We start from the raw sequence: 51,368 nt of genomic DNA on the forward strand, positions 1-51,368 counted from the left end.
AAGGGGGTATTGGGGAAGGTGATAACAAGTAGTGGTGATGTGAGAAGATGGAGTGAGTACTTTCAAGGTTTGTTGAATATGTTTGATGATAAAGTGGCAGATATAGGGTGTTTTGGTCGAGGTGGTGTGCAAAGTGAGAGGGTTAGGGAAAATGATTTGGTAAACAGAGAAGAGGTGGTAAAAGCTTTGCGGAAGATGAAAGCCGGCAAGGCAGCGGGTTTGGATGGTATTGCAGTAGAATATATTATATTAAAAATGGGGGTGACTGCATTGTTGACTGGTTGGTAAGGTTGTTTAATGTATGTATGTCTCAGTCAATGTAGGTTTGCGGCAGGGGTGCGCGATGTCTCCATCGTTGTTTAATTTATTTATTGATGGGGTTGTTATGGAGGTAAATGCAAGAGTTTTGGTAAGAGGGGCAAGTATGCAGTCTGTTGTGGATGAGAGAGCTTGGGAAGTGAGTCAGTTGTTGTTCGCTGATGATACAGCGCTGGTGGCTGATTTAGATGAGAAACTGCAGAAGCTGGTGACTGAGTTTGGTAAAGTGTGTGAAAGAAGAAGGTTGAGAGTAAATGTGAATGAGAGCAAGGTTATTAGGTACAGTAGGGTTGAGGGTCAAGTCAGTTGGGAGGTAAGTTTGAATGGAGAAAAACTGGAGTAAGTGAAGTGTTTTAGATATCTGGGAGTGGATTTGGCAGCGGATGAACCATGGAAGCAGAAGTGATACATAGGGTGGTGGAGGGGGCGAAAGTTCTGGGAGCGTTGAAGAATGTGTGGAAGTTGAGAACATTATCTTGGAAAGCAACAATGGGTATGTTTGAGGGAATAGTGGTTCCAACAATGTTGTATGGTTGCGAGGCGTGGGCTATGGATAGAGTTGTGCGGAGGAGGGTGGATGTGCTGGAAATGATATGTTTGAGGACTATATGTGATGTGAGGTGGTTTGATCGAGTAAGTAATAATAGGGTAAGAGAGATGTGTGGTAATATACAGAGTGTGGTTGAGAGAGCGGAAGAGGGTGTTTTGAAATGGTTTGGTCACATGGAGAGATTGAGTGAGGAGAGATTGACAAAGAGGATATGTGTGTCAGAGGTGGAGGGAACGAGGAGAAGTGGGAGATGAAATTCGAGGTGGAAAGATGGAGTGAAAAAGATTTTGAGTGATCGGGGCCTGAACATGCAGGAGGGTGAAAGACATGCAAGGAATAGAGTGAATTGGAACGATGTGGTATACCGGAGTCGACGTGCTGTCAATGGATTGATCCAGGGCATGGGAAGCATCTGGGGCAAACCATGGAAAGTTGTGTTGGGCCTGGATGTGGAAACTGAGCTGTGGTTTTGGTGCATTATTACATGACAGCTAGAGACTCGGTGTAAATGAATGTGGCCTTTGTTGTGTTTTCCTAGCTCTATCTTACATACATAAGGGGGGGAGGGGGTTGTTATTTCGTGTGTGGCGAGGTCGCGATGGGAATGAATGAAGGCAGACTATTAATTATGTACATGTGTATATGTATATATGTCTGTGTGTGTATATATATATATACGTTGAGATGTATAGGTATGCATATTTGTGTGTGTGGACGTGTATGTATATACATGTGTATGTGGATGGGTTGGGCCATTCTTTTTTCTATTTCCTTGTGCTACCTCGCTAATGCAGGAGACTTCGACAAAGCAAATAAAATAGAAATAAAGATAAATATGTCTCATGGTGAGGTGTCTGTAGATTGGTGGAATGCTTGCATTGTGCCATTGTACAAAGGCAAAGGGGATAAAAGTGAGTGCTCAAATTAGAGGTATAAGTTTGTTGGGTATTCCTGGTAAATTATATGGGAGGGTATTGTTTGAGAGGGTGAGGGCATGTACAGAACATCAGATTGGGGAAGAGCAGTGTGGTTTCAGAAGTGGTAGAGGATGTGTGGATAAGGTGTTTGCTTTGAAGAATGTATGTGAGAAATACTTAGAAAAGCAAATGGATTTGTATGTAGCATTTATGGATCTGGAGAAGGCATATGATAGAGTTGGTAGAGATGCTCTGTGGAAGGTATCAAGAATATATGGTGTGGGAGGCAAGTTGTTAGATGCAGTGAAATTTATTGAGGATGTAAGGCATGTGTATGGGTAGGAAGAGAGGAAAGTGATTGGTTCTCAGTGAATGTAGGTTTGCGGCAGGGGTGTGTGATGTCTCCATGGCTGTTTAATATGTTTATGGATGGGGTTGTTAGGGAGGTGAATGCAAGAGTTTTAGAAAGAGGGGCAAGTATGCAGTCTGTTGTGGATGAGAGAGCCTGGGAAATAAGTCAGCTGTTGTTCGCTGATGATACAGCGCTGGTGGCTGATTTGTGTGAGAAACTGCAGAAGCTGGTGACTGAGTTTGGTAAAGTGTGTGAAAGAAGAAAGCGAGAGTAAAGGTGAATAAGAGCAAGGTTATTAGGTACAGTAGGGTTGAGGGACAAGTCAATTGGGTGGTAAGTTTGAATGGAGAAAAACTAGAGGAAGTGAAGTGTTTTAGATATCTGGGAGTGGATTTGGCAGCGTATGGAACCATGGAAGCGGAAGTGAATCATAGGGTGGGGGAGGGGCGAAAGTTGTGGGAGCGTTGAAGAATGTGTGGAAGTCGAGAACATTATCTTGGAAAGCAAAAATGGGTATGTTTGAAGGAATCATGGTTCCAACGATGTTATATGGTTGCGAGGCGTGGGGTGTGGATAGAGTTGTGTGGAGGAGGGTGGATGTGCTGGAAATGAGATGTTTGAGGACAATATGTGGTGTGAGGTGGTTTGATCGAGAAAGTAATGTAAGGGTAAGAGAGAGGTGTGGTAATGAAAAGAGTGTGGCTGAGAGAGCAGAAGAGGGTGTTTTGAAATGGTTTGGTCACATGGAGAGATTGAAAGAGGAAAGATTGACCAAGAGGATATATGTGTCAGAGGTGGAGGGGACGATGAGAAGTTGGAGACCAAATTGGAGGTGGAAAGATGGAGTGAAAAAGATTTTGAGTGATCAGGGCCTGAACATGCAGGAGGGTGAGAGGCGTGCAAGGAATAGATTGAATTGGAGCGATGTGGTATACCGGGATCGATGTGCTGTCAATGGATTGAACTAGGGCATGTGAAGCGTCTGGGGTAAACCATGGAAAGTTCTGTGGTGCCTAGATGTGGAAAGGGAGCTGTGGATTCGGTGCATTATTACATGATAGCTAGAGACTGAATGTATATGAAAGTGGCCTTTATTGTCCTTTCCTAGCGCTACCTCGCGCACATTTGGGGGGAGGGGTGGTTATTTTCATGTGTTGCGGGGTGGTGATGGGAATGAATAAAGGTACACTATGAATTATGTGCATGTGTGTATATGTATATGTCTGTGTGTGTATACATATATGTATACGTTGAGATGTATAAGTATGTATATTTGCGTGTGTGGATGTGTATGTTTATACATGTGTATGTGGGTGGGCTGGGCCATTCTTTCGTCTGTTTCCTTGCGCTACCTCACTAACGCGGGAGACAGCGACAAAGCAAAGTAAATGATAAATGAATATATATCCTTGGGGATAGGGGAGAAAGAATACTTCCCACATATCCCCTGCGTGTCGTAGAAGGCGACTAAAAGGTGAGAAAGTTGGGAGCTGGAAATCTTCCCCTCTCTTTTTTTTTTCAATTTTCCAAAAGAAGGAACAGAGAAGGGGGCCAGGTGAGGATATTCCCTCAAAGGCCCAGTCCCCTGTTCTTAACGCTACCTCGCTAACGTGGGTAATGGCGAATAGTTTGAAAGAAAGGAAAAAGAAATATAGAGGATGTGTGGATCAGGGGTTTGCTTTGAAGAATGTTTGTGAGAGATACTTAGAAAAGCAAATGGGTTTCTATGTAGCATTTATGGATCTGGAGAAGGCATATGATAGAGTTGATAGGGATGCTGTGTGGTATTAAGAATATATGGTGTGGGAGTCAAGTTGTTAGAAGCAGTGAAAAGTTTTTATCAAGGATGTAAGGCATGTGTGCGTGTATGAAGAGAGGAAAGTGATTGGTTCTTAGTGAATGTTGGTTTGCGGCAGGAGTGTGTGATGTCTCCATGGTTGTTTAATTTGTTTATGGATGGGGTTGTTAGGAAGGTGAATGCAAGAGTTTTTGAAAGAGGGGCAAGTATGTAGTCTGTTGTGGATGAGAGAGCTTGGGAAGTGAGTCAGTTGTTGTTCGCTGATCATACAGTGCTGGTGGCTGATTCGTGTGAGGAACTGCAAAAGGTGGTGACTGATTTTGGTAAAGTGTGTGAAAGAAGAAAGCTGAGAGTAAATGTGAATAAGAGCAAGGTTATTAGGTACAGTAGGGTTGAGGGACAAGTCAATTGAGAGGTAAGTTTGAATCGGGAAAAACTGGAGGAAGTGAAGTGTTTTAGATATCTGGGAGTGGATTTGGCAGCAGATGGAACCATGGAAGCGGAAGTGATACATAGGGTGGGGGAGGGGGCGAAATTTCTGGGAGTGTTGAAGAATGTGTGGAAGTCGAGAACATTATCTCAGAAAGCAAAAATGGGTATGTTTGAAGGAATCATGGTTCCAACAATGTTATATGGTTGCAAGGTGTGGGATATAGATAGAGTTGTGCGGAGGAGGATGGATGTGCTGGAAAAGAGATGTTTGAGGACAATATGTGGGGTGGGGTGGTTTGATTAAGTAATGAAAGGGTAAGAGAGATGTGTGGTAATAAAAAGAATGTGGTTGAGAGAGCAGAAGAGGGTGTTTTGAAATGGTTTGGACTCATGGAGAGAATGAGTGAGGAAAGATTGACCAAGAGGATATATGTGTCAGAGCGGAGGGAACGAGGAGAAGTGGGAGAGCAAATTGGAGGTGGAAAGATGGAGTGAAAAAGATTTTGAGTGATCGGGGCCTGAACATGCAGGAGGGTGAAAGGCGTGCAAGGAATACAGTGAATTGGAATGATGTGGTATACTGGGGTGAACGTGCTGTTAGTGGATTGAACCAGGGCATGTGAAGCATCTGGGGTAAACCATGGAAAGTTCTGTGGTGCCTGGATGTGGAAAGGGAGCTGTGGTTTCGATGCATCATACATGACAGCTAGAGACTGAGTGTGAATGAATGTGGCCTTTGTTGTATTTTCCTAGCGCTACCTCGCGCACATGCTGGGGGAGGGGGTTGTCCTTTCATGTGTGGCGTGGTGGCGATGGGAATGAATAAAGGCAGACAGTATGAATCGTGTTCATGTGTATATATGTATATGTCTGTGTGCGTATATGTATGTATACGTTGAGATGTATAGGTATGTATATTTGCGTGTGTGGACGTGTATGTATATACATGTGTACGTGGGTGGGTTGGGCCATTCTTTTGTCTGTTTCCTTGCACTATCTCGCTAATGCGGGAGACAGCGACAAAGTAAAGTAAATAATAGATATGAATAGATATGAATATTTGTTTTATCTCTGGGGGTAGGAGAGAAAGAATACTTCCCACGTATTCCCTGCATGTCGTAGAAGGCGGCTTAAAGGGAAGGGAGCAGTAGGCTGGAAATCCTCCCCTCCATTTTTTTTCAATTTTTCAAAAGAAGGAACAGGGAAGGGGGCTGGGTGAGGATATTCCCTCAAAGGCCCAGTCCTCTGTTCTTAACGCTACCTCGCTAACATGGGCAATAGCGAATAGTATGAAAAAAAATATTATTTATTTATTATACTTAGCGATGCTATTTCCTTTGGGGCAGGGTAATGACAGGAAAGGATGTAGGCAAGCAAGAATGAGTATGTACATCTACATGTTGTTGTTCGCTGATGATACAGCGCTGGTGGCTGATTCGGGTGAGAAGCTTCAGAAGGTGGTGACTGAGTTTGGTAAAGTGTGTGAAAGGAGAAAGCTGAGAGTAAATGTGGATAAGAGCAAGGTTATTAGGTACAGTAGGGGTGAGGGACAAGTAAATTGGGAGGTGAGTTTGAATGGAGAAAAACTGGTGGAAGTGAAGTGTTTTAGATATCTGGGAGTGCACTTGGCAGTGGATGGAGCCATGGAAGCGGAAGTGAGTCATAGAGTGGGGGAGGGCGCGAAAGTTCTGGGAGCGTTGAAAAATGTTTGGAAGGCGAGAATGTTATCTTGGAAAGCAAAAATGGGTATGTTTGAAGGAATAATGGTTCCAACAATGTTATATGGTTGCGAGGTGTGGGCTATAGATAGAGTTATGCAGAGGAGGGTAGATGTGCTGGAAATGAGATGTTTGAGGACTATATGTGGTGTGAGGTGATTTGATCGCGTAAGTAATGAAAGGGTTAGAGAGATGTGTGGTAATAAAAAGTGTGGTTGAGAGAGCAGAAGAGGGTGTTTTGAAATGATTTGGTCACATGGAGGGAATGAGTGAAGAAAGATTGACCAAGAGGATATATGTGTCAGAGGTGGTGGGAATGAGAAGTGGGAGACCAAATTGTAGGTGGAAAGATGGAGTGAAGAAGATTTTGAGTGATTGGGGCCTGAACATGCAGGAGGGTGAAAGGCATTCAAGGAATAGAGAGAATTGGAACTATGTGGTATACCGGGATTGACCTGCTGTCAATGGATTGAACTAGGGCATGTGAAGCATCTGGGGTAAACCATGGAAAGTTCTGTGGGGCCTGGATGTGAAAAGGGAGCTGTGGTTTTGGTGCATTATACATGATAGCTAGAGACTAAGTGTGAACAAATGTGGCCTTTGTTGTCTTTTCCTTGTGCTATCTCGCACACATGCTGGAGGAGGGGGTTGTCATTTCATATGTAGCGGGGTGGCGATGGGAATGAATAAGGGCAGACAGTATGAATTATGTACATGTGTTTATATATGTATATGTCTGTGTGCGTATATATATGTATATGTTGAGATGTATAGGTATGTATATGTGCATGTGTGGATATGTCTGTATATACCTGTGTGTGGGTGGGTTGGGCCATTTTTTCATCTGTTTCCTTGCGCTACCTCGCTAATGCGGGAGACAATGACAAAGCAAAATAAATAAGTATATTTATTTATTTTAATTTTATTATACTTTGTCGTTGTCTCCCGCGTTAGTGAAGTAGCGAAAGTAAACGGATGAAAGAATGGCTCAACCTACCCACATACACATGTATATACATACGCGTCCATACACGCACATATACACACCTATACATCTTAAGGTATACATATATACACACATAGACATATACATATATATATATATATACACATGTACCTAATTCATATTGTTTGCCCTTATTCATTCCTGTCTCCACCCCGCCACACATAAAATGACAAACACCTCCCCCTGTATGTGGGTGAGGTAGCGCTAGGAAAAGAGAACAAAGGCCACATTCGTTCACAATCAGTCTCCAGCTACCATGTATAAGGTACCGAAACCACAGCTCCCTTTCCATGTCCAGGCCCCACAAAACTTTCCATGGTTTACCCCAGACGCTTCACATACCCTGGTTCAATCCATTGACAGTACGTGGAACCCGGTATACCACATCGTTCCAGTTCATTTTATTCCTTGCACGTCTTTCACCCTCTTGCATGTTCAGGCCCCGATCACTCAAAATCTTCTTCACTCCCTCTTTCCACCTCCAATTTGATCTCCCACTTCTCCTCGTTCCCTCCACCTCTGTCACATATATCCTCTTTGTCAATCTTTCCTCACCCATTCTCTCCATGCGACCAAACCATTTCAAAACACCCTTTTCTGCTCTCTCAACCACACTCTTTTTATTACCACACATCTCTCTTACCCTTTCATTACTTACTCAATGAAACTACCTCACACCACATATTGATCTCAAACTTCTTATTTCTAGCACATCCACCCTCCTCCGCACAACTCTATCTATAGCCCACGCCTCGCAAACATAAAACATTGTTGGAACCACTATTCCCTCAAACATACCCATTTTTGCTTTCCAAGATAATGTTCTCAACTTCCACACATTCTTCAACGCTCCCAGAACTTTTGCCCCCTCCACTACCCTATGACTCGCTTCCGCTTTCATGGTCCATCCGCTGCCAGATCCACTCCCAGATATCTAAAGCACTTCACTTGCTCCAGTTTTCTCCGCACAGTCTTTCCTCCCAATTGACTTGTCCCTCAACCCTACTGAACCTAATAGCCTTGCTCTTATCACATCTACTCTCAGCTTCCTTCTTTCACACACTTTACCAAACTCAGTCACCAGCTTCTGCAGTTTCTCACCTGAATCAGTTACCAGTGCTGTATCATCAGCGAACAACTGACTCACTTCCCAAGCCCTCTCATCCCCAACAGATTGCATACTTGCCCCCTCTCTCCAGAACTCTTGCTTTCACCTCCGTAACAACCCCATCCATAAACAAATTAAACAACCATGGAGACATCATGCTCCCCTGCCACAAACGAACATTCACTGAGAACCAATCACTTTCCTCTCCTCCTACTCATACACATAAGGCATGGTGTGACAGTGTTCTCCTACTAATCATCCAGTCACCTGCTGTCATCCATCTATAGTGTTACTGCCACCCTCACAGAATGTACCTAGGTATCTGTTGCTTTGTTATTAGTGTGACCTTCGGCTGCTGAAGGTCACACTAGAAACAAGGCAACAGATACCTTGCTCTCCTTTACACACCCACCCCCACAGATGCCTGCCCTTCCTGTGTGACCATTTCTTGTCATGTTTCCCATGGGCACTCTCATCTCATAGTAAATAAGCTGTTTGGGGTCTCCACTGTGTTGTCTGCTGATGCATACCTGCCTCAGGGCTTGCTGGGTTCTAACAGATGCCTGCAAAAGACAGGCTTTCATTCATTTGTGAACTGTCCTATCTCTTTTCCTTGGCTTTCCTGTCAAATTGGACATACCCATGACATTTACTGCTCTTGGGCTGCCTACCCCACGAAACTTGTCAGTGCATCACTCATACATCATATGCTGTATGTCCTGATATTACTAGGCATACCCCTGCCCATGACATAGTCCAGCATGTCCCTCTCTCATCGTCAGCCACTGATTGCCACCTGGCCCTGGGTGGCCCCAGTCTGCCTGGCCTCTGACATGCTTTTGTTAAACTTGCTCCTTTTAGTTGAACATCATTTTGTTGGTGACTGTATTTTTGCTGTGCTCAGGTTTGTGATGTTGGCCTATGCCATGGCTCCTTCCCCATTCATTTATTGCTGGTGGACCATTTCAGTTCTGTACTTGACTCTTTGTTTTACATAAGTGGATGTTTAGCACTCCCTAAATCACCGATTTAGATCTAGCGCACAGTGTTTACTGTATTTTTGTCAGTGATTTCAACAAACAGCCCATAACATTTGCCATTCTATAAGTAGCTGTATTTTTGCATATTTTTCTTTATTCTTTTTAATTCCTTTTTGTGTACATTGGGTGTGATACATTTCTCATTGTACCGTTATTCAGTATCATTTGTTTCAGTATTTATTTTGTTTACAGTAATTTTCTTATTTCCCTTGCTGATTCAACTTACTTTTTTGATAGAGTCTGCCAAATTTTAGGAAAACACAGTAGGATGTAGTGGGTAGGAGCATTAGATAGGAGTCTCTAGAAACACTGTGCTAGAGTTACAATCTGCTAGTGGCCTATTGAGGGTGAGGCTGTATAGGTAAGAAGCAGCACTGGAGTTATCAGTTGTAAAGGTAAGAAGCAGCACTGGAGTTCATCAGTTGTGAAGACTCTTTTGCCTTAGCCACTCCTTAAGGGAGTTCCTGGTCAAAATTGGCATCAGATGGATAGATAGATAGATAAAGTCTGCAGTTTCAGTCATTACTTGTGTATGCTGATTTCTTCTATATTATAATGGACCTGTGATTATTTATTCCCTATGTGATCTTACTTTTTATGTAATATGTGACTTTGTTACCATTGTACCTGTCTTCCTTGCTTTGTTTTGGAATTTCAAATGATTTACTTGCATTTCTCAAACACTCCTGCTCACACCTTGTATTTTATTCAGTTTTCCTTCTATTTTTCAAGTTTTATTGCAGATTATTCATGTGCTTAGTTTTCCTTTGCCCATGTAGAATAGCAGAGAAATCCACAAGCTCTTCACCATTTCGATTCACAACACTGAATACCCCATGTACACCACTTATACCCTCAACTTCCACATTACTCACCTTCGCATTTAAATCACCCAAGCTGCTGACACACTCCTCAGCTGTTCCCAAAACACTTGCTTCTCATGATCTTTCTTCTCATGACTAGGTGCATAAGCACCCATATCCATCCATTTCTCTCCATCCACTTTCATTTTTACCCACATCAGTCTAGAATTTATTTTCTTGTGCACTTATCACACACTCCCACAACTTCTGTTTCAGGAGTAGTGCTACTCCTTTCTTAGCTCTTGTCCAATCACCAGTGCCTGACTTTACTCCCAAGACTTTTCCTAATCATTCTTCCCCTTTACCCTCAAGCTTCATATCACTCAGAGCCAGAACATCCAGGTTCCTTTCCTCAAACAAACTACCTATCTCCTTTTTTCCTCATCTTGGTTACATCCACACACATTCAGACACCCCAATCTGAGCCTTTAAGGAGGATGAGCAATCCTTGCTTGACTTAATCTATTTCCCCTTTTAGAAATTAAAATACCAGGGGGGTCCAGCTCCCTGCTCCTGCCTCCTTTAGTTGCCTTCTACGACACGTGGGAAGTATTCTTTCTCCAGAAAAATGACTGGTGATTAGTAATACTTGGTTTAAAAAGAGAGATATACATTAGCACATGTATGTGAATAGGAGAGATGGTCAAAAGGCACTATTGGATTACATGTTAATTGATAGGCATGTAAAAGGGAGACTTAGATGTTAATGTGCTGAGAGGGGCACTGGAGGGATGTCTAATTGCTATCTTGTGGAGGTGAGGGTGAAGATTTGTAGAGGTTTTCAAAAACAGAGAGAATGTCAAGGGGAAGAGAGTGGTGAGAGTAAGTGAGCTTGGAAAGGAGATTTGTGTGAGGAAGTACCAGGAGAGATTGAGTGTAGAATGGCAAAAGGTGAGAGCAAATGACATGAGGAGAGTGGGTGAGGAATGGGATGTATATAGGGAAGCAATGATGGCATGTGCAAAAGATGCACGTGGCATGAGAGAGGTGGGCAGATTAGAGTGGGTAGTGAGTGGTGGGACGAAGAAATGGAGTTGTTAGTGAAAGAGAAAAGAGAGGTGTTTAGATGATACTTTCAAGGGAGTGCTAATGATTAGGAGATGTATAAAAGAAAGCAGCAGGAGGTCAGGAGGAAGGTGCAAGGGTTGAAAAAGAGGGCAAATTAGAGTTGAAGTGGGAGAGTGTCAATAAATTTTAGGGAATATAAAAAGATATTTTGGAAGGAGGTTAATAATGTGCTTAAGGCAAGTGAACAGATGGGAACATTGGTGAAGGGGACAAGGGGGAAGTAATAACAGGTAATGATGAAGTGAGAAGATGGAGTGAGTATTTTGAAGGTTTGTTGAATGTGTTTGATGATAGAGTGGCAGATTTTGGGTGTTTTTGGTCCGGGTGGTGTGTGAAGTGAGAGGGTCAGGGAGAATGGTTTGGTTAAGAGAGTAGAGGTAGTGAGAGCTTTGTGGAAGATGAAATCCGGCAAGGCTGTGGGTTTAGATGTTATTGCAGTAGAATTTATTAAGAAAGGGGATGACTGTGTTGTTGAATGGTTGGTAAGGATATTCAATGTATATATGGATTAGGGTGAAGGCCCTTAGGTTTGGCGGAATGCTTGCATAGTGCCATTTTACAAAGGCAAAGGGGATAAAGGTGTGTTCAAACTACAGAGGCATAAGTTTGTTGGGTATTCCTGGTGAATTGTTTGGGAGGATATTGATTGAGAGGGTGAAGGTTACAGAGTGTCAGATTTAGGAGCTGTGTGGTTTCAGAAGTGGTAGAGGATGTGTGGATCAGGTGTTTACTTTCAAGAATGAGTGTGAGAAATACTTAGAAAAACAGATAGATTTGTATGTAGAATTTATGGATCTGGAGAAGGCATATGATAGTATTGATAGAGATGATTTGTGGAAGGTCTGAAGAGTATATGGTGTGGGAGGTAAGCTGCTAGAAACAGTGAAAAGGTTTTATTGAGGATTTAAGGCATGTGTACGAGTAGGAAGAGAGGAGAGTGATTGGTTCTCGGTGAATGTAGGTTTGTGGCAGGGGTGTGTGATGTCTCCATGGTTGTTTAATTTGTTTATGGATGGGGTTGTTAGGGAGGTTGAATGCAAGAGTTTTAGAAAGAGGGGCAAGTATGCAGTCTGTTGTGGATGAGAGAGCTAGGGAAGTGAGTCAGTTGTTGTTTGCTGATGATACAGATCTGGTGGCTGACTCATGTGAGAAACTGCAGAAGCTGGTAACTGAGTTTGATAAAGTGCGTGAAAGAAGAAAGCTGAGAGTAAATGTGAATAAGAGCAAGGTTATTAGGTACAGTAGGGTTGAGGGTCAAGTTAATTGGGAGGTAAGTTTGAATGGAGAAAAACTGGAGGAAGTGAAGTGTTTTAGATATCTGGGAGTGGATTTTGGCAGCGGATGGAACCATGGAAGCAGAAGTGAATCATAAGGTGGGGGAGGGGGCGAAAATTCTAGGAGCATTGAAGAATGTGTGGAAGTCGAGAACATCATCCCGGAAAGCAAAAATGGGTATGTTTGAAGGAATAGTGGTTCCAACAATGTTATATGGTTGCGAGGTGTGGCTATGGATAGAGCTGTGCGGAGGAGGGTGGATGTGCTGGAAATGAGATGTTTGAGGACAATATGTGGTGTGAGGTGGTTTGGTCGCGTAAGTAATGATAGGGTAAGAGAGATATGTGGTAATAAAAAGAGTGTGGTTGAGAGAGCAGAGAAGGGTGTTTTGAAATGGTTTGGTCACATGGAGAGAATGAGTGAGGAAAGAAGGCATGAAAGGAATAGAGTGAATTGGAACAATGTGGTACACCAGGGTCGACGTGGTGTCAATGGATTGAACCAGGGCATGTGAAACGTCTGGGGTAAACCATGGAAAGTTCTGTGGGGCCTGGATGTGGAAAGGGAGCTGTGGTTTCGGTGGATTATTACATGAGAGCTAGAGACTGAGTGTGAACGAATGGGGTCTTTGTTGTCCTTTCCTAGCTCTACCTCACACACGAGGGGGGAGGGGGTTGTTATTTCATGTTTGGTGAGGTGGCGATGGGAATGAATAAAGGCAGATTATGAAATATGCACATGTGTATGTCTGTGTGTGTATATATATGTATACGTTGAGATGTATAGGTATGTATATATTGCGTGTGTGGACATGTATGTATATGCATGTGTATGTGGGTGGGTTGGGCCATTCTTTCGTCTGTTTCCTTGCACTACCTCGCTAATGCGGGAGACAGCGACAAAGCAAAATAAATGAATAAATAGATTTATATGTGCATGTATGGGCATTTATGTATATATATATATGTATATGAGTGGATGGTCGGTGTACCACATACCCTGCTTCATGATCCAGTTGCCTTTGACGCTCTCGATTGGTCGGGGAGGCTTGGGACAAGGGGCCAATCCACGCTCGGCCTTGGGCACTCGTATCTGGGAGACGAAGTGTTGTCATCTGTCCACTTGCTCCTCAAAGACACCCACTCGAGTTGAGATGTGCGAGGATTGGAGGAAGACCTGGGGCGAGTGCGATAACCCTCCGCCCAGACTTATCGCTGAGTGATTTTATTGTTGTGGGGTTCTTTTGTAATGGTTTGGCTACATGGAGAGAATGAGTGAAAGATTGACAAAGAGGATGTATGTGTCAGAGGTGGAGGGAATGAGGAGAAGTGGGAGACCAAATTGGAGGTGGAAAGATGGAGTGAAAAAGATTTTGAGTGATTGGGGCCTGAACATGGAGGAGGGTGAAAGGCGTGCAAGGAATAGAGTGAATTGGAACGATGTGGTATACCGGGGTCGACGTGCTGTCAATGGATTGAACCAGGGCATGTGAAGTGTCTGGTGTAAACCATGGAAAGTTCTGTTGGGCCTGGATGTGGAAAGGGAGCTGTGGTTTTGGTGCATTATTACATGACAGCTAGAGAGTGAGTGTGAACGAATGTGGCCTTTGTTGTCTTTTCCTAGCGCTACCCTGCTCACATGTGGGGGGAGGGGGTTGTTATTTCATGTGTGGCAAGGTGGCGATGGGAATGAATAAAGGCAGACAGTATGAATTATGTACATGTGTATATATGTATATGTCTGTGTGTATATATATATGTATACGTTGAGATGTATAGGTATGTATATTTGCGTGTGTGGACGTGTATGTATATATATGTGTATGTGGGTGGGGTGGGCCATTCTTTTGTCTGTTTCCTTGTACTACCTCGCTAACCCGGGAGACAGCAACAAAGCAAAATAATGATGAGTGGATGGGCCATTCTTCATCTGTTTCCTGCCACTATCTTGCTGACATGGGAGACGGCAATCAAGTATGATATGAAAACAGATAAATATCTAGAAGTGTCTATTTAGGTGGGTTGTCTCCTGTCTTTGCATCCTGTTGGGCTCTTCTTGCTTTTCAGATGTATATCACGAATATGAGTCATCCACATTCCTTTATGTGAAGTCCCTATGGCTTTTGTCATCGTGGGTATGCTCATTGGTTTTTTGTTGACCCTGCCCTGCCTCCCCCAGCATCCTCCCATCTCTAGGCAGAGGTTACTCCAGAGTTGTCTGACACATTTTGTGGAAATTCTGATTCTAGACCTGTCCTTGAGATGCTTGGATAATCTTGTGATTGTTCTGGCCTTTCTAGATCCTGGTAATCTTCAGATGGAGGAAAGTTTTCACCTTTCTGACTTAATTTGGGGGCTGTTTGGCAAGGATTGTGTGTCCCAACTTTTTAGTATGACAACGATTTCTGCTTCCATGCAGGAAACAGGTTCATCAGATCCTGTGTCTATGGTGTTAGAGCTTCAGTTTCCTCTGTACTTTCCCTTGTCCATATGAAGCCAGAATATTCGTAGGGATGATCATGTTTTCCTGACTGGTGATGTTCCCATGGCCAAATGTACTGGTATCTGTATGTACACTTTGACTGGCACTGCTCATGTTTGACTATCACTTACTGCCTGAAAACTTTCCTATACTTGAGGCTGATTCCCCATCTTCTGTGATTCCTATAAGTGTACCTCCCTTCTGAGGCCCCTGGGTGCTTCTCACACCACTCCTGCACCTGTGGAACAGGTTACTTTTATTAGTTCTAGATCTTTAGGAGGTTCCTGCCTCTGCAGATGTATACAAGGTCAAAGTGTTTCTCTTTTTTTGCCATGGATTGTTCGGAAAACTTCACGGACAATAGGGAATATTCAGAAGGGGATGGATGTATTGGAAATGAAATGTTTGTCAATATGTGGTGGGAGGTGTGGTGATTGAATTAGAAATGATGGGTTAAGAGAGGTGTTGTATGAGGAGTATGGTTGAGAGAGCTGAATAGGGGTGGTGAAATTGTTTTTCATATGGATATAATGAGTAAACAAATAATATATATTTGTCAGCAGTGCAAGAGGTGAAAAAGAGGGCAAATGAAAGTTGCGGTGAGAGCGTATCATTAAATTTTAGGGAGAATAAAAAGATGTTTTAGTGGTTTCAGAAGTGGTAGAGGATGTGTGGATCAGGTGTTTGCTTTGAAGAATGTATGTGATAAATACTTAGAAAAGCAAATGGATTTGTATGTATCATTTATGGATATGGAGAAGGCATATGATAGAGTTGATAGAGATGCTCTGTGGAAGGTATAAAGAATATATAGTTTGGGAGGCAAGTTGTTAGAAGCATTGAAAAGTTTTTATTGAGGCTGTAAGGCGTGTGTATGTGTAGGAAGAGAGGAAAGTGATTGGTTCTCAGTGAATGTAGGTTTGTGACAGGGGTGTGTGATGTCTCCATGGTTGTTTAATTTGTTTATGGATGGGTTGTTAGGGAGGTGAATGCAAGAGTTTTGGAAAGAGGGGCAAGTATGCAGTCTGTTGTAGATGAGAGAACTTGGGAGGTGAGTCAGTTGTTGTTTGCTGATGATACAGTGCTGGTGGCTGATTCATGTGAGAAACTGCAGAAGCTGGTGACTGAGTTTGGTAAAGTGTGTGAAAGAAGAAAGTTGAGAGTAAATGTGAATAAGAGCAAGGTTATTAGGTACAGTAGGGTTGAGGGTCAAGTCAGTTGGGAGGTAAGTTTGAATGGAGAAGGGCTGGAGGAAGTGAAGTGTTTTAGATATCTGGGATTGGATCTGGCAGCGGATGGAACCATGGAAGCGGAAGTGAACCATAGAGTGGGGGAGGGGGCGAAAATTCTGGGAGCGTTGAAGAATGTGTGGAAGTCGAGAACATTATCTCGGAAAGCAAAAATGGGTATGTTTGAAGGAACAGTGGTTCCAACAATGTTATATGGTTGCGAGGCGTGGGCTATGGAAAGAGTTGTGCAGAGGGTGGATGTGCTGGAAATGAGATGTTTGAGGACAATATGTGGTGTGAGGTGGTTTGATCAAGTAAGTAATGATAGGGTAAGAGAGATGTGTGGTAATAAAAAGAGTGTGGTTGAGAGAGCAGAAGAGGGTGTTTTGAAATGGTTTGGTCACATGGAGAGAATGAGTGAGGAAAGATTGACCAAGAGGATATATGTGTCAGAGGTGGAGGGAATGAGGAGAAGTGGGAGATTAAATTGGAAGTGGAAGGATGGAGTGAAAAAGATTTTGAGTGATCAGGGGCCTAAACATGCAGGAGGGTGAAAAGCATGCAAGGAAAACAGTGAATTGGAACGATGTGGTGTACCGGGGTCAACGTGCTGTCAATGGATTGAACCGTGGCATGTGAAGCGTCTGGGGTAAACCATGGAAAGTTCTGTGGTGCCTGGATGTGGAAAGGGATCTGTGGTTTCGGTGGATTATTACATGAGAGCTAGAGACTGAGTGTGAACGAATATGGCCTTTGTTGTCTTTTCCTAGCGCTACCCCGCACACATGAGGGGGGAGGGGGTTGTTATTTCATGTGTGGTGAGGTGGCGATGGGAATTAATAAAGGCAGACTATAAATCATGTACATGTGTATATATGTATATGTCTGTGTGTGTATATATATGTATACATTGAGATGTATATGTATTTATATACATGTGTATGTGGGTGGGTTGGGCCATTCTTTCGTCTGTTTCCTTGCGCTACCTCGCTAATGCGGGAGACAGCAACAAAGCAAAATAAAAATAATGATAATAATGATAATAATAATAATAAAAAGATATTTTGGAAGGAGGTAAATAAAGTGCATAAGACAAGGGAACAAATGGGAACATCTGTGAAGGGGGCTAATGGGGAGGTCATAACAAGTAGTGGTGATGTGAGGAGATGGAGTAAGTATTTTGAAAGTTTGTTGAATGTGTTTGATAATAGAGTGGCAGAGATAGGGTGTTTTGGTTGAGGTGGTGTGCAAAATGAAAGGGTTAGGGAGAATGATTTGGTAAACAGAGAAGAGGTAGTAAAAGCTTTGCGGAAGATGAAAGCTGGCAAGACAGCGGGTTTGGATGGCATTGCAGTGGAATTTATTAAAAAAGGGGCTGACTGTATTGTTGGCTGGTTGGTAAGGTTATTTAATGTATGTATGACTCATGGTGAGGTACCTGAGGACTGGCGGAATGCTTGCATAGTGCCATTGTACAAAGGCAAAGGGGATAAGAGTTAGTGCTCAAATTACAGAGGTATAAGTTTGTTGAGTATTCCTGGTAAATTATAAGGGAGGGTATTGATTGAGAGGGTGAAGGTATGTACAGAGCATCAGACTGGGGAAGAGCAGTGTGGTTTCAGAAGTGGTAGAGGATGTGTGGATCAGGTGTTTGCTTTGGAAAATGTATGTGAGAAATACTTAGAAAAGCAAATGGATTTGTATGTAGCATGTATGGATCTGGAGAAGGCATATGATAGAGTTGATAGAGATGTTTTGTGGAAGGTATTAAGAATATATAGTGTGGGAGATAAGTTGTTAGAAGCAGTGAAAAGTTTTTATTGAGGATGTAAGGCATGTGTACATGTAGGAAGAGAGGAAAGTGATAAGTTGTTAGAAGTAGTGAAAAGTTTTTATCGAGGATGTAAGGCATGTGTATGTGTAGGAAGAGAGGAAAGTGATTGGTTCTCAGTGAATGTTGGTTTGCGGCAGGGGTGTGTGATGTCTCCATGGTTGTTGCATTTGTTTATGGATGGGGTTGTTAGGGAGGTGAATGCAAGTGTTTTTGAAAGAGGGGCAAGTATGCAGTCTGTTGTGGATGAGAGAGCTAGGGAAGTGAGTCAGTTGTTGTTTGCTGATGATACACCGCTGGTGGCTGATTCATGTGAGAAACTGCAGAAGCTGGTGACTGAGTTTGGTAAAGTGAGTGAAAGAATAAAGCTGAGAGTAAATGTGAATACGAGCAAGGTTATTAGGTACAGTAGGGTTGAGGGACAAGTCAACTGGGAGGTAAGTTTGAATGGAGAAAAACTGGAGGAAGTATAGTGTTTTAGATATCTGGGAGTGGATCTGGCAGCGGATGGAACCATGGAAGCGGAAGTGAATCATAGGGTGGGGGAGGGGGCGAAAATTTTGGGAGCGTTGAAAAATGTGTGGAAGTCGAGAATGTTATCTTGGAAACCAAAAATGGATATGTTTGAAGAAATAGTGGTTCCAACAATGTTATATGGTTGCGAGGTGTGGGCTATGGATAGAGTTGTGTGGAGGAGGGTGGATGTGCTGGAAATGAGATGTTTGAGGACAATATGTGGTGTGAGGTGGTTTGATCGAGAAAGTAACGAAAGGGTAAGAGAGATGTGTGGTAATAAAAAGAGTGTGGTTGAGAGAGCAGAAGAGGGTGTTTTGAAATGGTTTGGTCATATAGAGAGAATGAGTGAGGAAAGATTGACCAAGAGGATATATGTGTCAGAGGTGGAGGGAAAGAGAAGTGGGAGACCAAATTGGAGGTGGAAAGATGGCGTGAAAAAGATTTTGAGTGATTGCGGCCTGAACATGCAGGAGGGTGAAAGACATGCAAGGAATAGGGTGAATTGGAACAATGTGGTATACCGGGGTCAACTTGCTGTCAGTGGATTGAACCAGGGCATGTGAAGCGTCTGGGGTAAACCATGGAAAGTTCTGTGGGGCCTGGATGTGGAAAGGGAGCTGTGGTTTCAGTGCATTATTCATGACAGCTAGAGACTGAGTGTGAACGAATGTGACCTTTGTTGTCTTTTCCTAGCGCTACCTCGTGCACATGCAAGGGAGGGGGTTTTCATTTCATGAGTGGCGGGGTGGTGATGGGAATGAATAAGGGCAGACAGTATGAATATGTCTGTGTGTGTATATATATGTATACGTTGAGATGTATAGGTATGTATATTTGCGTGTGTGGACGTGTTTGTATATACACGTGTATGTGGGTGGGTTGGGCCATTCTTTCGTTTGTTTACCTTGCGCTACTTTGCTAACGTGGGAGACAGCGACAAAGTATAATGAATAAGAAATAAGATATAGTGTCAGAAGTTGTAGGGATAAGGAGATGAGGTGACCAAATTGGAGGTGGAAGAATGGAGTGAATACTTTGAGTCCCTGGGGCCCGAACATCCAGAAGGACGAAATGTGAATAGGAGTGATGTTGTATACTGGGGGCAGTTTGCTGTTAGTGAAATGGAGTAGGGCACATGAAGCAACCAAGGGAAACCATGGTAAGACCTGTGGGGCCTGGTTGTGGATAGGGGGCTGTGGTTTCGGTGTATTTTACATGACAGCTAGAGGATGGATGTGGGTGGATGTGGCCCTTTCTTTGTTCTTTGTGTTGCCTCACTAGCATGAGAAATGGCAAACAAATATGAAAGAATAGAGGTTTCATTGAGTGAGTTTGAATGTTTGGGGCCTGGATGTGCTCGAGGGTGAAAGGCATGAAAGAGATGGAGTGAATTAGAGTGATGTGGGTTACACTGGGTGATATGCTGTCATTGGACCAAACCATGGGTTATGAAGTGGTTTGGGAAAACCGTGGAAAGGTTAGTAGGGTATGTTTGTGGCTAGAGGGCTGTTGTTTGATGCATTATACATGACAGCTAGAAATAGAGAGTGGATGTGAGTGAATAAGGCTATGTCTTCTGTTCTTGACACTACTTTGCTAATGCAGGAAATGCTGAACAAGTATAAAAAAACATATAAGAAATGGTAATGATGCTAAGGAAGGATGAGGCAAGTTTTATTTGATTGGCCTTATTGGTTAAAGTTTGTGTGACTAATGTTTTTTATCTCTTAAGGTAAAGAAAGTCGTGCTGATGTGGAAGAAGAAGAAGAAGAAACAGTTGATATCTCTATTGGTGATGTGGAGGAGGTAAGTTGACCAAAAGTTTACTTGGTTTATTGCTATTTTGTTTGTTTGTTTGTTTGATTTCTTTCAGTCTTGTTGCATCTTGTACTTTGATGAAGGCCTTGGGTTGAATAGTTCATTGTTAGTTGGCCTGATACACCTATTTAGATTTGAGAAATTGCTTGTCATGAAGATAGCTATGTTTTTGATTGAGATGTTAGAACAAATAGCTGCATTTAATCACATTTTTCCACTGAAAGATTGGGCATATACCGATGGGAGAGGAGAATTCCACTGTATTGGATGAAGAAACACTAAGGAAAAACCGTGAAAAATTGTTTAATAAGCGAGGCACTCCCAAGATTTCCAAATTGGACAAAACAAAAAGTCCCAAGCCTAAAGGTATTAAGAAGGTAAGAGAAGAAAAACTTTTGCAAATGAAATGATATTGTTACATATACATTTTTCTGAAGTTTGTTCCTGTTTAAAAGTTAGAAGATGTCTGTATTATTTTTATTTATATATTTATTGATTTTGCTTTGTCACTGTCTCCCGCGTTAGCGAGGTAGCACAAAGAAACAGATGAAAGAATGGCCCAACCCACCCACATACACATGTATATACATACACGTCCACACACGTAAATATACATACCTGTACATCTCAACGTATACATATATATACACACACAGACATATATATATATATATACACATGTACATGATTCATACTGTCTGCCTTTATTCATTCCCATCGCCACCCCGCCACACATGAAATAACAACCCCCTCCCCCCTCATGTGTGTGAGGTAGAGCTAGGAAAAGACAACAAAGGCCACATTCGTTCACACTCAGTCTCTAGCTGTCATGTAATAATGCACCGAAACCACAGCTCCCTTTCCATATCCAGGCCCCACAGAACTTTCCATGGTGTACCCCAGATGCTTCACATGCCCTGGTTCAATCCATTGACAGCATGTTGACCCCGATATACCACATCGTTCCAATTCACTCTATTCCCTGCATGCCTTTCACCCTCCTGCATGTTCAGGCCTCGATCACTCAAAATCTTTTTCACTCCATCTTTCCACCTCCATTTTGGTCTCCCACTTCTCCTCTTCCCTCCACCTCTGATACATATATCCTCTTGGTCAATCTTTCCTCTCTCATTCTCTCCATGTGCCCAAATCATTTCAAAACACCCTTCTCTGCTCTCTCAACCACACTCTTTTTATTACCACATATCTCTCTTATCCTATCATTACTTACTCGATCAAACCACCTCCCACCACATATTGCCATCAAACATATCATTTCCAGCACATCCATCCCCCTCTGCACAACTCTATCCATAGCCCATGCCTCGCAACCATATAACATTGTTGGAACCACTATTCCTTCAAACATACCCATTTTGCTTTCCGATATAATGATCTTGACTTCCACACATTCTTCACTGCTCCCAGAATTTTCGCCCCCTCCCCCACCCTATGATTCACTTCCGCTTCCATGGTTCCATCCACTGCCAAATCCACTCCCAGATATCTAAAACACTTCACTTCCTCCAGTTTTTCTCCGTTCAAATTTACCTCCCAGTTAACTTGACCTTCAACCCTACTGTACCAAATAACCTTACCTTTATTCACATTTACTCTCAGTTTTCTTCTTTCACACACACTTTGCCAAACTCAGTCACCAGCTTCTGCAGTTTCTCACATGAATCAGCCACCAGTGGTGTATCATCAGCAAACAACAACTGACTCACTTCCCAAGCTCTCTCATCCACAACAGACTTCATTCTTGCCCCTCTTTCCAAAACTCTTGCATTCACCTCCCTAACAACCCCATCCATAAACAAATTAAACAACCATGGAGACATCACACACCCCTGCCGCAAACCTACATTCACTGAGAACCAATTACTTTCCTCTCTTCCTACGCGTACATATGCCTTACATCCTCGATAAAAACTTTTCACTGCTTCTAACAACTTGCTTCCCACACCATATATTCTTAATAACTTCCACAGAGCATCTCTATCACCTCTATCATATGCCTTCTCCAGATCCATAAATGCTACAAACAAATCTATTTGCTTTTCTAAGTATTTCTCACATACATTCTTCAAAGCAAACACCTGATCCACACATCCTCCACCACTTCTGAAACCACACTGCTCTTCCCCAATCTGATGCTCTGTACATGCCTCCACCCTCTCAATCAATACTCTCCCATATTATTTCCCAGAAATACTGAGCAAACTTATACCTCTGTAATTTGAGTACTCACTCTTATCCCCTTTGCCTTTGTACAATGGCACTGTGCAAGCATTCTTCCAATCCTCAGGCACCTTACCATGAGTCATACATACATTAAATAACCTTACCAACCAGTCAACATTACAGTCATCCCCTTTTTTAATAAATTCCACTGCAATACCATCCAAACCCACTGCCTTGCCAGCTTTCATCTTCTGCAAAGCTTTTACTACCTCTTCTCTGTTTACCAAATCATTTTCATTAACCCTTTCACTTTGCACACCAACTCGACCAAAACACCCTATATCTGCCACTTTATCATCAAACACATTCAACAAACCTTCAAAATACTCACTCCATCTCCTTCTCACATCACCACTACTTGTTATCACCTCCCCATTAGCCCCCTTCACTGAAGTTCCCATTTGTTCCCTTGTCTTACGCACATTATTTACCTCCTTCCAAAACATCTTTTTATTCTCCCTAATATTTAATGATACTCTCTCACCCCATCTCTCATTTGCCCTCTTTTTCACCTCTTGCACCTTTCACTTGACTTCCTGCCTCTTTCTTTTATACATCTCCCAGTCATTTGCATTATTTCCCTGCAAAAATCGTCCAAATGCCTCTCTCTTCTCTTTCACTGATAATCTTACTTCTTCATCCCACCACTCACTACCCTTTCTTATCTGCCCACCTCCCACACTTCTCATGCCACAAGCATCTTTTGCGCAAGCCATCACTGCTTCCCTGAATATATCCCATTCCCCCCCCCTCCCCTTATGTCTTTTTTTCTCACCTTTTCCCATTCTGTACTCAGTCTCTCCTGGTACTTCCTCGCACAAGTCTCCTTCCCAAGCTCACTTACTCTCACCACTCTTTTCACCCCAACATTCTCTTCTTTCCTGAAAACCTCTACAAATCTTTACCTTTGCCTCCACAAGATAATGATCAAACATCCCTCCAGTTGCACCTCTCAGCACATTAACATCCAAAAGTTTCTCTTTCGCGTGCCTATCAATTAACACGTAATCCAATAACACTCTCAGGCCATCTCTCCTACTTACATACTTTAAACTGTCCTTTTTCAGCACATAAATCTACAAGCTCTTTACCATTTCCATTTACAACGCTGAACACCCTATGTACACCAATTATTTCCTCAACTGCCACATTACTCACCTTTGCATTCAAATCACCCATCACTATAACCCAGTCTCGTACGCCAAAACTACTTAGACACTCACTTAGCTGCTCCCAAAACACTTGTCTCTCATGATCTTTCTTCTCATGCTAAGATGCATATGCACCAATAATCACCCATCTGAGATCTCCATCAACTTTCAGTTTTACCCATATCAATCTAGAGTTTACTTTCTTACACTCTATCACATACTCCCACCACTCCTGTTTCGGGAGTAGTGCTACTCCTTCCCTTGCTCTTGGTCTCACTAACCCCTGACTTTACTCCCAAGACATTCCCAAACCACTCTTCCCCTTTACCCTTGAGCTTCGTTTCACTCAGAGCCAAAACATCCAGGTTCCTTTCCTCAAATGTACTACCTGTCTCTCCTTTTTTCTCATCTTGGTTACATCCACACACATTTAGACACCCCAATCTGAGCCTTCGGGTAGGATGAGCACTCCCCGCGTGACTCCTTCTTCTGTTTCCCCTTTTAGAAAGTTAAAATACAAGGAAGGGAGGGTTTCCAGCCCCCTGCCCCCGTCCCCTTTAGTTGCCTTCTACGACATGAGGAATGCGCGGGAAGTATTCTTTCTCCCGTATGTGAATTATTTTTTCAATGCCTGGGGTTGAACTGAAGAAATGAAATATAACATATGCTTACTTACATGATGTTCAGTTGATTACCCAATTGTTTAACTGTCCATGAACCCCTAAACTGCTATTATCATCAATTGATTATCTATCTATCTGTATCTCTGATGCCTGTTCCAACTGGAACTTGCTGAAAGGGGTGGCCACAGCAAAAGAATCATCATGACAAGTGAACTCCAGTGCCGCTTCTTAGCATTTAGGGCCTCACCTTAAAAGGCCACTGGCAGAGGGCAGCTCCTGTGCATTGTTTGTTGAGTCTCCTACCTAATGTTCTTACTGACTACTATTATCTAATGTGCCTACCATCTACTTCTATTGACAATACTTGGTACACTGCTCTCATCTAGATACTCAGCGTATGCAAATTTCACCATTTATCCATAGGTGCCTCCAGCATTCTCATGCCATATATAGAAAAATATCACATGCATGTCACTTTGTTTTATATTTTGTTATACTTTGTCGCTGCCTCCCGCGTTAGTGAGGTTGCGCAGGGAAACAGACAAAAGATTGGCCCAACCCACCCACATACACATGTATATACATAAACACCCACACCTGCACGTATACATACCTATACATTGTGACGTATACATATACATGTATGGGTGTGTTTGAAGGAATAGTAGTTCCAACAATGCTATATGGTTGTGAGGCATGGGCTATAGATAAAGGTGTGTGGACGAGGTGGATGTGTTAGAAATCAGATGTTTGAGGACAATATGTGGTGTGAGTTGGTTTGATCAAGTAAGTGATGAAAGGGTAAGAGAGATGTGTGGTAATAGAAAGAGTGTGGTTGAGAGAGCAGAAGAGGGTGTATTGAAATGGTTTGGTCACATAGAATGAGTGAGGAAAGATTAACAAAGAGGATATATGTGTCAGAGGTGGAGGGAATGAGAAGTGGGAGGCCAAACTGGAGGTGGAAGGATGGAGTGAAAAAGATTTTGAGTGATCGGGGCCTGCACATGCAGGAGGGTGAAAGGCTTTCAACGTATTGAACCAGGGCATGTGAAGCGTTTAGGGTAAACCATGGAAAGTTTTGTGGAGTCTAGGTGTGGAAAGTGAGCTGTGGTTTTGGTGCATTATACATGACAGCTAGAGACTAAGTGTGAATGAATGTGACCTTTGTTGTCTTTTCCTTGCGCTACCTCGCATGAGTGCGGGGGAGGGGGGATTGTCATTTCAGGTGTGGTGGGGTGGCGACTGGAATGAATAAAGGCAGTAAGTATGAATGATATACATGTGTATATAATATATGTACATGTCTGTGTATGTATATATGTGTATACATTGAAATGTGTAGGTATGTATATGTGTGTGTGTGGACGTGTTTGTATATATATGTGTATGTGGGTGGATTAGGCCATTCTTTTGTCTGTTTCCTTGGGCTACCTCACTAACACAGTAGACAGCGACAAAGTATGATAAGTATAGATAAATGAATATGCATATACCTCGCTAATGTGGGAGACAGTGACAAAGTAAAATAGATAGATAAATATACATGTACATATTCATACTTGCTGCCTTCATCCATTCCCATCTCCACCCTACCACACATGAAAAACAGCCACCCCGTGTGTGCGAGGTAACGCTGGGAAAAGACAACAAGGGCCACATTCGTTCACACTTAGTCTCTAGCTGTCATGTGTAATGCACTGAAACCACAGTTACCTTTCCACATCCAGGTCCAAAAAAACTTTCCATGGTTTATCCCAGATGCTTTGCATGGCCTAGTTCAATCCATTGAAAGCATGTTGACCCCAGTATACCACATCATTCCAGTTCACTCTATTCCTTGCTCACCTCTCACCCTCCTGTGTGTTCAGGTCCCAATCACTCAAAATCTTTTTCACTCCATCCTTCCACCTCCAATTTGGTGTCCCACTTCTCTTTCCCTCCACCTCTGACACACATCCTCTTTGTTAATCTTTCCTCACTCGTTTTCTCCATGTGAACAAACCATTTCAACACATCCTCTTCTGCTCTTTCTTCCATACTCTTTTTATTACCACACGTCTCTCTTACCCTTTCGTTACTTACTCGATCAAACCACCTTATACCACATATTGTCCTCAAATATTTAATTTCCAACACATCCACCCTCCTCTGCACAAAAGATACCTGTGACATGAGAAAGGTGGGAGGTGGGTAGATTAAGAAGGGTAGTGAGTGGTGGGATGAAGAAGTAAGATTGTTAATGGAAGAGAGGAGAGAGGTGTTTGGACGATTTTTGCAGGAAAGTAGTGCGAATGACTGGGAGATGTATAAAAGAAAGAGGCAGGTACTAGAGGTGAAAAAAAAATATATTTTCATTTACTATACTTTGTCGCTGTCTCCCTTGTTAACGTGGTAGTGTAAGGAAACAGAAGAAACAATGGCCCAACCACCCACATACACATGCATGTACATAAACGCCCACACAGGCGCATACACATACCTATACATTTCAATGTATACAGACTATATTTATTTATTTTGCTTTGTCGCTGTCTCCCGCGTTAGCGAGGTAGCGCAAGGAAACAGACGAAAGAATGGCCCAACCCACCCACATACACATGTGTATACGTACACGTCCACACACGCAAATATACATACCTATACATCTCAACATATACATATATATATACACACAGACATATACATATATACACATGCACATAATTCATACTGTCTGCCTTTATTCATTCCTATCGCCACCCCGCCACACATGAAATAACAACCTCCTCCCCCTCATGTGTGCGAGGTAGCGCCAGGAAAAGACAACAAAGGCCACATTCATTCTCACTCAGTCTCTAGCTGTCACATGATAATGCACCGAAACCACAGCTCCCTTTCCACATCCAGGCCCCACAGAACTTTCCATGGTTTACCCCAGACGCTTCACATTCCCTGGTTCAATCAATTGACAGCACGTGGACCCCGGTACACCACACTGTTCCAATTCAGTCTATTCCTTGGACGCCTTTCACCCTCCTGCATGTTCAGGCCCCGATCACTCAAAATCTTTTCCACTCCATCTTTCCACCTCCAATTTGGTCTCCCACTTCTCTTTCCCTCCACCTCCGACACATATATCCTCTTTGTCAATCTCTCCTCACTCATTCTTTCCACGTGACCAAACCATTTCAAAACACCCTCCTCTGCTCTCTCAACCACACTCTTTTTATTACCACACATTTCTCTTACCCTATTATTACTTACTTTGTCAAACCACCTCACACCACATATTGTCCTCAAACATCTCATTTCCAGCACATCCACCCTCCTCCACACAACTCTATCCATAGCCCACGCCTCGCAACCATATAACATTCTTGGAACCACTATTCCTTCAAACATACCCATTTTTGCTTTCCGAGATAATGTTCTTGACTTCCACACATTCTTCAACGCTCCCAGAACTTTCGCCCCCTCCCCCACTCTATGATTCACTTCCGCTTCCATGGATCCATCTGCTGCCAAATCCACTCCCAGATATCTAAAACACTTCACGTCCTCCAGTCCTCCATTCAAACTTACCTTCCAATTGACTTGTCCCTCAACCCTACTGTACCTAATAACCTAGCTCTTATTCACCTTTACTCTCAGCTTTCTTCTTTCACACACTTTACCAAACTCAGTCACCAGCTTCTGCAGTTTCTCACATGAATCAGCCACCAGCGCTGTATCATCAGCGAACAACAACTGACTTACTTCCCAGGCTCTCTCATCCACAACAGACTGCATACTTGCCCCTCTTTCTAAAACTCTTGCATTCACCTCCCTAACAACCCCATCCATAAACAAATTAAACAACCATGGAGACATCACACACTCCTGCTGCAAACCTACATTCACTGAGAACCGATCACTTTCTTCTCCTACGCGTACACATGTCTTACATCCTCAATAATAACTTTTCACTGCTTCTAACAACTTGCCTCCCACACCATATATTCTTAATACCTTCCACAGAGCATCTCTATCAACTCTTATCATATGCCTTCTCCAGATCCATAAATGCTACATACAAATCCATTTGCTTTTCTAAGTATTTCTCACATACATTCTTCAAAGCAAACACCTGATCCACACATCCTCTACCACTTCTGAAACCACAGTGCTCTTCCCCAATCTGATGCTCTGTACATGCCTTCACCCTCTCAATCAATGCCCTCCCTTATAATTTCCCAAGAGTGCTCAACAAACTTATACCTCTGTAATTTGAGCACTCACTTTTATCCCCTTTGCCTTTGTACAGTGGCACTATGCAAGTATTCCTCCAATCCTCAAGCACCTCACCATGAGTCATACATACATCAAATTACCTTACCAACCAGTGAACAATACAGTCACCCCCTTTTTTAATAAATTCCACTGCAATACCATCCAAATCCGCTGCCTTGCCGGCCTTCATCTTCCACAAAGCTTTTACTACCTCTTTTCTGTTTACCAAATTATTCTCCCTAACCCTCCCACTTTGCACACCACCTTGCCCAGAACACCTTATATCTGCCACTCTGTCATCAAACACATTCAACAAACTTTCAAAGTACTCACTCCGTCTCCTTCTCACATCACCACTATTTGTTATCACCTCTCCATTAGCCCCCTTCACTGAAGTTCCCATTTGTTCCCTTGTCTTACGCACTTTATTTACCTCTTTCCAAAACATCTTTTTATTCTCCCTAAAATTCAATGATATCCTCTCACCCCAAATCTCATTTGCCCTCTTTTTCTCAGACATATACATATATACACATGTACATATTCATACTTGCTGCCTTCATCTGTTCCCGTTGCCACCCTGCCACACGACATAGCATCACCCCCCCTTTCCGGTGAGGTAGCGGCAGGAAAAGGAAAAAGATATTCTTTAGCTGTCATGTGTGATGCACAGAAACCACAGCTCCCTTCCATATCCAGGCCCCACAGACCTTTCTATGGTTTACCCCAGACGCTTCACATGCCCTGGTTCACTCCATTGACAGCACGTCGATCCCGGTATACTACATTGTTCCAATTCACTCTATTCCTTGCACGCCTTTCACCCTCCTGTATGTTCAGGCCCGATTGCTCAAAACCTTTTTCACTCCATCCTTCCACCTCCAGTTTGGTTTGCTGCTTCTCCTTCCCTCCATCTCTGACACATATATCCTCTTTGTACTTATAGTTTTGTACTTATAGTAGATACATATCATCGTATCTTGCAAGCAGGAAACCTTTATTATGTAAACATTTCTGTTGAACTAACATTGATAGTTTTCTTTATTTAGGGAAAAGAGGCAACTGTGTGGGACCTAACTGGGCGGGATTCTAAAAGCCTTGATTACTCATCAAAAAGTGATGGTGGCGAATTTGTTCAGTCTTCCGTTCGTCCAGATTTTCTACCAGATCAGTCTCAGGTAAGAATGCCTTTCTCAGTGTTTTGAATTTTTTAGGATGTATGTTTTTCATATGCTAGCAATAGAAGTAGGTCATTGTGGATTAATTTGAAGATGAGTACAATTATTATTAAGTTGATTTTGTGGCATGCATCAACAGGTGATGATAGATGAAAGGATTGCAAAGAGTGCAAGTGATTTCATTGAGAGCAGTTTTGTAGGGACATGGTGTACAAGAGGGGAATGAAAATTGATAAGTCTTTGTTATACATGTGCATTTGATGTAAATTTATTATTGCTAGCACCTCTTTCAGCCTTAATTTAATCCATACATACACATAGTGCTGATTACCTGTTAGATTTATGGCATTTTTGGATCACATACCTGTAGAAAATAGATTGAAAAATGTGATTAAAGGACAAAAGCTCAGTATGAGATTTTCATAGTATCACATGTTGCTCAGCATGTTGAGAATGCTTTATGGCAATTTAAGGAACTAATGAGTAAGAGACATGCACATTGTCTTTAAAAGTGCATAAGTTAAGAGTTAAGGAGATAGATAGGGTATATTAAGCAGCATTAAATGTAAAGCATTTGATAGAGAATGTTATAGAGTGAATGAGATGCTGAAAATGTTTTTGACTTCCTTGTGAATGTTGTATGAGAGCTGTGTTGATTGAAAAGGTTGTATGTGTAAAAGGAAGAGTTGGATGAAATAATGAATTGAAAAAGCTGTTGGAGCAACATAAGGAATATGAATTATTGTTGTGACAATAACGAAGGAATTCTGATGAAGTTTAAGGCAACTGGAAAAAGATTAACTAATTGAGAAGTGAGAGGAATTACAAGAAACAGCAAAGAGGTTATAAAGAGAGAGCTTGAGAAGAAATGTTAATAATAATGGAAGGCCATAGAAGGATATGGTAGAGATAACCTCCTTTTCTCTGCCATTATATGGTCTGTACAGAACTATCTATCTGTTTATATTCTTACCTCATTACCATTTCATTGGAGTGGGTGAGGTACATGTGGCCTCCATAGCATCACCTTGACCCCCCTGTCTACTTCATTAACCTATAATGTGTGTGTTAAAGTGAAAAATGAACTTCCACACTTCTAAAAGGACTATTTACTTTTTGCTTTACACAGTTGATTCATCAGCTGAGAAGGTCACATTACTTTCATGCACAAAATGCTTTCATTGCATTTATCCCTAGTCATTCCTGAAACATCATTGGAAACACCATTAACCCTAATACAATTCTTCACTTCATACTGTATATCCTTCTCTTCTGTGGTGTACCTCCCCTCCTTCTACCATGTATTGCTTTGTACTGTAGTATCCTTTCTTAACCAGTCTATCATCTGCCATGCATTCATTATGACCATACCATCTTAAAAGATTTATTTTTATGAACCTGCCTAATGACTACATCACATCATGTAACATTTCACATTTTCAGTCTTATGTTCCATTTATCCTCATCACATGTAGCATTTTCATATTTTCAGGTTTTGTTTTGTCCATCTTCATAACTTCATGTAGCATATGCACATTTTTAGTCTTCTTTCCACCCATCCTCATCATATTATGTAACATTTTCACATTTTCAGGCTTTATTCCTTGCATCCTCATCACTTCATGTTACATTTTCACATTTTCAGGCTTTGTTTTACCCATCATAATTCCCGTACATAACACTTTCACGTTTTCAGTATTCTTTCCATCCATCCTCATCAGTTTATGTAACATTTTAACATTTTTAGTTGTAACATTTTCAGTTGTTGTTCCATCCATCCTTATCACATCATGTAACAGTTTCACATTCTCAGTCTTCTTTTCATCCTTCCTCATCACTTCATGTAACATTTTCACATTTTCAGCCTTCACTCCATCCATCCTTGTCACATGATGTAACATTTTCATATATTCAGTCTTTGTTTCATCCATCTTCATCACATCCTTTACATTTTTACATTTTCAGTCATCGTTCCATCCAGCCTCATCACATCCCTTAACATTTTCATATTTTCAGTCTTCATTCCATACATCCTCATTACATTATGTAATATTTTCACTTTCGGTGTATTGTTACGAACTCCTTATTCAGGCTAGGTCGCCAGTAACATATACGTTACAAATACTACTGATCCTTGTTGTTTCACAACGGGATAACATAATCATAAAGTTATGGGATGGAATTAAAGACCAGCATTACATTAAAGCTACTTATAATGAAAGAATCTAAGTGTACAAAGATAAGCACATAAATCAGGCATGAATCATTTACGTTAACATTGGTACATGAGTTAACATTCCAGATAAGATTTCAAGCCAGATCTCTTTCCTTTATGACAGTTCTTCGATAATATTACATTGATAATTATAACGGGCTTACAGCACAGCAGGGCTTACAGGCTTACATGCTTACGGCAGGGGTGACCACCTAACTCGCTGGGCTAGAGAAAGAGCTCTCAGCGGGTGTCATGGGTATATATTACAAAGAAGAGTCTCCGCCCTGCTGGCTATAACGCCACCCTTGATTGGCTATGGGACTCAAGAGCACTCGTGATTGGTTGGGTATTCTCGCGACGCACATCTGGGCAGCTCACCCTCCTCTTGATTGACAGCTCAAGGACAAATGACCATCTGGTTTCCAAAATTAAGCCTAACGCTTGGTGGGAACAGAAGCTCCGAGCTATTCTCAAAGGAAGACATCTCTATACACAAAGACACACACACGTAATATACACGAACATGTGGGCACAAACACACGTGTTCCGTAACACCCCCCTCCTTAAAGGAGAAAATTCCTGGAAGAGGAATTTTCTTAAGAGCGGGATAAAAAATCAGCTAACACATTCTGTTAACACATGAGATGTGCTGAAAATAATGTAACGTAAAAATTGTACATAACAAGGCCCACCTATTTAACTTCTGACTCCGATCCCGTAACTTAACATTTTGAAAGGGGTTGGTGGTCAGTACACTCTAAAGTGATTGGCTTAAGGGCACAAATATACAGGGTGTTATAATACAAAATAGGAAAACAAAGGTTACTTCTATGATTGCCTGAAGGACACATACAGAAAGTGTTACAATACAAATAGCAAAAACAAAAGTTCCCTATTCATGGTGGGGCTATCTGTTTGGGCTCAACCTTCTTTCTGTCCTCCAGCATGGGGGACCTCACCAGCATTCACAACACTGGCGGCATTCACAGCTAATCTGGTTGGAGCCTGCAAAATAAGACAGTTGAAAAGTAGGGTTCCTAACTAATAAGGGAGACTGTCTCACACTGCTCATTCCAAACATCTAATATCGTTTTTCAATAAATCTGTCAGAGGGGTTACGACTGTTGCAAAATTTACGATGAACACCCTATAGTACCCAACTATATACAAGCAACACTTCAGTTCTCTGACGCCTCCGCCCGGGTCCCAGATCTTCGAGGCACTCACAGCTACGTCGTCGACTTCGTCGCACACGGCTACTGCTGGACGTAAGATGATGCAGACTGGCACCGTCGGTTCCAAGGGTGGAGGATCACGACTGAAATATGGCTTAGGCATGTTGACGTGGCATAATCTCCGACCTCTGCGCCTATCGGGGGTAGAGACAAGGTAATTGGAATCTCCTACGCTCCAGATAATGGTGTAAGAACCCTTAGAAAGGACAACCAAGGATTGACCTGGCTGCTGCAGTTGAAGCAACACCGCGTCGCCCGCCTCAAACCTTCTCAAACGAGACCGTTTGTCAGACCATACTGTCCTCCGTTCCGGAGTCTCTCTTGAATGGGCGCGAGACAAATCTTTAGTCTCACCCACTGAATCTCGTACGGACTCGTAACTAGCACAGGAGGTATGACAAAGTTTCTCCTCACTAATTTCATCCTCAGGGAGAGTCTTCTCTCTTGAATGAGCATGAGACAAACCCTCAGTCTCAACGGAGTCTACACCGGGGGAGAGGGTATCACAGAACTCCCTCTCACTAGACTCACTCATAGGGAGAGACTTCACCTCCTCCGTTTTAACGGAGTCTACACCAGGGGAGAGAGTATCACACAGCTCCCTCTCACTAGACTCACTCGTAGGGAGAGACTTAACTTCCTCCGTCTTAACGGAGTCTACACCAGGGGAGAGGGTATCACAGAGCCTCTTCTCGCTGGCCTCGCTCTCATGAAGAGTCTTTAAGTCCGCCGTCTCAACAGAGGCTACACCAGGGGAGAGGGTATCACACAGCTTCCTCTCGCTGGCCTCACTCTCATGAAGAGTCTTTAGGTCCACTGTCTCAACGGAGGCTACACCAGGGGAGAGGGTATCACACAGCTTCCTCTCGCTGGCCTCACTCTCATGAAGAGTCTTTAGGTCCACTGCCTCAACGGAGGCTACACAAGGGGAGAGGGTATCACACAGCTTCCTCTCGCTGGTCTCAGTCGGGGAGAGAGTCTTAACTTCCTGCGTTTCAACGGAGTCTATACCAGGGGAGAGGGTATCACACAGCCTCCTCTCGCTGGTCTTCACTTCCTCCTTTTCAACGGCTATGTCCTCAGGCACACGGCCTGCCGTGCCAGCTGTCATAGACCTGGCATCATCGTGGTTGGAGACTAACTCTGGTACTTCTTCATCAAGCTGCACTGCCTCCGTGGACTCCACCGGACCCGTAGGCAACACCGGCACTGGGCTCATCTTCCCACCCGCTAGGTCATTGCCTAACACAAAGTCCACACCTGAGACAGGTAACCTATCTACAACCCCTATGAGAGCATGGCCCGTGAAGAGATCTGTTTCTACCCTCACATCGACTAGTGGAGCTTCCTCGGAACCCGACAGTCCATCTAGCAAGACTCGGTCTCCAAACTCTCCTCGCGGCACCAATCCATCCAACATCAGGGACTGCAGCGAACCAGAATCCCGTAATACGGTTACTTTTTGTCGTACACCACATCTACTAACATAGCCCTCAGACAGAAACGCATTGTAGTTCCCACAGAATGGATCCTTAACTAAAGATTGATTAAAACTCTCGCAACCCCTCTTTTTCCTAAGAGCAGGGACAGCCTCACCTACTTTACTAAGTGGCCCTAAAGTTGAGACGAGATTCACCGGTCTACTCACGGTAGAATCTCTGGATTCCTTCTCTTGAGCCCAGCAATCCCTCACCTGGTGCCCAGCCTTGCCACAATAAAAACAACTCTTAACCCTGTTGGAATATTTCCCCTTACTTTCATGAGTTACCGGCAAGGTAGCAGATTCAGGTGGGATTACATAATCATTGGTCCTCCCTCTGCCGTCGTAGCCCTTTGAATGCCTGCCCGCGTCAAGTTTGACATCTAACTTGTACTCATCTGCTAGTTTCCCAGCCTCCTCAAAATCCTTCGCTGATTTAGTTATTACGTACTGCCTTACATCACTGGGTAGACCGTCCTTACATTCCTCGAACAAATAGTTTCAGGACCGATTCAGCATCTATATAAGCTCCCGCGGAACGTACCCACTGCATGGCTAGCTTGTACTTCTCACAAAAGTGATCTAGGTAGGGTTGATCAGGGCGCTTATGCTTAGTTCGAAATCTGAGTCGGTGTGCTTCCGGACTTAAATCATAAGAATTTATCACTGCCTGCTTAACGACCTCATAATCACCACACTGGTCATCGTTCAACGCGGTGTATGTGGATTCAGCTTTGCCAAAAAGGAGGGGCCGCAAAACTGTCACCCAGGCTGACTTCGGCCAAGAGCAGTCACGGGCAGTCTGTTCAAATTTTAGGAAAAAGGAAGCCACATTATCTTCATCGAACTTAGGTACGAGATGTAAGTCTCCCAACCGAGACGACACTGGTCCTGGTGGTGAAGCGTTAAGTCTAAGTTTTTCGCGTTCGAGAGCTAACCTAGCTTGTTCAGTCTGCTCCTTCTGTACTTGAACTTGTGCATTGGTCTTAGCTATCTCTAGTTGAATTCGCCAGTACTCGGGATCAACATTAACATCACTAGGGCTATTAGGAGGGATCGAGACATCGGCCAATGTCACTGATGGAGCAGTATTATCGACACTAATTTCAACATCAGGCGCAGCATCTACTATCTGTTCACTAGCAAAATGATTTATGACTAAGGTCTCCAACTGTACTTTACTAGCTTTCCGGTCATAATTCAATTTTAACCTATTTGCAATAAGCTTCAACTCATGCTTTGTTAAAGATTTGATGTCCTCGTGAGAGTGCTTAGATCGACAGAACTGGTCAACGTCAGCGTTGCTGGTCAACGGCATGATTAACGAAAAGGAAAGAGATTCCGTTAAGGCAAGAAATATCCTGGCAGGGTTGCCAATTTATATGTTACGAACTCCTTATTCAGGCTAGGTCGCCAGTAACATATGTTACAAATACTACTGATCCTTGTTGTTTCACAACGGGATAACATAATCATAAAGTTATGGGATGGAATTAAAGACCAGCATTACATTAAATCTACTTATAATGAAAGAATCTAAGTGTACAAAGATAAGCACATAAATCAGGCATGAATCATTTACGTTAACATTGGTACATGAGTTAACATTCCAGATAAGATTTCAAGCCAGATCTCTTTCCTTTATGACAGTTCTTCGATAACATTACATTGATAATTATAACGGGCTTACAGCACAGCAGGGCTTACAGGCTTACATGCTTACGGCAGGGGTGACCACCTAACTCGCTGGGCTAGAGAGAGAGCTCTCAGCGGGTGTCATGGGTATATATTACAAAGACGAGTCTCCGCCCTGCTGGCTATAACGCCACCCTTGATTGGCTATGGGACTCAAGAGCACTCGTGATTAGTTGGGTATTCTCGCGACGCACATCTGGGCAGCTCACCCTCCTCTTGATTGACAGCTCAAGGACAAATGACCATCTGGTTTCCAAAATTAAGCCTAACGCTTGGTGGGAACAGAAGCTCTGAGCTATTCTCAAAGGAAGACATCTCTATACACTAAGACACACACACACGTAATATACACGAACATGTGGGCACAAACACACGTGTTCCGTAACAGTATATTCCATCCATCTTCATCATATTCCATAACATTTTCTCATTTTCAATCTCTTTTTCCATCTCTCCTCATAACATCATGTAACGTTTCCACATTTTCAGTCTTTGTTTCATCCATCTTCATAAATCCAGCTATATGATACAAATGATTTATCTTTAGTGCTCTTATTTTTAACCTGCCCTGACTTGTATACAGTTTTTTCACATCCATACATCAGGATTGGGATAAATACTCTTTCGTGTAAGTTTCTAGCACATTCTACTTTCACATTTTTCCTTTTGCTATAGCTATCAGTGCAGCTCCAATTTCTCTCATTTGTGTGACTCATTGTTCAACCTCAGCTTTCTCTCTGTCATCCTTATACTTATTTCCAAGTCTTTAAATTCATCCACACCATATTTATTTTTTTTTTTCATTATACTTTGTCGCTGTCTCCCGCGTTTGCGAGGTAGCGCAAGGAAACAGACGAAAGAAATGGCCCAACCCCCCCCCATACACATGTATATACATACATCCACACACGCAAATATACATACCTACACAGCTTTCCATGGTTTACCCCAGACGCTTCACATGCCTTGATTCAATCCACTGACAGCACGTCAACCCCGGTATACCACATCGCTCCAATTCACTCTATTCCTTGCCCTCCTTTCACCCTCATGCATATTCAGGCCCTGATCACACAAAATCTTTTTCACTCCATCTTTCCACCTCCAATTTGGTCTCCCTCTTCTCCTCGTTCCCTCCACCTCCGACACATATATCCTCTTGGTCAATCTTTCCTCACTCATTCTCTCCATGTGCCCAAACCACTTCAAAACACCCTCTTCTGCTCTCTCAACCACGCTCTTTTTATTTCCACACATCTCTCTTACCCTTACGTTACTCACTCGATCAAACCACCTCACACCACATATTATCCTCAAACATCTCATTTCCAGCACATCCATCCTCCTGCGCACAACTCTATCCATAGCCCACGCCTTGCAACCATACAACATTGTTGGAACCACTATTCCTTCAAACATACCCATTTTTGCTTTCCGAGATAATGTTCTCGACTTCCACACATTCTTCAAGGCCCCCAGAATTTTCGCCCCCTCCCCCACCCTATGATCCACTTCCGCTTCCATGGTTCCATCCGCTGCCAGATCCACTCCCAGATATCTAAAACACTTCACTTCCTCCAGTTTTTCTCCATTCAAACTCACCTCCCAATTGACTTGACCCTCAACCCTACTGTACCTAATAACCTTGCTCTTATTCACATTTACTCTTAACTTTCTTCTTCCACACACTTTACCAAACTCAGTCACCAGCTTCTGCAGTTTCTCACATGAATCAGCCACCAGCGCTGTATCATCAGCGAACAACAACTGACTCACTTCCCAAGCTCTCTCATCCCCAACAGACTTCATACTTGCCCCTCTTTCCAAAACTCTTGCATTTACCTCCCTAACAACCCCATCCATAAACAAATTAAACAACCATGGAGACATCACACACCCCTGCCGCAAACCTACATTCACTGAGAACCAATCACTTTCCTCTCTTCCTACACGTACACATGCCTTACATCCTCGATAAAAACTTTGCACTGCTTCTAACAACTTTCCTCCCACACCATATATTCTTAATACCTTCCACAGAGCATCTCTATCAACTCTATCATATGCCTTCTCCAGATCCATAAATGCTACATACAAATCCATTTGCTTTTCTAAGTATTTTTCACATACATTCTTCAAAGCAAACACCTGATCCACACATCCTCTACCACTTCTGAAACCACACTGTTCTTCCCCAATCTGATGCTCTGTACATGCCTTCACCCTCTCAATCAACACCCTCCCATATAATTTACCAGGAATACTCAACAAACTTATACCTCTGTAATTTGAGCACTCACTCTTATCCCCTTTGCCTTTGTACAATGGCACTATGCACACATTCCGCCAATCCTCAGGCACCTCACCATGAGTCATACATACATTAGATAACCTTACCAACCACTCAACAATACAGTCACCCCCTTTTTTAATAAATTCCACTGCAATACCATCCAAACCTGCTGCCTTGCCGGCTTTCATCTTCCGCAAAGCTTTCACTACCTCTTCTCTGTTTACCAAATCATTTTCCCTAACCCTCTCACTTTGCACACCACCTCGACCAAAACACCCTATATCTGCCACTCTATCATCAAACACATTCAACAAACCTTCAAAATACTCACTCCATCTCCTTCTCACATCACCACTACTTGTTATCACCTCCCATTTGCGCCCTTCACTGAAGTTCCCATTTGCTCCCTTGTCTTACGCACTTTATTTACCTCCTTCCAGAACATCTTTTTATTCTCCCTAAAATTTAATGATACTCTCTCACCCCAACTCTCATTTGCCCTTTTTTTCACCTCTTGCACCTTTCTCTTGACCTCCTGTCTCTTTCTTTTATACATCTCCCACTCAATTGCATTTTTCCCCTGCAAAAATCGTCCAAATGCCTCTCTCTTCTCTTTCACTAATACTCTTACTTCTTCATCCCACCACTCACTACCCTTTCTAATCAACCCACCTCCCACTCTTCTCATGCCACAAGCATCTTTTGCGCAATCCATCACTGATTCCCTAAATACATCCCATTCCTCCCCACTCCCCTTACTTCCATTGTTCTCACCTTTTTCCTTTCTGTACTCAGTCTCTCCTGGTACTTCCTCACACAGGTCTCCTTCCCAAGCTCACTTACTCTCACCACCCTCTTCACCCCAACATTCACTCTTCTTTTCTGAAAACCCATACAAATCTTCACCTTAGCCTCCACAAGATAATGATCAGACATCCCTCCAGTTGCACCTCTCAGCACATTAACATCCAAAAGTCTCTCTTTCGCACGCCTGTCAATTAACACGTAATCCAATAACGCTCTCTGGCCATCTCTCCTACTTACATAAGTATACTTATGTATATCTCGCTTTTTAAACCAGGTACTCCCAATCATCAGTCCTTTTTCAGCACATAAATCTACAAGCTCTTCACCATTTCCATTTACAACACTGAACACCCCATTTATACCAATTATTCCCTCAACTGCCACATTCCTCACCTTTGCATTCAAATCACCCATCACTATAACCCGGTCTCGTGCATCAAAACCACTAACACACTCATTTAGCTGCTCCCAAAACACTTGCCTCTCATGATCTTTCTTCTCATGCCCGGGTGCATATGCACCAATAATCACCCACCTCTCTCCATCAACTTTCAGTTTTACCCATATTAATCGAGAATTTACTTTCTTACATTCTATCACATACTCCCACAACTCCTGTTTCAGGAGTATTGCTACTCCTTCCCGTGCTCTTGTCCTCTCACTAACCCCTGACTTTACTCCCCAGACATTCCCAAACCACTCTTCCCCTTTACCCTTGAGCTTCGTTTCACTCAGAGCCAAAATATCCAGGTTCCTTTCCTCAAACATACTACCTATCTCTCCTTTTTTCACGTCTTGGTTACATCCACACACATTTAGGCACCCCACTCTGAGCCTTCGAGGAGGATGAGCACTCCCCGCGTGACTCCTTCTTCTGTTTCCCATTTTAGAAAGTTAATACAAGGAGGGGAGGATTTCTGGCCCCCCGCTCCCGTCCCCTCTAGTTGCTTTCTACGACATATATATAACCAATTTTGAATCTTCCATATATGATTTTACAGCCAAAAACCAAAGCCATCCACTTTGCACTTAGATGTCTTTTCTAAGAACTTATTTTTCATATGAACTCCAATGCATTTCTTTGCAAAACCATGTACTACCCTTCACTTTTTGTTGCATTTACCCAAAATATTGAATTACCCATAAGAATCATAAGAACTTCAGCTGTTTCTTGTCATATGAATGATCATTTATTCCTTTTGCATTACTCTCAGCCATGTCAGTCTACATATCCTTTCATTGATGGTCGAAAGCATACCTCTCCTATTTCTCAGAGTACTTACTTTATTAATGGGACTATTAGTGGGAATATATATTTACAGTATTGACATCTCCACTTCTAACTTTGCATGCTAACAAAGGCAGGATTGCCCAGTTCCTGGGGCAAGCTTACCTACAACCCAAATCTTTACACCAATAAATTTTGTTTAGATACATATCCATTGAAAAAAGAAAAAAAGAAATGTAAAGCAGTCATGCAAGGCTTTTGATTCGATAGCAACCAAAGTAGGACGAGAGCATTGTGTGTCTGATTCTCTTTGAAAACTTTTCCAAAGATTAAAAGTTAGATGATTAAAAAGGATATCATTTGATAAGAAAAGATTTATTTCTTATTGTTTAATTAATGGCGAAGTTCCTACATCCACAATATCCAGTATCCCATAATAGAAATAGAGTGGAAGAGTATTGGAGGGAGAGAAAAGGGGAAGAATGCATGTAATGGTGAATGCAAGGGAGGTATTTAAGGGTTAAGTGGAGACTTTCTTGCCATGACCAACCCCTTGTGTTTAATGTCAAGTCCTCCAGCTTAGTCTTTGTGTAACACATCCTCCACTTAGTTTCCTTCTTGTTGGAAATTAGTTTTCTGAATGGCTCACTAATTAGTGTTCAAGATGAGTAAGACTAGATTTATCCTTCATTTCATTATACAATACCTGAAAGCTATTCTTTGTTTGTTCCTGTCACTTCTTCCCTTATTCAAGATAGGATCAGGCTTGTCATCTAGTGTTTCAGGACAGGATCACAGGATCAGGCTTGTAACCTAGTGATTCAGGACATGATAAGTTATAAGCAAGTTCTTTACATGTACTCTTGTCCATAAGTCTTCTGTTACTTTCCCAGTATCTCATTAACTGCTGTGTGTATAAACTGCTTATGAATTTTTTTTTATTATTATTATACTTTGTTGCTGTCTCCCGCATTAGCAAAGTGGTGCAAGGAAACAGACGAAAGAATGGCCCACCCGCATAAACATATACATATAGACATGCACATATTCATACTTGCTGCCTTCATCCATTCCCGTTGCCACCCTGCCACACATGAAATGGCAACCCCCTCCCCCCGCGTGCATGTGAGGTAGCACTAGGAAAAGACAACAAAGGCCACATTCGTTCACACTCAGTCTCTGCACGAAAACCACAGCTCTCTTTCCACATCCAGGTCCCACAATATATCAGACAATTTAGACAGAAAAACTAAAAAAAGTATGAGAAAAATAAAGAAGTACAAAAACTGTACCAGCAATAGCAGTATATATGGAATAGCTATTCCTATGAAAAATCTTAATGGGGATGATAACAGTACCCTTAGCTTTTAGAAAATAGAATCTTTGTTGATGGTTATGTGGGGTTCTAGGTTTCCAGGTTAGAGTGAAGGATAATGTATTACCAGCTTGTTTTATGTTATTACAGGATTTAATTGTTTTGTTATGAAACTGAACAAAGAGAAATAAGTAACTTCAAAAGAGCTATTGGGAGTAATTGCTTTTTAACTGAATTGAATTTCACCACTTACAGTTTCCCGTTTCAAGATGTCGCACAGATCAAACTGAGAGAGGTAATATGTTTAGTATGAGAAAGAGAATGATTTCTAGGAGAGGGAAAGTGAGTTGAAGTGTGTTAAGTGGAATTATGAGCAAAGAGTGAATAGGCTTAGAAGTTGAAGAGAGATCAGTCATGAAGAGAGAAAGAGTAGGTGATAGGACAAAACCATGAGGAACATCACCGTTGACATTATGAGATGGGGAAGTCACTCAGTCAGCGATTACTGCAATGGAATGGCCAGAAAGGAGTTATGGATCAGGGAACAGAGAGAACCTTAGAAAACCAGTGGAAGGATGATGAAGGCCACGACAAATGTTTCACGAAATGTCCTTGAGAGAGGATGACTGGAGGCTAGCCACATAGGAGAGGTCACTGGTAGACCAAGTGCAGCAAGTCCTTATTAATAGGTAATCAGATAGTGGGGAATAGGATTCTAAGTGTGTAAGAAATGAGAGTTAAGGTTGTTTCAAAGACTTTGGAGACAGCAGAAGTGAGAGAAATTGGGCATTAGTTGGAAGGATTAGAGGGGTCTCCTTTCATATGGATGGGCTACACTGAGGAATGCCTCTAGGGGAAACGATAAGTTCAGAGATGAAATACATGAACAAGGATCGGAGCTCTCTCAGAGGTACAGGCTATTAGGATTTAAGGATAAGGGGATAGGGGAGAAAGAATACTTCCCATATATTCCCTGCGTGTCGTATAAGGCAACTGAAGGGGTTGGGAGCCATGGGCTGGAAACCCCCCTCCTTGTATTTAAATTTCTAAGAAGGGAAAGGAAGAAGGAGTCAAGCAGGGAGTGCTTATCCTTTACGAAGGCTCAGATTGAGATGTCTGAATGTGTGTGGATGTAACAAAGATGAGAAGAAAGGAGAGATAGGTAGTATGTTTGAGGAAAGAAACCTGGATGCTCTGGCACTGAGTGAAACAAAGCTCAAGGTTAATGGGGAAGAGTGGTTTGGGAAAGTCTTGGGAGTAAAGTCAGGGGTTGGGGAGAGGACAAGAGCTTAGGAAGAAGTAGCATTACTCCTGAAGCAGGAGTTGTGGGAATATATGATAGATAGTAAGAGTAAATTCTAGATTGATGTGGGTAAAACTGAAAGTGGATAGAGAAGGATGGGTGATTATTGGTGCCTATGCACCTGGTCATGAGAAAAAAGATCATGAGAGGCAAGTGTTTTGGGAGCAACTAAGTGAATGTGTCAGCAGCTTTGATGCATGAGACTGGGTTTTAGTGATGGGCAGTTTAAATGCGAAGGTGAGTGATGTGTCAGTTGAGGGTATGATTGGTGTACATGGGGTGTTCAGTGTTGTGAATGGAAGTGAAGAGCTTGTGGATGTGTGTGCTGAAAAAGACTGCTAATTGGGAATACCTGGTTTTAAAAGCGGGATATACATATTATTATTATCGTTATTATATTTTGTTGCTGTCTCCCGCATTAGCAAGGTAGCGCAAGGAAACAGATGAAAGAATGGCCCAACCCACCCACATACACATGTATATACATATACGTCCACACACGCACATATACATACCTATACATCTCAACGTATACATATATATATATAAATATATATAAATACATATATATATATAAATGGGTATGTTTGAAGGAATAGTGGTTCCAACAATGTTGTATGGTTGCGAGGCGTGGGCTGTGGATAGAGTTGTGCGCAGGAGGATGGATGTGCTGGAAATGAGATGTTTGAGGACAATGTGTGGTGTGAGGTGGTTTGATCGAGTGAGTAACGTAAGGGTAAGAGAGATGTGTGGAAATAAAAAGAGCGTGGTTGAGAGAGCAGAAGAGGGTGTTTTGAAGTGGTTTGGGCACATGGAGAGGATGAGTGAGGAAAGATTGACCAAGAGGATATATGTGTCGGAGGTGGAGGGAGCAAGGAGAAGAGGGAGACCAAATTGTAGGTGGAAAGATGGAGTGAAAAAGATTTTGTGTGATCGGGGCCTGAACATGCAGGAGGGTGAAAGGAGGGCAAGGAATAGAGTGAATTGGAACGATGTGGTATACCGGGGTTGACGTGCTGTCAGTGGATTGAATCAAGGCATGTGAAGCGTCTGGGGTAAACCATGGAAAGCTGTGTAGGTATGTATATTTGCGTGTGTGGACGTATGTATATACATGTGTATGGGGGGGGGGTTGGGCCATTTCTTTCGTCTGTTTCCTTGCGCTACCTCGCAAACGCGGGAGACAGCGACAAAGTATAAAAAAAAAAAAAAAATATGTGAATAAGAGCAAGGTTATTAGGTACAGTAGGGTTGAGGGTCAAGTCAATTGGAAGGTAAGTTTGAATGGAGAAAAACTGGAGTAAGTAAAGTGTTTTAGATATCTGGGAGTGGATCTGGCAGCGGATGGAACCATGGAAGCGGAAGTGAATCATAGGGTGGGCGAGGGGGAGAAAATCCTGGGAGCCTTGAAGAATGTGTGGAAGTCGAGAACATTATCTCGGAAAGCAAAAATGGGTATGTTTGAAGGAATAGTGGTTCCAACAATGTTGTATGGTTGCGAGGTGTGGGCTATGGATAGAGTTGTGCGCAGGAGGGTGGATGTGCAGGAAATGAGATGTTTGAGGACAATGTGTGATGTGAGGTGGTTTGATCGAGTAAGTAATGTAAGGGTAAGAGAGATGTGTGGAAATAAAAAGAGCGTGGTTGAGAGAGCAGAAGAGGGTGTTTTGAAATGGTTTGGGCACATGGAGAGAATGAGTGAGGAAAGATTGCCCAAGAGGTTATATGTTTCGGAGGTGGAGGGAACGAGGAGAAGTGGGAGACCAAATTGTAGGTGGAAAGATGGAGTGAAAAAGATTTTGTGTGATTGGGGCCTGAACATGCAGGAGGGTGAAAGGAGGGCAAGGAATAGAGTGAATTGGATCGATGTGGTATACCGGGGTTGACGTGCTGTCAGTGGATTGAATGAGGGCATGTGAAGCGTCTGGGGTAAACCATGGAAAGCTGTGTAGGTATGTATATTTGCGTGTGTGGACATATGTATATACATGTGTATGGGGGTGGTTTGGGCCATTTCTTTCATCTGTTTCCTTGCGCTACCTCGCAAACGCGGGAGACAGCGACAAAGCCAAAAAAAAAAAAATATATATATATATATATATACACACCCAGACATATACATACATACACATGTACATAATTCATACTGTCTGCCCTTATTCATTCCCATCGCCACCTTCCCACACATGAAATGAAACCCCCTCCCCCTGCATGTGCGTGAAGTAGTGCTAGGAAAAGACAACAAAGGCCACATTTGTTCACACTCAGTCTCAAGCCGTCATGTATAATGCACCGAAACCACAGCTTCCTTTCCACATCCAGCCCCCACAGAACTTTCCATGGTTTACCCCAGATGCTTCACATGCCCTGGTTCAATCCATTGACAGCACATCGACCCCAGTATACCACATCGTTCCAATTCACTCTATTCCTTGCACACTTTTCACCCTCCTGCATGTTCAGGCCCTGATCACTCAAAATCTTTTTCACTCCATCCTTCCACCTTCACTTTGGTCTCCCATTTCTCATTCCCTCCACCTCTGACACATATATTCTCTTTGTCAATCTTTCCTCACTCATTCTCTTCATGTGACCAAATCATTTCAAAACACCCTCTTCTGCTCTCTCAACGACACTTTTTATTGCCACACATCTCTCTTACCCTTTCATTACTTACTCGATCAAACCATGTAATAGGGTTGATAGAGATGCTCTGTGGAAGGTTTTAAGAGTATATGGTGTGGGAGGTAAGTTGCTAGAAGCAGTGAAAAGTTTTTACCAAGGATGTAAGATGTGTATGAGTAGGAAGAGAGAAGAGTGATTGGCCCCTAGTGAATGTAGGTCTGTAGCAGGGGTGTGCTATGTCCCCATGGTTGCTTAATTTGTTTATGGATGGGGTGGCTAGGGAGGTGAATGCAAGAGTTTTAGAGAGAGGGGAGAGTATGCAGTTTGTTGGATGAGAGGACTTGGGAACTGAGTCAGTTGTCATTCGCCAATGATACAGCTCTAGTGGCTGATTTGTGTGAGAAACTGCAGAAATTGGTGACTGAGTTTGGAAAAGTGTGTGTAAGGAGAAAGTTGAGAGTAGATATGAATAAGAGCAAGGTTGTTAGGTTCAGTAGGGTTGAGGGACAAGTTAATCAGGAGGTAAGTCTGAATGAAGAAAAATTGGAGGAAGTGAAGTGTTTTAGGTATCTGGGAGTAGACTTAGCAGGTTCCAACAATTTTGTGTGGTTGTAAGACATAGGCTATAGATAGCGTTGTATGGAGGAGGGTTGATGTATTGGAAACGAAATATTTGAGGACAATATATGGTGTGAGGTAGTTTGATCAAGTGAGTAATAAAAGGGTAAGAGAGATGTGTGGAAATGAAAAGAGTGTGGTAGATAGAGTAGAAGAAGGTGTGTTGAAATGGTTTGGATATATGAAGAAAATGAGTGAAGAAAGATTGAGAAAGAGAATATCTGTGTCAGAGGTGGAGGGAACAAGAAGCAGAAGACCAAATTGGAGGTGGAAGGATGGAGTGAAAAAGATTTTCAGTGATTGGGGCCTGAATATACATCTCATTTCCAGCACATCCACCCTCCTCCTCCGCACAGCTCTATCCATAGCACATGCCTCGCAATCATATAACGTTGTTGGAACCACTCTTCCTTCAAACATATGCATTTTTGCTTTCCAAGACAACGTTTTTGACTTGCACGCATTTTCCAACGCTCCCAGAACTTTCGCCCCCACCCCACGATTCACTTCCGCTTCCATGGATCCATCTGCTCCCAGATATCTAAAACACTTCACTTCCTCCAGTTTTTCTCCATTCAAACTTACCTTCCAATTGACTTGTCCCAGAGCTCTACTGTACCTAATAACCGTGCTCTTATTCACATTTACTCTCAGCTTTCTTCTTTCACACACTTTACCGAACTCAGTGACTAGCTTCTGCAGTTTCTCACCCGAATCAGCCACCAGCACTGTATCATCAGCAAACGACAACTGACTCACTTCCCATGCTCTCTCATCCACAACAGACTATATACTTGCCCCTCTCCCAAAACTCTTGCATTCACCTCCGTAACAACCCCATCCATAAACAAATTAAACAACCATGGAGACATCATGCAACCCTGCTGCAAACCAACATTCACTGAGAACCAATCACTTTACTCTCTTCCTACTCGTACACATGCCTTACATCCTCAATAAAAACTTTCCACTGCTTCTAACAACTTGCCTCCCACACCATATATTCTTAATACCACAAAGCATCTCTATCAACTCTTATCATATGCCTTCTCCAGATCCATAAATGCTACATACAAATCCATTTGCTTTTCTAAGTATTTCTCACATACACTCTTCAAAGCAAACACCTGATCCACACATCCTCTACCACTTCTGAAACCACACTGCTCTTCCCCTCCCATGTAATTTACCAGGAATACTCAACAAACTTATACCTCTGTAATTTGAGCACTCACTTTTATCCCCTTTGCCTTTGTTCAGTGGCACTATACAAGCATTCTGCCAATCCTCAGGCACCTCACCATGAGTCATGCATACATTAGATAACCTTACCAACCAGTCAACAATACAGTCACCCCCTTTTATAGTAAATTCCACTGCAATACCATCCAAACCCGCTGCCTTGCCAGCTTTCATCTTCGGCAAAGCTTTTACTACCCCTTCTCAATTTACCAAATCATTCACCCTAACCCTCTCACTTTGCACACCACCTCAACCAAAGCACCCTATATCTGCCACTCTATCATCAAACACATTCAACAAACCTTCAAAATACTCACTCCATTTCCTTCTCACGTCACCACTACTTGTTATCACCTCCCCATTTGCGCCCTTCACTGATGCTCCCATTTGTTCCCTTGTCTTACACACTTTATTTACCTCCTTCCAAAACATCTTTTTTTTCTCCCTAAGATTTAACGATACTATCTCTTCCCAACTCTCATTTGCCCTCTTTTTCACCTCTTGCACCTTTCTCTTGGCCTCCTGCCTCTTCCTTTTATACATCTCCCAAGCATTTGCATTATTTCCCTGCAAAAATCGTCCAAATACCTCTCCCTTCTCTTTCACTAATCATCTTACTTCTTCATCCCACCACTCACTACCCTTTCAAATCTGCCCACCTCCCAAGCTTCTCATGCCACAAGCATCTTTTGCGCAAGCCATCACTGCTTCCCTAAATACATCCCATTCCTCCCCCACTCCCCTTACGTCCTTTGTTCTCACCTTTTATCATTCTGTACGCAGTCTCTCCTGGTACTTCCTCACACAAGTCTCCTTCCCAAGCTCACTCACTGTCACCACTCTCTTCCCCCCAACATTCTTTCTTCTTTTCTTCAAACCTCTACATATCTTTACCTTCGCCTCCACAAGATAATGATCAGACATTCCTGCAGTTGCACCTCTCAGCACATTAACATCCAAAAGTCTCTCTTTCGTGTGCCTATCAATTAACACGTAATCCAATAATGTTCTCTGGCCATCTCTTCTACTTACTTACGTATACTTATGTATATCTCTCTTTTTAAACCAGGTATTCCCAATCACCAGTCCTTTTTCAGCACATAAATCTACAAGCTCTTCACCATTTGCGTTTACAACACTGAACACCCCATGTACACCAATTATTCCCTCAATTGCCACATTATTCACCTTTGCATTCAAATCACCCATCACTGTAACCCGGTTTCATGCATCAAAACTACCAACACACTCACTCAGCTGCTCCCAAAACACTTACCTCTCATGATCTTTCTTCTCATGCCCATGTGCATAGCATATGCACCAATAATCACCCATCTCTCTCCATCCACTTTAAGTTTTACCCATATCAATCTAGAGTTTACTTTCTTACACTCTATCACATACTCCCACCACTCCTGTTTCAGGAGTAGTGCTATTCCTTCCCTTGGTCTTGTCCTCTGACTAAACCCTGACTTTACTCCCAAGACATTCCCATATATTTCTTTCTTTTATACTATTCGCCATTTCCTGCATTAGCGAGGTAGCATTAAGAACAGAAGACTGAGCCTTTGAGGGAATGTGACCTTTGTTGTCTTTTCCTAGCACTACCTCGCGCTCATGAGGGGAGAGGGGGTTGTTATTTCATGTGTGGTGGGGTGGCGATGGGAATGAATAAAGGCAGAGAGTATGAATTATGTACATGCATAAATATGTATATGTCTGTGTGTGTGTATATATGTATACGTTGAGAAGTATAGGTATGTATATTTGCGTGTGTGGACGTGTATGTATATATACATGTGTATGTCAGTGGGTTGGGCCATTTTTTTCGTCTGTTTCCTTGCGCTACCTCGCTAATGCAGGAGACAGTGGCAAAGCAAAATAAATATATTTTTTTTTTTTTTTTTTTTTTTTATACTTTGTTGCTGTTTCTTGCATTAGTGAGTTAGCGCAAGGAAACAGACGAAAGAATGGTCCAACCCACCCACATACACATGTATATACATACTCATCCACACACGCAAATATACATACCTATACATTTCAACGTATACATATATATACACACACAGACATATACATATATACACATGTACATAATTAATTCATACTGTCTGCCTTTATTCATCCCCACTGCCACCCCACCACACATGAAATAACAACCCCCTCCCCCCCGCATGTGTGCGAGGTAGCGCTAGGAAAAGACAACAAAGGCCACATTCGTTCACACTCAGTCTCTAGCTGTCATGTAATAATGCACCAAAACCACAGCTCCCTTTCCACATCCAGGCCCCACACAACTTTCCATGGCTTACCCCAGATGCTTCACATGCCCTGGTTCAATCCAGTGACAGCACGTCGACCCCCTTTTTTAATAAATTCCACTGCAATACCATCCAAACCTGCTGCCTTGCCGGCCTTCATCTTCTGCAAAGCTTTTAGTATCTCTTCTCTGTCTACCAAATCATTCTCCCTAACCCTCTCACTTTGCACACCACCTCGACCAAAACACCCTATATCTGCCACTCTATCATCAAACACATTCAGCAAACCTTCAAAATACTCCATATCATTCTCACATCACCACTACTTGTTATCATCTCCCCATTAGCCCTCTTCACTGAAGTTCCCATTTGTTCCCTTGTCTTACACACTTTATTTACCTCCTTCCAAAACATCTTTTTGTTCTCCCTGAAATTTAATGATACTCTCTCACCCCAACTCTCATTTGCCCTCTTTTTCACCTCTTGCACCTTTCTGTTGACCTCCTGTCTCTTTCTTTTATACATCTCCCAGTCATTTGCATTATTTCCCTGCAAAAATTGTCCAAATGCTTCTCACTTCTCTTTCACTAATAATCTTACTTCTTCATCCCACCACTCACTACCCTTTCTAATCTGCCCACCTCCCACGCTTCTCATGCCACAAGCATCTTTTGCGCAAGCCATCACTGCTCCCCTAAATACATCCCATTCCTCCCCCACTCCCCTTATGTCCTTTGTTTTCACCTTTTTCCATTCTGTACTCAGTCTCCCCTGGTACTTCCTCACTCAAGTCTCCTTCCCAAGCTCACTTACACTCACCACTCTCTTCACCCCAACATTCTCTTTTCTTTTCTGAAAACTTCTGCAAATCTTCACCTTCGCCTCCACGAGATAATGATCAGACATCCCTCTAGTCGCACCTCTCAGCACATTAACATCCAAAAGTCTCTCTTTCGCATGCGTATCAATTAACACGTAATCCAATAACGCTCTCTGGCCATCACTCCAACTTACATACATATACTTATGTATTTATTTCTTTTTAAACCAGGTATTCCCAATCATCAGTCCTTTTTCAGCACATAAATCTACAAGCTCTTCACCATTTCCATTTACAACACTGAACACTACATGTATACCAGTTATTCCCTCAACTGTCTCATTACTCACCTTTGCATTCAAATCACCCATCACTATAACCCAGTCTCGTGCATCAAAACTGCTACCACACTCATTCAGCTGCTCCCAAAACACTTGCCTCTCATGATCTTTCTTCTCATGCCC

At 42.6% G+C, this 51,368-nt stretch overlaps 1 long non-coding RNA gene across 1 annotated transcript; it reads left to right on the forward strand.

Moving 5' to 3' along the window:
* The first annotated feature begins 19,251 nt into the window (after nt 1–19,251).
* On the forward strand, nt 19,252–29,791 carry LOC139764393 (uncharacterized). Its single transcript, XR_011716365.1, has 3 exons — nt 19,252–20,308; nt 20,545–20,697; nt 29,636–29,791. It is a non-coding gene; the product is annotated as an uncharacterized lncRNA (long non-coding RNA).
* The last annotated feature ends 21,577 nt before the right edge of the window (nt 29,792–51,368 follow it).

The sequence above is a fragment of the Panulirus ornatus genome, chromosome 49 (assembly GCF_036320965.1).
Source record: "Panulirus ornatus isolate Po-2019 chromosome 49, ASM3632096v1, whole genome shotgun sequence".
Taxonomy (NCBI): Eukaryota; Metazoa; Arthropoda; class Malacostraca; order Decapoda; family Palinuridae; genus Panulirus; species Panulirus ornatus.